The sequence below is a fragment of the Ceratotherium simum genome, chromosome 8, assembly GCF_057802395.1.
Source record: "Ceratotherium simum simum isolate JZ-2026a chromosome 8, ASM5780239v1, whole genome shotgun sequence".
NCBI classification, from domain to species: Eukaryota; Metazoa; Chordata; class Mammalia; order Perissodactyla; family Rhinocerotidae; genus Ceratotherium; species Ceratotherium simum.
The window spans coordinates 55,948,299-56,020,387 of NC_141907.1; the positions used below are offsets into that span (position 1 = coordinate 55,948,299).

Genomic DNA, 72,089 nt, shown 5'->3' on the forward strand with positions numbered 1-72,089 from the left:
GTTTTAATACTCATCAAGGGCATAAATGAGATGAAGAAGGTACGTGGAAAGAGAATGTATTGCAGTAGCCTAGACCATAGTATTAGCTCTATTATGCTGCAAATGTTTTGTAACAAAAATGTCTTTTTCACTCCCATGTGGACAGAGATTTTCCTTATGGACTTCTGTAGCTATTTCTTAGTGGAGCTCATTCTTTTGGGTTTAATGAAGGCCGTGCCTTGTGTCCTCATGTGAATATTTAAGGCAGCTGCAGCTATAAAGGGTTTTGCACACACGTTGCATTTTCTGTTTGACACCACAGCATCAGATGGGTTGTCCTTGTACCTGGGCTTGTTCTGCTCCTTATCTTCCCCAGACCCATTCTGCTTGGACACTGTTTGAGGTTCCTTCAACCTGTGCACAATGAACAGGTGCCTGGGCAGAGAGACACGGGACGTATAAGAGAGGCCACCTTTGGGGTCTGGTAGGAAGAACTATCCTATTTGTGCTGCAGGATGTATTTATAGAGCTGTAGGATATCTTTTGTGGTGAAGCTGCACACAGCACACCTGTGAACCTTAAAAACATTTCTCTTTAGCTTTTCCAGTGATAGAGCAATAGTTCCTCTGGAAGATCTGAACTCTAAAACTGTTTCCTCTAACTACCTTGTTGGACTGGAAAGCTTGGGATTTTGTTCTGTTTCTGTTTTTCCTCATTGTTGCTACTCTTGGTTATTATTTTTTTAGAGACTCTGTTATTATCTTTTAGAGTACTAGTCAAAATTTATAATTATGTAATAGAACGACAAGTTGTTTATTTAAAAATCTTTAACAACAATTATTGAAGGTGTTACATGCTGTAGTATGTGCTGGTGACAGAGAGAGACAAGTCAGAAAGGGCCCCTGCTCCCTTTGAGTTTACAGTCTACAAGAGGAGATAGAAAAAAGCAAACCTGTAAAAACCAAGGAAAAATGATCACAAGTGCTATAAAGGAAACAAACAGGGTTGGAGAGGTGAGAGAAGCTTAGATAAAAATTGTTGAAATGGGAATTTAATATCTGTTATCCTCTCTCCCAAATGACTTTTGTCCCCATGAAAAGAGCCTCCGTATCTTGGGTACTGTCTATCCCACTGTAAGGGAGCGATAAGTGAGTTGCATGAATAAATGAATGAATGGATGGTTTACAAAATATAACATTTATTGAATGTCTACAAATGTCACTGAACTGAGTTCTTTGTGTACATTATCTCATTTTATACTCATAAAAACTCTAAGCTATCTATATTTTACAGGTAATAATAAGTATCTTGCCTCAAATCAGAGACATTTTCACATGCTGGGCCATTTGATTCCAGACTGGAAATTGTGTTACCAAGATAATTAATAATTAGAAGTAATAGTTCTGTAAATTAATACTTATTCAGCACAAAATAATACTCTTGCTTCAATCCCATTCTATTTATTCTGTGCATTGGCTTCTCTTCCCTTAAATTTTACATTCAAATGTATATAAATAATTGAATTTGTGTCTGTATGATTTCCCCAAAATAAACATTTAAAATACACTCTTCAATTCACTCACAGTCCTAATATATATTCTGTTATCCAAACTACATCTTGTGAGTTAGCCTCTAAGAATTTGTATGTGAAATAAAATGGGAAGGAGAGAGAACTCTTCGAATAGCATATGCATGTGACAAGCAAAGAGAAAATATCTAAGATACTAGAGTCCTCATTTCTGTAGGTTGGTCATGACGTCATTGATGATATGTATGGATTCCTTCTTTAGTGCCCATCTCATACTTCGCTTGCCTACAAAAAAAAATTTCTCTGGGTTCTTTACCTGATGGAGTGACCCAAATCTTCATTCTTGAAAGGTCAGAGTCTTTAATCATCTTGCCTTTTTCTGGTTGCTCTTAGTGTTCCATTATTATTTACAATGGAACCAAAAGAGGCATTCCAGAGAATCCCTTGCTTTCCGGATATAGTCCTACTTACCACAGTCATGTAGCAGCAACTAAACTTCCCTTTGGTCATTAGAGTGAATCACTCCATGCAGTAGGTTAATCTAGATTAACTGGGTGTTTGTTTTTTTGTTTTGCATATGGTTTCAGGGGCATAAAAAGCCCACAATGGCTAGGTGGTAGCTTTATCTTTCAATTCAACGGGACCATTATTATATCCTCTGGTGGAAGCATTCTCCGTTGATGATTAAGATGAGTTGCTGGAATGGGAAGCAAAAATTCTGCAGATATAACAATGTAACCCCACTTTTTTTCTAATCCTTGATTCCCGCACCCATGTATTCTGGGTAGGGGGAGACAGCACCATATCATGTTCTCTAAATCAAAGTACACACTGCCTCCTATAAAACAGAACCTCATCCTTTCAGGGTGTTGCATCCCAAGTGTTGCTGTAACTTAGTCATCAGTAAGCCATCCCACCTTTCAATTGGGCCAGGTACTTCTGGGCGATGGAGTATGTGATAAAATCCATTGCAAACTTCTCTGCTCACTTAGCGCTTTGTCTATTCAGTCTTTTCATGATGTCTGTAATGAGTAGAAGTTCTTCATTTTCAGGTGCTTAAATTTATCTTTGATTCTTTTTTCTACAATTAGTACTGTCACTGTCTTGTTTTTAAAGTCTTTTCCCTATGTCAAGGTCATGAAAGTGCTGTTCTATAATATGTTTTAAAAATAGTTGATAGTTTTGCCTTTCATATTTAGGTCTTCAATACCTTGGGATAGATTTTTTTGTATACTGTGAGATAAGGAGCCAGTCTCTCTCCCGCTCATTTATTTTTTTCTATAAAGATAAGTAATTGTCCCAATGCGATATAGTGAAAAGTATAGCCTTCCACTTTGAGGTCTCTAACAATCTCTATCTAATAGAAAATATTCATAAATGCAAAATGTTTTTCTGGGCCCTGTATTAGGCTCTGTTGCTCAATCTGCTTGTCTCTGCTCTGATACCATATTGACCTAATTATTATAGTTTTCTAACATGTCTGCAGTTTGGTCCACATACAGCAGGCCTGTTACCAGGTACTTGCACAGGCTTCGCTCTCCCCAGGTCCCTGGCAGGACTGCCACTGGGTCACTGGGCAGGTCCCTGAGCAGGCAGGACTGGAACTGGACCACAGCTGAGTGGGGCTGGAACCAAGTCGTAGAAGTGTTTTAAGATCCATGCTGGGTCCTAGCTCTGTAGGCCTGCCTCTAGGGACATGAACGGGTGTCTCTCCTGCTGGGTCCCTGGGCAGGCATGATAGTACTTGGACTGTGACTAGGAGGAGTTGGAGCTGAATCAAAGTATTGCTTCAGGACCTGCAGTTGGGGTGAGGCCACTGGACCTGCCTCCAGGGCACAGATGGGCGTGTCTCCCACTGGGTCCCTGTGCTGGCAGGAATGCTCTGGGACCACAGCTGAGACGGGATGGAGCTGAGGTGCAGGACTGCTTCAGGATCTGCAGTAGGGGCTAAGATTTGTGGGCCTGTTACTCAAGGTATGTGCAGGTGTGTCTCCTCCACAGAGGTCCCCTGGATAGGTGGTGTTGGTGGCAGGACCAAGGCAAATCAGGGCTCTAGCCAAGTCCACAGTGGTATACACTCATTTCTGGGTCTGTAGCTGGGACTACAGTCAGCTGGCAGGTGGCAATCTAGGTGTGAGCCTTTTTAAAATGGCCATGCTTAGTCTCGGGCTCCATCAGGATTTCACAACCTCCTACCTGGATCCCAAATTTCCCACAAAAGCACTTTTTTTCCCTGGGTGGCTACAAATTATTGTTACTTTGGTTGGACATGAGTGAGAGACCTCCTATTCTGCCATAATGCCAACATCACTTGCCTAGCTATGCATATTTTGATAACTATAAAATTTGAACCAAGTATCTTAGATAGATCATTCCTTAATACAGCAAACAATAGCCCCTTCTACGCTGTATTGAGTAAACTATATCTCCAGAATCATATTCACATTCTAAATGCTACAATCAAGAATTATGTTGAAAAACAGAATTTTTTGCAGATCAGAATTTCTTGCAGAAGAGAATGTGTAGAGTGTGAATTTATCTCAGATGAAAAACATCGGTGAAGCCATGTGAGACTTTAACATGAAGAAAAGAAAACAAGTCTTGATGATTGAAGTCTGAAGCTTGTCTGTCATGAGGAAATGTTATAGAATGCATTTAGAGAAAAGTTGCCAACCAGCATAGGTGTAGTTTTTCTCAAGCAATTTTTGTGATATTTCTGGCTTGAAATAAGATTAATCTTTAAGTACACAATGGCAGTAGTAGTTGCTCCATACGGAAATATGGGTTAAAAACAGATCTCTGTTTAAGATCTGTCAGGGCAGACAATTTTATTGTTTTATTTTTCTTTTGAAGGGTAAAGTTATTGCCACAATATAGATCTATTCATTTCTCTGGACCTTAATGAACGAGAAATATTTTGGATCCAGAAATGACCAATGATGTGAAAGTAATTATAAATATTGAGGTTTTCAGATCTTTCTCCTGTGGTTTGGTATTGATATAATGCAATATATTATACTTATATTACTATAATTATTTTAAAACACTTAAGTATAGACATTCTGTCATTATCAGTATATTTATGTGTGTGAGTATGTATGTGTGTTTCCTTTAACAGACACTGGAGCAGGAGTTTACTAACATATGGCATGCCCTAATTAGGTTACTTACCTCTCAGGGGTAACTCCTAAAGTCACTTTAATTTTTCATTTGAAAGGCTTTTGCTCTAACTAACCTGGGCTCAAACCAAGCTCAGGAAGTTCATAATCCAGAGTTACGATAAATGTTTTCCATACTTTAACTTCTCATCCAGTTGATGGTGAATGGGGCTGAACTTTGGACAGCCTGCCCATGCCAATGATGAAATTGAATGTAGCTGTCGTGGTACAAAAGGCCAATAAAATTGAGTCACATAGGTCAAACTACCAAAAGCTTCCTAAAAGCTATATTTAGAGGATAGGAATTCAAGTGCTTAAAATTGAACATAAAGTAATTCCTAATTAAGTCTAAAATAAGTCCACTGTCATGCTTTGTCTGTTAAAATATGATGGTTGGGGTTTCACCTTTAGATTCATTTGTATGTTCATTTGAGCAGAATATCTTCTCTCTCTGTTGTGTTTCTTAATATTGGGGTGATGATAGGTATATACTTGGAGGACTCATACTCTGCTACTGGATTTCTTTGTCAAAATGTATAATTTATTTTAATACTTTAAATTGTGGTTCTTATTAGCTGAACTGTGTCCTCTCCAGAAATGTCCTAATAGCCAGTACCTCAGATGTGAATTTATTTGGAGATAGGACATTTAAAGAGGTAATTAAGATAAAATGAGGTCATACAGTACCCACCCTATATGGAGACTAGAATATCGACACATGCCAGGAGAACATGTGAAGACACCAGAGGAAGACAACCATCTATAACACAAGGAGAGAGTTCTTAGAAGAATCCAAATTTGTTGACACTTTGATCTTGGACTTCTAGCCTCCAGAATTGAGGGAAAATAAATTTCTGTTGTTTAAGCTACCCAACTTGTAGTACTTTGCCATGGCAGCCCTGGCAAACTTATACAGTGGTATATAGGAATAAATTTGAATCTTGAATGTTGATGCATTACATGAAATGAATTTTGAGAGTGTCAAGTTTGTATTCGTATATGAAAAGAGGATTATGTACCATTTGGAAGTTGATTCAAATACAACATTAGATATATTTATCAAACTTGTCATTTGAAGAAAGACTATCAATAATTTCTGACATACTCAATGTTTATGTTCTGGGAAATCATTTGTCTATTGAATACTTGCATCCCAGTTTCTTCTTTAGCTTTCATAAATTTATAGTAGTAATAACCATTAACTTAAAATGTATAAATATATCAGATTTTCAATAATAAGAACAAGATATTGTTGTGCCTTTGGGAATATAGATATAGGTGGTTAAGTTTAGGATAATCATTATTTGCTTGAACAATCATCAGAGCCCAGAGTTGGTGATTAATTAGGAGACAAGGCAAAATATATGGAGTTAATAAAGAATAAAAATAGGTTAAATGGTGTACACACCAACTTGAAGGAAATACTGATTTTTGAAGTTTTAGTGGAATTTAAAGTAGATAATAGGGCAAGAATATTTCTGTTATTTATGTATTTATTTATTGTGGTAAAAAACACATATAAAAGTTACCATCTTAACCATTTTTCAGTTTACATTTCAGCAGTATTATTATACTCACGTTATTGTGCAATGGAGCTCTAGAACTTTTTCATCTTGGAAAACTGAAATGGCACTATTGAACAACTCCACATTTCCCCCGTCCACCCCACCCTGGCAACCACCATTATATTTGATGTTTCTATGAATTTGACTACTATAGATACCTCATATAAGTGGCATTATTTGTCTTTGTCTTTTTAGGACAGGCTCATTTCAATTAGTATAATGTCCTCAAGGTTCATTTTTATTGTAGTAAGTGACATGCTTTCCTTCTTCTTTTTTTTTTTTTTTTGGTGAGGAAGATCGGCCCAGAGCAAACATCTGTGCCCACCTTACTCTACTTTATATGTGGGACGCCTGCCACAGCATGGCTTGATAAGCGGTGCGTAGGTCTGCACCCAGGATCTCAACCTGCAAACGCTGGGCTGTGGAAGCGGAGCTTGGGAACTTAGCCACTATACCACTAGACCAGACCCTCATATTGGCTTGTAACATTGTGTAAATGTCAAGTGTACATATCTCTATATCAGTTTTTGTATAGATTGCATGGTGTTCACAACCAAGTGTCTGGTTTTTATCTGTCACCATACATATGTGCCCCTTTACTCCCATTTCCCTCCCCAAATCCCCTCCCCCTCTGGTAAACACTAATATGTTCTCCTTATCTATCGTATTTGTCTTTCTCTGGCTTATTTTGCTTAGCATAACACCCTCAAGGTCTGTCTGTGTTGTCCCAAATGGCACAATTTTGTCTTTATTTATGGCTGAGTAGTATTCCATTGTGTGTATTTACTATTTTTTTTAATCCATTCATCTGTTGATGGGCACTTGAGTTGCTTCCACATCTTGGCTATTGTGAGTAATTCTGCAATGAACAGAGGGATGCATAAATCTTTTTGAAGTATTGATTTCATGTTCTTTGGATAAATACCCAGTAGTGGGATCGCTGAATCATCTGGTATTTCTATTGAGAGTCTATTGAGTGTTTTGAGAAACCTCCATACTGTTTTCCAGAGTGGCTGCACCAGTTTGCATTCCCATCAGCAGTGTATGAGGGTTCCCTTTTCTCTACATCTTCTCCAACACTTCTTTTATTTTTTTGTAAAGAAGATTAGCCCTGAGCTAACATCCGATGACAATCCTCCTCTTTTTTTCTTAGGAAGATTGGCCCTGGGCTAACATCCATGCCCATCTTCCTCTACTTTATATGGGATGCCACCACAGCATGGCTTGACAAGTGGTGCTTTGGTGCATGCCTGGGATCCGAACTTGCGATCCCTGGGCTGCCAAAGCGGAGCACGTGCACTTAACCACTACAACATGGTGCCTGCCCCATCCAGCACTTCTTAATTCTTGTTTTGTTCATTATAGCCCTTCTGACGGGTGTGAGGTGGTATCTCATTGTAGTATTGATTTGCATTTCCCTAATAATTAGTGATGTTGAACATCTTTTCATGTGCCTGTTGGTCACCTGTATATCTTCTTCAGAAAAATGTCTGTTCACATCCTCTGCCCATTTTTTTTATTGGGCTGTTCATTTTTTGTTGTTGCTGAGTTGTATGAGGTCTCTATATATTTTGGAAATTAACTCCTTGGGGGATATATAATTTACAAATATTTTCTCCCAATTGGTGTGTTGTCTTTTCATTTTGTTCATGGTTTCCTTTACTGTGCAGATTTTAGACTGATGTAGTCCCATTTGTTTATTTTTTTTGTTTCCCTTGCCTGAGTAGACATGGTATTCAAAAAGATACTACTAAGGCTCATGTCAAAGAGCATACTATCTATATTTGTGTGTGTGTGTGTATGTGTGTGTGTGTGTGAGGAAGACCAGCCCTGAGCTAACATCCAATATCAATTCTCCTCTTTTTGCTGAGGAAGATTGGCCCTGGGCTAACATCCATGCCCATCTTCCTCTACAATATATGGCATGCCATCACAGCATGGCTTGACAAGTGGTGCATCAGTGTGTGCCCAGGACCTGGACCTGTGAACCCTGGGCCGCCAAAGTGGAGCATGCAGATTTTACTGCTGCACCACCCGTCTGGCCCCATACTACCTATATTTTTTTTCTGGAGTTTTATGGTTTCAGGTCTTACATTCAAGTCTTTAATCCATTTTGAGTTAATTTTTGTGTGTGGTGTGAGATAATGGTCTATGTTGATTCTTTTGCATTTGGCTATCCAATTTTGACAACACCATTTATTGAAGAGACTCTCTTTCTGCACTGTACGTTCTTGGCTCCTTTGTCAAAGGATAGCTGTCCATAGAGGTGTGGTTTTATTTCTGGGCTCTCAATTTTGTTCCATTGATCTGTGTGTTTGTTTTTCTCCTAGTACCATGCTGTTTTGATTACTATAGCTTTGTAGTATATTTTAAAGTCAGGGACTGTGAAGCCTCCAACTTTATTCTTTTTTCTCAGGACTGCTTTGGTGATTCGTGGTCTTTTGTTAGTCCATAAAAATTTTAGGATTCTTCTATTTCCAAGAAGAATGTCATTGGGATTCTGACTGGGATTACATTGAATCTGTAGATTGCTTTAGGTAATATCAACATTTTAATTATGTTTATTCTTCCAATCCATGGGCATGGAATGTCTTTCCATTTCTTTATGTCTTCTTCAATTTCTTTCAACAATGTCTAGTAGTTTCTACTGTATAGATCTTTCACCTCCTTGTTTAAATTTATTCCTAGATATTTTATTCTTTTTTGAGATTGTAAATGGGATTGTGTTCTTGATTTCTCTTTCTGCCAGTTCGTTATTAGAGTATAGAAATGCAACTGACTTTTGTGTGTTGATTTTTGTACCCCGAAACTTTACTGTATTCATTGATTATTTCTAATGGGTTTTTGGTGGATTCCTTAGAGTTTCCTATATATAGAATCATGTCATCTGCAAATGGTGACAGTTTCACGTCTTCATTTGCATTTTGGATCCCTTTTATTTCTTTTTCTTCCCTAATTGCTCTGGCAAAAACTTCCAGTACTGTGCTGAATAAGAGTAGTGAGTGTAAGCATCCTTGTCTTGTTCCTGTTCTGAGGAATAGCTTTCATTTTTTCACCTTTGAGTATGATGTTATTTGTGGGTGTGTCATATGTCCTTTATTATGATGAGTTACTTTCTTTCTATACCCGTTTGATTGAGAGTTTTTACTGTAAATGGATGGTGGATCTGGTCAAATGCTTTCTTTGAGTCTTTTGAGGTGATCCCATGATTTTTATTCTTCATTTTCTGAATGTGGTATATCAGTTAATTGATTTGCTGATGTTGAACCATCCCTGCATCCCTGGAACAAATCCCACTTGATCACGGCGTATGATCCTTTTAATGTATTCTTGTATTTAATTTGTTAATATTTTGTCAAGGTATTCTTGCATCTATGTTCATCAGCGATATTGGCAGGTAATTTCCCTTTTTTGTGTTGCCTTGTCTAGTTTTGCTATCAGGGTCATGTTGGCCTGGTGAATCAGTTAGGAAGCTTCCCATCCTCTTCAATTTTTCAGAAGAATTTGAGAAAGATGGGTATTAAATTTTCTTTGAATGTTTGGTAGAATTCACCAGAGAACCTTTCTGGTCCTGGACTTTTGCTTTTTGAGAGGTGTTTGATTACTGTTTCAATCTCTTTGCTTGTGATTAGTCTATTCAGATTCTCCATTTCTTCTTGATTCAGTTTTTGGAGGCTGTATGATTCTAAGAATTTATCCATTTCTCTAAGTTATCCAATTTTTTGCATATCTTCTAAGTTATCTAATTTTTTTCATAGTATTCTCTTATTATCCTCTATATTTCTGTGTGCCCATTGCAATTTTTCCTCTTTCATTTCTGATTTTATTTATTTGAGTCTTCTCTCCTTTCTCACAGGTAACTCTGGCTAAGGGTTTGCCAGTTTTGTTTATCTTATCGAAGAATCAGCCCTTAGTTTCATTGATCCTTTCTATTGTTTTTTTAGTCTCTATTTCATTTATGCTACTCTGATTTTTATTATTTCCTTCCTTCTACTGACTTTGGGCTTTGTTTGTTCTTCTCTTTCTAGTTCTTTTAGGTATAGGTAACATTTCTTATTTAAATTTTTCTTGTTTGTTAAGGTGCGGCAGTATTGCTACAAACTTCCCTCTTAGTACCATTTTGGCTGCATCCCATAAGTTTTGGAATCTTATGTTTTCTTTTATTTTATTTTGGTAATATTGGTTTATAATATTGTATGTATTTCAGGTGCACATCATTATACTTCTATTTCTGCATAGATTACATCATGTTCACCACCCAAATGCTAATTACAATCCATCACCACACACATAGGCCTAATCATACCTTTTGCCCCCCTCCCTCCTCCCTTCCCCTCTGGTAATCACCAATCCAATCTCTGTGTCTATGTGTTTTTTTGTTGTTTTTATCTTCTACTTATGAGTGAGATCATATGGTATTTACATTTTCATTGTCACCAGGCTTTTTTTTATTTCTCCTTTGAACTCTTATTTATCCAATAGGTTTTCAGTAGTATACTGTTTTGCCTTCACATATTTTTGATTTTCCACCTTTTCTCTTGTAGTTGATTTCTAGTTTCATACATTGTGGGTAGAAAAGATGCTTGATACAATTTAAATCTTCTTACATTATTGACACTTCTTTGTTTCCCAATATATTGCCTATCTTTGTGAATGTACTATGTGCACTTGAGAAGAATGTGTATTCTACTGCTTTTAGATGGAATGTTCTATATATGTCTACTAGGTCCATCTGATCTCATGTTTCATTTAAAGCCACTGTTTTCCTGTTGACTTTGTGTCTGATGATCTATCCATTGATGTAAGTGGGGTGTTAAGGTTACCTACTATTATTGTGTTGCTGTCAATTTCTACCTTTAGTTGTTTAGTTAATAGTTGGTGCGCCTATGTTACGTGCATAGATAGTCCCTTTTCTGATAGCCTTTTATCTCCATTAGCCTATGCAGGTTCCATTTTTTCCCTCTTTTCCTTCTATGTTATCATTGTCACAAATTATTATTCTTTGTGTTTTGAGTTTGTGACAAAATTGAAGTAGTTGTTGTTGTTTTTGATGTTTTCTTTCCCTTTATCCTTTATGTTATAATTAAGTGCTTGCAGTCCTATTCTGATAGAGAGCTTCAATTCTTAAATTCTGTCTATCTATCTCCTTGCTCAAAGATTTGTAAACCTTTGGTTTTTTGTTTTAGGTAGGAGGGCTTCTTCTATCACTTCTTGAAAGGCAGGTCTAGTGACAATGAAGTCCCTCTCCTTTTGTTTATCTGAGAAAGCTTTTATTTCTCTGTCAAATCTGAAGGACACAATACTGCTGGATATAGTACTCTTGGCTGAAAGATTTGTCTTTCAGTATTTTGAATATATCATTCCACTCTCTCCTAGCCTATAGGGTTTCTGCTGAGAAATCCATTGAAAGCCTGAGGGGGTTCCCTTGTAGGTTATTTTCTTGTCTTTTGCTGCCCTTAATATTGTTTCTTTTTATTTGACTTTTGAAAGTTTTAATATTATATGCCTTAGAGAAGGTCTTTTTGCATTGAGGTAATTAGGAGTTCTATTAGCTTCATGTACCTGCATGTCCAGTTCCTTCCCTGGGTTTGGGAATTCCTCAGCTATTATTTCTTTCAATAAGCTCTCTGCTCCTTTCTACCTCTCTTCTCCTTCTGGGATACCTATAATCCTTATGTTACTTTTCCTAATTGGGTCAGATATTTCTTGAAGTATTTCTTCATTTTTTAAAAATATTAGTTCTCTCTCCTTATCCACCTGAATTATTTCTAGGTTTCTATCTTTGTGCTCACAAGGTAGGCTTTTCTTAATATGCAAGAATTTAAGGAATAAGTACCTCTGGATATATCTCAGGAAAACAAGGAAACCACAAAAAGAAAAGCTCCAAACCACATAAACAAGATATTTGACAGAGAACAAATTAATAAAAACAAGACTTTCAGGAATAGGAAGACTGAGGTAAAACAGAAAGACAAATTTATATCCTTATAAATACCAAACTAAGGCTAAACGGTACTAGAAATAGTGGTCCTTAACAAGATGTGTATGTTATAAACAAAGTAATAATGTATCAAATAAAAATTAAGATGTGAGGTTCAAGAGACAAGGATGGGAGGTTGAGAAGTGACTTTTTAGTGAGAAGTCATTCTATATTGACCAAAATAGTAAACATTTTAGAAATAATTGTTCTACCCCCAATGTCAGTATTTATTCATTTATTTATATGTAAGTTTTAGTAAGTGACTTTTTTATTAAAGAAATATTTATCTGAAGTCTGGCAACTCTTTTAGTTTTCCTCTCATTTTCCCTGAATATATTTATTTCATTTATTTAAATAAAATAACATAGTCAATGTAATCATTTATTGTTGAGAATTTATTTGTTTATTTCTTTATTTGTGATCACAGTTATTTTTATTTGAATTGAAATAGTACTATCATGTAACATCAAAATATAAAAAAATTTTAAGTATTACTGAGATATAATTTAAATATAACAATGTGTAAGTTTAGGGTGTATAATGTGTAAATTTGATACGCCTATATATTGTAATATGATTCCCACTATAGCATTAGTTAATACCTCCATCATGTCACATAATTACCATTTCCTTTTTGTGGTGAGAACATTTATGATCTATTTGTTTAGCAACTTTCAGGTATATAATACACCATTATTAGCTTTAATCACTATGGTGTCCAAAGATCCCTAGAACTTATTCATCTTTTAATTGGAAGTGTGAGACCAAATGATGGTGCTCAGTCATCAAAAGTCAAATCATCACAATGATTGGAATGAACAATAAGTTCAGAGTGGCAGCCAGACAGGCCAAAATCATGAAAAGCTATGGATATGGTTATCAAGCAGGCAGCCCTAGGGACAAAAGTGATAAGCCACTAAAAAGAACACTGCTTAGCCTATAATACCAGAAGAGTTCAAGGACAGGCATCTGAAGGTCGAGGATAATTTCTCTCCTAAAATCACAATCACTGGCCGGCCCTGTGGCTTGGTGGTTAAGTGCACGCGCTGCGATGCTGGTGGCCCAGGTTCGGATCCCGGGTGCGCATCGAGGCACCACTTCTCCGTTCATCCTGAGGCCGAGTCCCACATACAGCAACTAGAAGGATGTGCAGCTACGACATACAACTATCCACTGGGGCTTTGGGGGGAAAAAATAAAATAAATAAAATCTAAAAAAAAAAAAAAAATCACAATCACTTGCCAGATTTTTGGACCTGAGCAGTTTTAGAACTGGAACTCATTGACTGATAAAGACAATGGGTCCTCCAGAGGAAAAATCCTATAACATCATGGCACATGTACATGCTAATGATTCCCTCAATTCTTCCCAAAGAGACAACAATCTTTCTGAAATAATTGTTGATTTTCTCTGTTCCCAAAAGATATAATTGAATACATACACTTTTTCATTGGCACAAACCACAAAAGACATTCTCAGCCTATGGGATAAGGTCTATCATAGAGGGAAAGCCCATACAGAAGCAATTTTCACTAGTTTCTTAGGGCTGCTGTATCAAATTACCACAAACTTGGTGGCTTAAAACAATACGAATTTATTGTTTCATAGTTGTGGAGGCAAGAAGTCTGAAGTCAAAGTGCTGTCAGAATCCATTCCTTCCTGATGCTTTGAGAAGGAATCCATTCCATGCCTCTCTCCTACCTTCTGGCCGCTGCTGACAATCCTTGGTGTTCCTTGGCTGTGGCTTCCCTCTAATCTCTGTCTTTCTTCACATCACCTTTTCCTTTGTGTGTCTCTAATTTCCCTCCATCTTTCTTCTTATAAGGAGACTCAACATTAGATTTAGAGTCCATCCTAAATTCAGTATGAACTTATCTTGATACTCTTAACTTAACTAATTTGCAAAGGCCCTTTCTCCAAATAAGGTCACCTTCATAGGTTTTGGAGGTTAGGACTTGGACATATTTTGGGGGGGACCACTATTGAACCCATTATTTCCTTGAAATAACTTCCTCCCAACACTCCTCTAACTTTGTAGTCAAAGTACAAATAGAAAATAATATCACAATTCTGAGGAGGGTTCAAATTAAAGATCTTAAAGATTTAAAAGATGCAGGATGATGAATTCTATTATATCTCCATTAATTAACAGTCTGACCACTGCAAAACCAACAGATCCTAGAGACTGATAAGAGACTCTCAAAAACTCGAGCGAGTAGTTGCTCCACTCTCAGCCTCTGTGCCAGATGTAGTATCTCTGCTAGAGCAGAAAATACTCATCTTCATGGATATGCAACTCATCTTCGTGTACATACATGTATGAGGTCGTTGTTTTTGTGAATGTGTTCTCTTCTATCCCTATCTGAAAGGAGAATCAAAAACAGTTCTCCTTGTCTTGGAGCAGACAATGGCATAAAATTACAGTTTTGCCTTGGGTCTATATGAAATAAACTTTCTTCTCTTCCCTTTTGATAACCCAAAGACATATAAGTTCTCTGGACATCCTTCAGAAAATTGCACTAACTCACCTTGTTGATGATATTACACAAATCGGAAAAGACGAGCAAGAAATAGCTAGTATTTTGGTGGCCTGTGAAGACATGTGAGCTCCAGAAAGTGATAGAAAAAGGTTATGAATATTAAAGTATCTACCACATCAATAAATTTGAGATTCAATCATCAGGGTTTTTTGAGGACATCATTTCCAAATAGAGGACAGATTTTCACATTTTGCCTTTCCTCCCACAAAGAAGGAAGACAGTAAATTATAGGCCTTTTTCAGGAATCGAAGGAAATATATTCCATACTCTGGCTCATATACCAGGGAACACAAAGACTACTAGCTCTGAGTGGCCCTAGAGCAAGAAAGGACTCTGCAGTAGATCTACGTGTGAAGAGCTGTATTACTAGGTAGACCTTAGGATGTTAAAAACGTCAGTGAAGATACCGTGTGGAATATATGGCAAGCATAATAAGAGAATCATAACTCAACAAGACAATGCCATCTGCAGTGAAGAATTACAGGCATTTTGAAAAACAAATTCTGGCATGCTACAGGGCCCTGTTAGAGGTTAAAGACTTAATTATGAGACATGACATTAATGATCACCAGAGAACATCCATCACAGAATAGGTGATAAATATTAAAGTAGTAAATAACAATAAACTGACTCAGCCAGTTGACATCAGCCAGCCTCTACCATTAGCCATCCTAGTCCTGGCCCCAAGAGAAAATTTGCAAAGTGGGCATGATTGCAGAGAGTGAGGTATGCATGGGCCCAAATGAATGGACATCCATTTACCAAAACTGATTTAACTGCTCCTAACACCAAGTATCTAGAGTATCAAATCTGCCAGCAATAGAATCAAATACACAGTCCGTGATATGACACCATTGTTTCAGTAGACCCACTGGACACTTGGTGGCTAGTTTTCTAAATGGGATCCCTTTCACTCTGGCTATTTACCCTGACAGGAATAGCCATGTTTACTGGGAATGATTTTATCTTATTTTCTGCATGGGCTCTGGGAAAAGGTCACATTACTGGTATTTTAGCAGAATTTTAAACAGTTGACAACCTGAAAGATATAAAAGCAGTATTAAAGAGAAGATACTTTAAGGCCATGTGTGAAAATTGACTTTAGCATGTCAAAACAAATCCCTCTCTGAGTAGCTTAATTTTTTAGTAGAAAATAGTGTGGGTCATTTTTATTTCTAAGTTATGCAGATCCTATTCCAGATGTCTAGTCTCCTCAAACTCCACTATCTCTTTCCTGCTGCACTGATACTGCCATTTTCTGATGTAGACCCTGCGCTTGCAGTGTAATCTGAAAAGTGGCTATAGTCAGAAAGCTGGAGTGGTCTTAGGGTTCTCCTCATTGGTTTCCCTTCTCTTAGTTATCATATTTCTGTGATATCTAATGTTCATTATCTGAAAATAATTGTTACATATAATTTGTCCATTTTTCTGGTTTATTATGGCAGAGGGTTAGTCTGGTTCCACGTATATAATCATGGCCAGAAATGGAAGTCAATACCTTCATACTTAAGCACTCCAAATGACTTGGAGCATTCTTTGAGTAGACAAATTAAAGCAGAAACTGAAGAAGCTTTGTAAAAGGAAAGGAATTTTCATAATGTAGACATGTAATGACTACCGAACATGTATCTAAGAGACAGTAAACCCTCTTCTATTTCCAGACCTACTAACATTATGAAAACAAAAAAAAGCACCTTATTTTTTTCTAATAAAGAACAAAATCATTAACACTCAGGCCAGAATGTACCCAACAATGTTGAATGAGTAATGCTGATAATGGATGAATTCATTGGTGTCGGTCAAAAGTCTTTAGCTCTTCTGTGGTGCATAACAAATATAATTCAGAAGAATGCTTGATTTGGGGGATTTTTATAATCATGTTCTCACATTATTTTATAATCTCAAATTTTTTCCAGCTTTACTGAAATATAATTACAACTAACCTTGTGTTATTTTGAGGTGATTTAATACACTTATATATTGCAAATATAGCCACCTTAGCATTAGCTAACATATCTGTTATGTCACATGAATCCCATTTCTTTTTTGTGGTGAGAAAATCTAAAATCACTATTCATTTAGCCACTTCAAGTATGATACAGTATTGTTAACAATAATCATTGTGCTGTACATTAGATCCTCAGAATTTATTCATCCTATAACTGAAAGTTTGTACCCTTTGACCAACATCTCGTTTCTCTCAAACCACAGTCCCTGAAAACCACTCCTCCATTCTCTGTTTCTATGAGTTTGTCTTTTTCAGATTCCACATATATGTGAGATCATACATTATTCGTCTTTTTTTCCCTTATTTATTTCTCTTACCATAATGCCCTCAGGGTCCATCCATGTTGTGGCTAATGGAAAGATTTTCATTTTTCTCATGGCTGATGAATATTCTATTGTGTACATATACAACATCAACTTTACCCATTCATATATTGATGGATACTTAGGTTGTTTCCCTTTCTGGACACAGCGAATAAGGCTGTAATGAACACAGTAGTACAGTTATCTCTTCTAAGTCCTGTTTTTATTTCCTTTGGGTAATTACTCAGAGGTGGGATTGCTGGATAGTAATTCTATTTCTAATGTTTTGAGGAAACTCTATACTGTTTTCCATGTGTGCTGTACCAATTTATATTCCCAACAACATTGCACAATTGTTCCTTTTTTCTCTACATCCACACTAACACTTGTTATACTTTGTCTTTTGATGATAGCCACTTTAACAGGTGAGGTGACATATCATTGTGATTTTGACTTGCATTTCTGTGAGGATTAGTGATGTCAACCACATTTTCATGTATCCATTGGCCATTTTTACATATTCTTTGAAAAATTTCTATGCAATTCCTCAGCCAATATTTTAATCAGATTTTTTCTTTTTTTTTTTTTTTTGCTATTGAGTTGTATGAGTTCTTTATATATTTTGGATATTAACACCTTATCAGACATATGATTTGCAAAAATTTCCTCCATTCCATAAGTTGCCTTTTCATTTTGTTATTTCTTTTGCTGTGTATAAGTTATTAGTTTGATGTAGTCCTACTTGCTTCTTTTTGCTTCCATCGCTTCTGCTTTTGGTGTCATATACAAAAAATCGTTGGCAAGAAAAATGTCAAGCAGATTTTTTTTTCAGGTTTTCTCTAGGATGTTTACAGTTTTTGGTGTTACATTTAAGGCTTTATCCATTTTGTGTTAATTTTTGTGAGTGGTATAGTATAGGGTTCCAGTTTCTTTCCTCTGCACATGATTATCCAGTTTTCCAACCCCATTTATGAAAGATACATTCCTTTCCCCCTTGAGCATTCTTGGCTCCCTTGTCAAATATTAGTTGACCATATATTTGAGGCTTTGTTTTTCTAGGCTCTATATTCTGTTCCATTGGCTTATGTGTATATTTTTATGCCAGTACTATACTTTTTGATCACTATAGTTTTATAGCATAGTTTGAAATCAGGAAGTGTGCCGCCTTAAACTTTGTTCTTTCTCAGGCTTTCTTTGGCTCTTCTAGGTGTTTTTTGTCTCCATAATAATTTTAGCATTGTTTTTCTATTTCTGTGAAAATGCCTTGGAGTTTTTATAGGGATTTTGTTTAATATAGATGGGTAGTATGGACATTCTAACAATATTAATTCTACTGATCCACGTATACAGAATATCATTTCATCTTTTGTGTCTTCTTCCATTTCTTTCATCAAAGTCTTGTCTTTTTCATTATAGTCATGCATTGCTTAATGACGGGTATAGATTCTGAGAAATGAATCATTAGGCAGTTTTGACATTTTGTGAACATCATTGAGTGTACTTACACAAACCTTGATAGTATAGCCTACTACACACCTAGGCTATATAGTACTAAACGTATGGGACCACCATTGTACATGCGGTCCATCATTGACCAAAATGTTATGTCATGCTTGACTGTATACAGATCTTTCATGTCCCTAGTTAAATTTATCCCTAAGCATTTTACTATTTTTGATGCCATTGTGAATGGGAATGTTTTCCTTATTTCTTTTTCAGATGTTTCATTGTTAGTGTGCAGAAACACAACTCCTTTCTGTATGTTGATTTTTGTATCCTGAAAATTCACTGAATCCACTGATTAGTTCTTGACAATTTTTTCATAGAATCTTCAAGATTTTTCTGTATGTAAGACAAATAATCTGCAAACAAAGGTAATTTTATTTCTTCTTTTCCAATTTGGATGCCTATTATTACTTTTCCTTGTCTGATTGCCCTGGGTAGGACTTCCAACACTATGTTGAAAAAAAGTGGAGAGTGGGCAGATGCTTTGTTCCTGATTTTAGAGGAAAAGCTTTCAGCGTCTCACCATTGAGTATGATGTTAGCTGTGGGCTTGTCACATATGGCCTGTATTATGTTGAGGTATGTTCCTTATGTACCCAATTTGTTGAGCATTTTTATCCTGAAAGGATATCGTAGTTTTCAAATGCTTTTTTCCTACATCTATTGAGATGATCATATGATTCTTGACTTTTATGCTAATAATGTAATGTATCAAATTTACTGACTTGCTTATTTGAACCAACTTTGTATTCCAGGAATAAATCACACCTGATCATAGTGTATGATCCTTTTAATATGCTGTTGAATTTGGTTTGCTAATATTTTGTTGAGAATTGTGCTTCTTTATAAATCAGACTATTGGTCTTTTTTTTTTTTTTATCTTCTGACTGTATAATTTCAAATGACTTGCCTTTGAGTTCACAGATTCTTTCTGCTGCTTGATTGAGGCTGCTGTTGATGATCTGTATTCATTTTTTATTTTATTCACTCTATTCTTCAGATCCAAGATTCCTGTTTGTTTGTCCTCATCTAAACAATATAATCTCTTTAATTTATTTCAGCTTCATGTTTGATTCTTTTTATGATTTCTGTCTGTGTTGAACCTCCCATTTTGTACATATATTGTTTTCCTGATTTCACTGAGTTGACTTTCTGTGTTCTTTTATAGCTCACTCAGCTTCCTTTAAACAATTTAGTTTAAAGTATTTTCAAGCAATTCATGGTTTTGCATTTCTTTGCTGTTGGTCACTGAGAAATTATATTGTTCCTTTGATGGTGTCATATTTCCTCGATTTTTCATGTTCCTTGAAGTCTTGCATTGGTGTTCACAGTTAAAGAAGCAGTCACCTCCTCCAGTCTTTACTGACTGGCTTTGGGAGAGAGATATCTTCACCTATCAGTCTGACTAGGAATTCTGAGTCTTTCTCAGAGCTTTTCTATGGATATCCCTGCTCCTCACTTCTTGTTCCCACCAAGAAGTATTTCTTCAGATTATATGCCTTCTCTCGATCCTATAAAGTGAGACCAAGTTTTGAGAGCCTCTCTTTTTCTTTTCCTAAGGTAGAGGCCTGAAATGCTCATTTGTGAGAATTCTCCTCTGCTCACAGATTTGGGCCAGCCTTTTACACTTGCTCACTCTCTGTCTATAAGTGCTCCCTCTCACGATCAATGGGAACAATCATCTGGAGCCATCTAGGTCACTGAGGTGAAGTGCATGGAGCGTGGGGGACATCTTTGGACCAATTGGGGGTAGTCTGCAGGCGAGGTGTTCCCTGTGGCTTGTGGGCAGGCATTCTAATGGAGTCCACAAATTGTTTAGTAAGAAGAACTATGAAGTGGTTTATAGTCTCTCCTTGACGATTTCTGAGCTCTGACTATGATTCCAGCCTCGTCTAGCCTCTCAATATTGCAGATCTCCTCAGTAATCTGAGTAAGACAAAAAAGAATTGGCCCTTTGGGTGGCATCCTTCATGATGGGGGAAGCTAGGCACTCACTCACAGGATCACACTTCCTGCCATAGCAGAATTCACAGATCACAGTGTTCTCTCCTGATGCTGAGTCATGGTGCCTTGGAGGAGGAGGAAGACAGACAAAGTGAAACTGTTCCTTTTACCCTCTTTGATGCATCTGTTCTTGGAATTATTTGTTCCATGGTGGCTTGAAACTTCTGCATTGGACTCCCTGATTCCCAAAGGTACTCTCATCCCTAGGTGATGGTCAAAATCAATTTTCTGTGGGGGGGATGCAGTAGAGAACTCCTATTCTGCAATCAGCTGATGTCACTCCAGAAAAGAATTTCTTATAATCAAAAAGCTCAAAGCAAGCTGAAATGAATTGGAGAAAGTGGATACATAAGATTAGAAAACTAGTCGGGACCTTGGGGGAATTTCAGACAGTGTAGATTTTAACATACATAAAAAAGAAAGTTATTAAAGTGTTTTGCTCAAGAATGACGTTCTGTGAAGTAGATTATTTCGAAAATCAGAAAAGTTCCTATGTGAAAAGTGGTTTGCAGGTGTGCAAAAGTGAAAGCAGGAATATCAGCAGCAGTTAGTCCAGGTTAAGTATGATAATGGCCAGGATTAGATTTATGATAGTGTAGATTGATAAAGAAAAATAGATTGATATATAATTTGAGGGTAGAATTTATAGATAAAATGATCAGTTGAGTAATTACGCAATCTTATTTCTTATTAGACAATTATCGTTATAATAATAAAAATGATAGTGTTATCATCATATATTCCCATTGATTAATTACTTCAGGAAAAACCAAGCTTTTAATCAAAAAATTATACATGAACTTATTGCTCTAAATATAATTGGACCCATTTCTACATTGAGTAGTGGCATCCAGGTGTGAGGGTCCAAGCAAAAAAATGGAATTTTACATTATAAAAAGTCTCTTAGATTGATAAAGCAAAGAAAACAGAATGGATGTGCTAGAAGGAAGAATAAGATTATTGTTATCTTCTTCATTACTTGCCTTTTCTATTCTAAGATATCTCTTCTCAACATAACATTAATCTAACATGGAATCAGAACTTGAACTCATAACTGCAGTAATAGTAAAAAGAAAATTATTATTTTTCTCTTAAAGATGGATGTGATTTAGCAGAAAGAGCACTAAATTTAGCACTAGAACATTTGGATCTAAATCTCCTTTCTGCATTAACGTCTGTTACAGTGCACATATCCTCTCCTTTTGGCAGTAGATGATAGCCTCATTCCTGTCTAGAATATCTAAGAGAGTTATCAGTAAGAGAAATACTGGAGAGGCGACTCTGTTCATGAACACCTAATGCAACCAGAGAAAATGAAACAAAATCCAATCTTAATTGAATATGCATCACATGATGATGGATTTTCCTAACATCATTTAGAAATTATTTTAGATTTATGTTTAATTTTAAGCCTCTTTATTTTCATATCCTCTAAAAGAAGTTTTAAAACTCTGAATCTGAGTATTTTTTTTCTGACATTTTATTGACTTTATGGATCTTATCAAAGCAGTAGCAGTTATTGTAGTCAATAATACAAAGTATTCTGTTCAAAGTTCAGCCCAACCTACTATAAATTGGTTGAGAGGATCAAGTAAGTGGTCTTTAGATTGTGTACTTCATGCACTTGGTTTAAGCCCTGGTTTTGTTCAAGCAGGAGCTGATCATGAAGACTGTGAAAGGCTTCTGCGTCCTCTTCATGCTGCATCTGTGTTTCTTCGACTCTGGAAGGGCTGGGAAAGTACTTGTATGGCCCATGGATTTTAGTCATTGGATTAATTTAAAAGTTATTCTGGAAGAACTCAATCTCCATGGGCATGAAATAACCATCCTCGTACCTTCACCTAGCCTTGTGATTGATCATACCAAGATTCCCTGTAATGTAGAGATCCTTCAACTTTCAGTAACTAAAGAAACTCTCATGGAAGAGCTCAATACCTTTCTCTATACAACTACTGTTGAACTGCCGAAACTTTCATGGTGGGACATGCAAGTAAAACTGACAGAAATGAACCAGGAGGTTTTAAGGACATTCAGAAGAGTATGTGACAGTGCTATCACAAATAAGGAGTTACTCAGCAGGCTACAGGCAGCTAACTTTGATATCTGCATTGCTGATCCTTTAAGCTTTTGTGGGGAGTTGTTGGCTGAGCTTCTCAATATCCCATTTATATACACTTTTCGGTTTTCCAATGGGAATGTCATTGAGAGACTGTGTGGTGGGCTTCCCATCCCTTCTTCTTATGTTCCTGGCAGCACATCAGGACTGACTGACCACATGACTTTTGTACAGAGGCTGGAGAGTTGGTTATTGTATGTAATGACTGATATGATATATCTATATTATCTACTTCCAGAATGGGATGAGTACTATAGCATGGTCTTAGGTAAGAGAAATTCACATGTAATATGGATTCTTCTTTCATATGTAAAATGTAAATATTTATCTGACAGTATAAAAATTTATAAAGGTATTTTTAATTGAGGATGCAAGCCACTGTGGATGTTGGAGTAGCTAAACTGTGACTAAGCAGTGGCTAAGCTGTTTTAAGCGAAAAAAAAAGATTCTTTTGTTGCTTTGTTTTAGATGATTGAGTACTTACAACATATCAGAGAAGGAATATGTTTTATACTTGTACAGAAGTCCTACTTGCTGCTACTAATTTTTTTTGAGTATCTGGAAAACCCACATCTAACAGTGTGATTTTCATAACCTTGGACTATTTCTCTCTTGTTTACTTCTTTTATACACCCTCTTTTCCTTCCAATGAACTTGCTATATCTTAGGCTTTATATTTGTGTCCTGTCTAGGCTTAGTTGCTTAGATTCAGGGCTTGTCATGTGGTGAGCACAAAACTAGAAAATAGATAAATATATCTTGGTCGTCTGCCCTTGTCTCCCAGAGAGGAAAAAAAATAGAAGATTTTTCTCTGAAGGCCATGTTTCCAGATTTTTAAAACTTATCTCTGTTTTGTTGTTGTTGTTGTTCTATTAAAAAATGCACTAGAGGTCAACTAGTGAGCTTTGACCCTGAGTACAATGTTTCTCTCTATTTTAGCAAGTCCATTTACCCCTTCTTTTTTCCTTGTGCACAATTGATTTTTTTATTTAAAAAAGTGTTCATATAATTGTCTTAGAATTATTTTGCATAAGATGTTAGTTGTCTTTGAGGAAGCAGTACCCTGCTTGCAATATTTAGGGATTTTTTGAGATATAATACATATATAACATTATATTAATTTCAGATGTACAGAGTAGTGATCTGATATTTGCATATGTTGTGAAATGATCACCACAAAAAGTCTAGTTAACATTCAACACCATACATAGTTACAAATTTTTTTTTTCTTGAGATGAGAAATTTTACAACTGACTTTCTTAGCAACTTTCAAATAGACAATATGGTGTTAACTATAGTCACCACATTGTATATTACATCCCCAGGGCTTATCTTAGAATTGAACATTTGTACCTTTTGAACAACTACACCTATTGCGCATACCCTCCAACTCCCACATCTGACAACCACCAATCTATTCCCTGTATGTATCAGTTTGTTTTTTTTTAAATTCCACGTAGAAGTGATATCATACAGTATTTGTCTTTCTCTGTCCCACTTACCGCACTTACTGTAATTCCCTCAAAGTTCATTCATATTAAGGTAAATGGTAGGATATCCTTTTTTCTTATGGCTGAATGACATTTCATTGTATATACAACCAAATTTTCTTTATCCATACATCCATCGATGTACACTTAGGTTGTTTCCTTTTCTTGGCTATTGTAAATTATGCTACAATGAACATGGGAGTGCAGGTGATAGTGATTTCCTTTTCTTCATATATATACTCAGAAGTGGAATTGCTGGATCATATGGTAGTTTTATTTTTAATTTTTTGAGGAATCTCTGTACTGTTTTCCATAGTGATCACGCTAATTTACATTCCCACCAACCGTGCACAAGGGTTCTTTTTTTTTTTTTAATTTTTTGTTTATTGCAGTAACATTGGTTTATAACATTGTATAAATTTCAGGTGTACATCATTGTACTTCTATTTCTCTATAGATTACATCATGTTCACCACCCAAATACTAATTACAACCTATCACCACACACATGTGCCGAATTATCCCTTTTGCCCTCCTTCCTACCCCCTTCCCCTCTGGTAACCACCAATCCAATCTGTGTCTCTGTGTGTTTGTCTATTGTTGTTATTATCTACTGCTTAATGAAGGAAATCATACGGTATTTGACCTTCTCCCTCTGACTTATTTCACTTTGCATAATACCCTCAATGTCCATCCATGTTGTCACAAATGCCTGGATTTCATCGTTTCTTATGGCTGAGTAGTATCCCATTGTGTATATATACCACATCTTCTTTATCCATTCGTCCCTTGATGGGCACGTAGGTTGCTTCCAAGTCTTGGCTATTGTGAATAATGCTGCAATGAACACAGGGGTGCATGTATCTTTATGCATTGTCATTTTCAAGTTATTTGGATAAATACCCAACAGTGGAATAGGTGGATCATATGGTAGTTCTATCCTTGATTTTTTGAGGAATCTCCATACTGTTTTCCATAGTGGCTGCACCAGTTTGCACTCCCACCAGCAGCGTATGAGAGTTCCCTTCTCTCCACAGCCTCTCCAACACATGCTGTTTCCTGTCTTGTTAATTATAGCCATTCTGATGGGAATGAGGTGATATCTCATGGTAGTTTTGATTTACATTTCCCTGATAGTTAGTGATTTTGAACATCTTTTCATGTGTCTGTTGGCCATCCATATATCTTCTTTGGAGAAATGTCTGTTCAGGTCTTTTGCCCATTTTTTAATTGGGTTGGTAGTTTTTTTGTTGTTGAGATGCATGAGTTCTTTATATATTTTGGAGATTAACCCCTTATCAGAAGTATGGTTTGCAAACATCTCCTCCCAATTGTTAGGTTGTCTTTTTGTTTTGTTGATGGTTTCCTTTGCTGTGCAGAAGCTTTTTAGTTTGATGTAGTCCCATTTGTTTATTTTTTCTGTTGTTTCTCTTGCCCGGTCAGACATGGTGCTTGAAAATATGTTGCTAAGACCAATGTCGAAGAGCGTACTGCCTATGTTTTCTTCTAGAAGTTTCATAGTTTCAGGTCTTACATTCAAGTCTTTAATCCATTGGGAGTTAATTTTTGTGTATGGTGTAAGGTAAGGGTCTACTTTCATTTTTTCGCGTGTGGCTATCCAGTTTTCCCAACACCATTTGTTGAAGAGACTTTCTTTTCCCCATTGTATGTTCTTGGCTCCTTTGTCAAAGATTAGCTCTCCATAGATGTGTGGGTTTATTTCTGGGCTTTCCATTCTATTCCATTGATCTGTGTGTCTGTTTTTGTGCCAGTACCATGCTGTTTTGGTTACTATAGCTTTGTAGTATATTTTGAAGTCAGGGAGTGTGATACCTCCAGCTTTGTTCTTTTTTCTCAGGATTCCTTTAGCTATTCGGGGTCTTCTGTTGTTCCATATAAATTTAAGGATTCTTTGCTCTATTTCTGTGAAAAATGTTGTTGGAAATTTGATAGGGATTGCATTGAATCTATAGATGGCTTTAGGAAGTATGGACATCTTAACTATGTTAATTCTTCCAATCCAAGAGCACGGAATATCTTTCCATTTCCTTGTGTCTTCTTCAATTTCTTTCAGCAATATTTTATAGTTTCGGGTGTACAGATCTTTCACCTCTTTGGTTAAGTTTATTCCTAGGTATTTTATACTTTTTGTGGCAATTGTAAATGGGATTGTATTCTTAATTTCTCTTTCTGCTAATTCGTTGTTAGTGTACAGAAATGCAACTGATTTTTGTATGTTGATTTTGTATCCTGTAACTTTACCATATTCGTTTATTACTTCTAAATTTTTTTGGTGTATTCTTTAGGGTTTTCTGTATATAAAATCATGTCATCTGCAAATAGTGACAGTTTCACTTCTTCCTTTCCAATTTGGATCCCTTTTATTTCTTTCTCTTGCCTGATTGCTCTGGCTAGGACTTCCAGTACTATGTTAAATAGGAGTGGTGACAGTGGGCATCCTTGTCTGGTTCCTGTTCTTAGAGGGATAGCTTTCAGTTTTTCACCATTGAGGATGATATTAGCTGTGGGTTTGTCATATATGGCCCTTATTATGTTGAGGTACTTTCCTTCTATACCCATTTTATTCAGAGTTTTTATCATAAATGGATGCTGTATCTTGTCAAATGCTTTCTCTGCATCTATTGAGATGATCATGTGATTTTTATTCTTCATTTTATTAATGTGGTGTATCATGTTGATTGATTTGCAAATGTTAAATCATCCCTGCATACCTGGAATAAATCCCACTTGATCATGGTGTATAATCTTTTTAACGTATTGTATGCAATTTGCTAGTATTTTGTTGAGGATTTTTGCATCGATGTTCATCAGTGATATTGGCCTGTAATTTTCTTTTTTTGTGTTGTCCTTGTCTGGTTTTGGTATCAGGGTAATGTTGGCTTCATACAATGATTTAGAGAGCTTCCCTCACTCCTCAATTTTTTGGAAGAGTTTGAGAATGCTGGTATTAAGTCTTCTTTGAATGTTTGGTAGAATTCACCAGGAAAGCCACCTGGTCCTGGACTTTTATTTTTGAGGAGGTGTTTGGTTACTGTTTCAATCTCCTTACTGGTGATTGGTCTAGTCAAATTCTCCACTTCTTCTTGATCCAGTTTTGGAAGGTTGTATGATTCTAAGAATTCATCCATTTCTTCCAGATTGTCGAATCGGTTGGCATATAGGTTTTCATAGTATTCTCTTATAATCTTTTGTATTTCTGAGGTGTCTGTTGTAATTTCTCCTCTTTCATTTCTGATTTTACTTCTTTGAGCCTTCTCTCTTTCTTTCTTGGTGAGTCTACCTAAGGTTTGTCAATTTGGTTTATCTTTTCAAAGAACCAGCTCTTGGTTTTATTAATTTTTCTATTTTTTTTTTTTGGTCTCTATTTCATTTATTTCTGCTCTGATTTTTATTATTTCCCTTCTTCTACTGATTTTGGGCTTTGTTTGTTCTTCTTTTTCCAGTTCCTTTAGGTGCATTGTTATATTGTTTATTTGTGATTTTTCTTGGTTGTTGAGATAGGCCCGTATTGCTATAAACTTCCCTCTTAGAACCGCTTTTGCTGTATCCCATAAATTCTGGCATGTTGTATTTTCATTTTCAATTGTCTCCAGGTATTTTTTGATTTCTTCTTTGATTTCTTCATTGACCCAGTCATTGTTAAGTAGCATTTTGTTTAATCTCCATGTATTTGTGGCTTTTTTGATTTTCTTCATATAGTTGATTTCCAGTTTCATACCGTTGTGGTCAGAAAAGATGCTTGGTATTATTTCAATCTTCTTAAATTTATGGAGACTTGTTTTGTGGCCTAATATGTGATCAATCCTGGAGAATGTTCCATGTGCATTTGAAAAGAACGTGTATTCTTCGGTTTTTGGATGGAATGTTCTGTATATATCTACTAGGTCCATCTGTTGTAGTGTATCATTTAAGGCCAATGTTTCCTTATTGATCTTCTGTTTGGATGATCTATCCGTTGGTGTAAGTGGAGTGTTAAAGTCCCCTACTATTATTGTGTTACTGTCTATTTCTCTTTTTATGTCTGTTAATAATTGCTTTATATATTTAGGTGCACCTACATTGGGTGCGTAGATATTTACAAGTGTTATATCCTCTTGTTGGATTGTTCCCTTGATCATTATGTAATGCCCTTCTTTGTCTCTTTTTACAGTTTTTGTTTTAAAGTCTATTTTGTCTGATATGAGTACTGCTACCCCAGCTTTCTTTTCATTGCCATTTGCGTGGAGTATCTTTTTCCGTCCCTTCACTTTCAGTTTGTGAGTGTCTTTAGGTCTGAAGTGTGTCTCTTGCATGCAGCATAAATATGGGTCTTGTTTTTTTATCCAATCAGCCACCCTACGCCTTTTAATTGGAGCATTTAGTCCATTGACGTTTGAAGTAGCTATTGATAAGTATGTACTTATTGCCATTTTTAAACTTTTTCTTTTTTCTCAGTGTTTTAGTAGTCCTTCTCTGTTCCTTTCTTCTTCTATACAGAATTGATGGTCACTTTAGTTTGACCTCTGTCTGAAAGCTGTACTCTTTAACTCCCCTCCTCCCTCCTTTTATGTTTTTGATATCATATCTAACCATTTTTTTGTGCATTTGTATCCATTACGTTCTTATCATGGAAATAGGTAATTTTTCCTATTTGTGGTCTTCTCTTTTCCCCTTAAATCAGTCACTTTAACATTTCTTGTAGCACTAGTTTCTTGGGGACAAACTCCTTTAATTTTTGCTTGTCTGGGAAATTTTTGATCTCTCCTTCCATTTTGAATGATAACCTTGCTGGGTAGAGTATTCCCGGCTGTAAGTTTTTTCTTTTTAGCACTTTAAATATATCGTGCCACTCTCTTCTAGCCTGTAAGGTTTCTGCTTGAAGTCAGCTGATAGCCTTATGGGGTTTCCTTTGTATGCAACTTGACTTTCTCTTGCAGCCTTTAGGATTCTCTCTTTAATTCTGGACATTTTGATTATGATATATCTTGGTGTGGGCCTCTATGGGTTTATCTTGTTTGGGGCTCTCTGTGCTTCCTGTACCTGGATGTCTGTTTCCTTCCTTAGGCTAGGGAAGTTTTCATCTATTATTTCTTGAAATAGATTCTCTGCCCCTTTGTCTCACTCTTCTCTTTCCGGGACACCTATAACACGGATGTTAGTGCGCTTGATGTTGTCCGAGAGGTCCCTTAGACTGTCCTCACTCTTTTTAATTCTTTTCTCTTTCACCTGTTCAGCTTGGGTAATTTCTTCTAGTCTTTCGTCCAGCTCACAGATACGTTCTTCTGTATCCTCTACTCTGCTTTTGAGTCCCTCCAGTGAATTTTTCATTTCCAGTATTGTATTCTTCATTTCTGATTGGTTCTTTTTTATATCTTCCATTTCTTTGTTGACATTCTCACTGAGTTCATCTATTCTTCTCCCCAGATCAGTAAGCGTCCTTAACACTCTTAGTTTGAACTCTCTGTCAAGTAAGTTGCTCATTTCTGTTTCACTTAGTTCCTTTTCTGGGGTTTTGTCCTGTTCCCTTACTTGGAATATGTCCGTTTGCCTCTTTATTTTGCCTCTTTCCCTGTGCTTGTGTCTACGTATTAGGTTGGTCAGCTACGTCTCCTGCTTTTGGATAGGTGACCTTATGTAAGTGATGCCTTAGGAGGCCTGCCGTGTGCTTCCCTCAGTTCTCAATGTTCCGGGGTGACCCCTATGTGGGCTATGTGTGTCCTTCTGTTGTGGCCTGTTTGCTCTCCCTGAAGGCACCCAGGGAGGCTGAGTTATGCTCCTGGCCAGCTGTTGTAATGCTCAGCTGCTTGTAGTTGTTGTGGGCCCTTCAGTCTCTTTATCAGGTGTGGGGAGCCCCAGCACAGTTGGCTGCAAGTTCTAATACCACATTTGTGTTGCAGTATTTATTTTAAGTGAGTAGGCCCCCAGCGTGGCAGGTTGTTAGGCTCAGGGCCTTACAATTGCTATAAGCCTCCAGCCTTTAGGTCTCTTGTCAGCTCTCTGAGGATTGCAGCTGTGTGAGGCTGGCCTCAGGCACAGGAGCACCCAATTGTTTCAGGCTTTGGAAGGTGGGGCACATCCCCTATGTGGGTTTTTGAGAAACACAAGTCTTCTGCAGCTGACAAGCCCTGCCATCCACAGATCCACACACACAGTCAACACAGTCCTGCCCCATGTGCATGCCCTGACCTCCCGATGCGGACCCAGTCTCTCCACGGTGGGAACCCTGCACACTCTGCCACTGCCCCACACTCTCCACCCGCTCCTTGTGCATGCCCTGCCCTGCTAAAGTCAGCTCAGTTGCCAGGCTGCAGATAATCCAGTCACTGATCTAAGCAAGCCCACAAGTTGCCTGAGGGCTTTTTGTTGGGTGGGGCCAGTCTCTAGGGTGGGCTGCCTGCCCTGGCTGAGCTGGACTAAATTGGTGCTCCAGCGGGTGGGGCAGACCTGGGCTAGCAGGCCCCAGGGAGAACTCCAATGGCATCTGTGTCAGCAGTCCCACACCAGGGCACAACAATGGCCGCTGCCAATGTCCCAGTCCCTGGAGAGGTCTCACCTCCCACCGAGTTGCACCCGGGGCCCACTAGATAAGTCTCTTTTCACCACATCACTGTGCACCTTTCTTTCTGGTGATTTTAGGATGCTTTCTGAAATGGGTGAGTTTGCGTGCAGGCTCTTTAAGGGCCGGTTTTAGTTTCTTTGTGAACAAGGTTTTCTGGGGGTGCTCCCCAATGCTTTAGTAGCAGGCAAAGTCAGATATTGTACCACTCATCTCGATTGTGCTGGGCCCACAAAATGCCCACAGCGGTGGCGCCCCTGGCTCAGGGCCCCGCTGCGAACGTGTGAGCTGCTCCTGGCGGCCATGAAACTGGCGGCTTGTGAAGGGGGCGTTTTTCGTCTCCGGAAGGGAGTTTCTGCCTCTTCCACCTCAGTTAGGATTGTCCATTGTTGCAGGAGTTCCTCTTATCCAGTTTTCAGTTCTGTCTCAGGGGTAATTTTTCCATGAATAGTTGTAAATTGGCTGTGTCTGCGGGAGGAGCTGAGTTCAGAGTCTGCTTACGCCACCATCTTGACTTCCTGACTCCACAAGCGTTCTTTTTTCTCCACATTCTTGCCGTCTTTTGTTATCTCTTGTCTACTTGATGATAGCTATCCTAACAGGTATGAAATGATAGCTCATTGTGGTGTTGATTTGCTCTTCCCTGATGATTAGTAATGTTGAGCATCTTTTCATGCACTAGTTGGCCATTTCAATATCTTCTTTGGATAAATATCTATTCAGGTCTTTTGCTCACTTTTTAATTGGATTATTTGTTTTTTTACTATTGAGTTGTATGTTTCTTATGTATTTTGGATATTAACCCTTTATTAGAGATTGTTTGCAAATATTTTCTCCCATTTCCTAGGTTATCTCTTCCTTTTGTTAATCATTTCTTTTGCTATGCGTATGATTTTTAGTTTGACGTAGTCTCGCTTGTTTATTTTTAATTTTGTTACATATGCTTTAGGCATCATATCCAAAAGATTGTCATCAAGACCAATGTCAAGAAGCTTTTTCTCACTGTTTTTTTAGGAGTTTTACCATTTCAGGTCTTACATTTAAGTCTCTATTCTATTTTGAGTTAATTTTTGCGAGTGGAACAAGATTGGGGTCTAGTTTCGTTCTTTTGCTCGTGAATATCCAATTTTCCCAGCACTGTTTACTAAAGAGACTGACTTTTTTCCATTGGGTAGTCTTGGTTCCCTTGTGAATTGTTAGTTGAGTATATATGCTTGGATTTATTTAGGGGCTCTTGATTCTGTTCAATCGGTCTTGCATATGTTTTCATGCCAATGCCATATGGTTTTGATTACTATAGGTTTATATTACAGTTTGAAATCAGGAAGTGAGATTCCTCCAGCTTTGTCTTTTTTTCCTCAGAATTGCTTTGGCTGTTTGAGGTCTTTCGTGGTCCCATATGAATTTTAGGACTGTTTTCCTTGTTACTAATTTTGACAAAAGAAGCTCTAATAGCTTATAATTACTAAAGTTTAAAGTTTATTCCTAAAAAAAGTAAAGTTTTCCTTTATATTTGTGATCTCTTATTTTATAAAGCAACATTCTATTTCCTTTCTTCTGGTATCTGTTCTAAATTTTCTCTGAGAAATTATTTTCTCACCAACTCACAAGAAGATTTGAGTGCTTTTAATGAAATATGCTGCCCAGGAATATGCTATGGGTTCAAGAAGACATATGACCTAATCAAGGCCAACACATTTCATTGAGACTTTTTCTGGAAATTCTGTGACAGAAGCAGGTGCTTATTTCTTCTTGACTTGACCCTAAAAAAAATGTGGGCAGAGACTGCCCATCATTTATCCATGGTCAGAGTTCAAGCAGCAAAAGGCAAAACTGAGAAAAGATAACTTAGATTCTCATCCTGGAGACATTCTCTGAGTCATGGATTAGGCAGTGACTGATCTGCTGCTGGATCTAAATTATTTATTTACTTCTGATTCCAGCAGTTTGGTACTCAGTTTTGGAACCTCTTACACAGTGAAGCATTAGTTATGGGATATGACTCTCTCTCTGATTCTTTCCTAACCCTTGGCACTCTAGAGTATTCTTTTTCAGAATATATGAATAATCTGAGAAAGAAGAATGAAGGATTGATAAATAGCAGGGAAACATTTCTTTGACTCTCATAGATTTAAAAATACAATTAATATAGATTTCCATTGGTTATTCAGAATTTAGGGTCTTCATTTTATAATGTATTATAGATACATTTTTCAAATTTTTAAAAATATAACTCATAACTCTTATAGAATTATCAAGTGAATCATTCCACAGACACATTCAAATCACTGAGAAAGAAATCATTAAGATGAAAATCTGGCTCAAAAAATATTTTGAGGAACTATTCACAAATATTTTGGGGAAAAAAAGGAATATTAAGATAATACTACTAGGTACACAAAATTAGTTAATGTCTTATACACAATAAAATCATAATTTGAGGGTGATTTTGTTCTACCAGACAGAAATATACAAGTTAAAATTTAACGTTACTGTATCTGGACTCAAAAATCCATAGTAAATCAATAATAAATAACAGTAAAACATAGACACATTCTCTTATGGAATTAAATAATCCTTTATTCATTGCTCAACAATGCCCCAGCGTGGTATCAAAAGGGCATGTTGTAGTTTCTTTTGATTTCCAAATTTGGAACATTTTTTCATAATGTCTTGATCCAAATCCACTGTCTTTTACTCCTTCTGTACTATATTGTCTTCATTTCAATAAGATGCATTAAGCAGGCTAGATATTATCTAAGGAGTAAAGATTTAACAAGAAAAGATATTATCTTGTTATGAAAGATAATGAATAAACCATATGACTCTGCAATTCTACTCTTGGATATATATCCAAGATAAATAAAACCATATCTCCACATGAATGTATACATCAACGCTGATAGAAGCATCATTCATAGTAACCAAAAATGGAAACAATCCAAAAGTTCATCAACTGATGAATGGATAGACAAATTAAGTCTATCCATACAAAGAAATATTATTCAGCAGGAAAAAGTAATGAAGTAGTGAGAGACACTACAACATGGATGAATCTTGAAAATATTATGCTAATTGAAAGAAGGTAGCACATAGGGCTACATAGTGTATGATTTCATTTCTATGAAATAAGATTATTCTGGAATAGACAAATTGAAACAGAAAATAGATCAGTGGTTGTCAGGGGCTGTGAAGGGGGGAAATGGAGAATGACTGCCAATGTATGTGGAATTTCTTCTGGGGGTAATGAAAACACTCTAAAATTAAATAGTGGTGATGGTTGCACAGCTTTACAAATATCCTAAAAACTACTCGTGTGTATTTAAAAGTAAGCCTTGTATAGTATATAAATTACATCTCAATAAAATGGCCATAAAAAAGGTAAGGGAGGGAAGCATCACACAAAGAGTATAAGATTATACCCACAGCTGACAGCAATAAGGCACCAAAATGGGAAATGTACTGAATATACAACTGGATTTTAAATACCATTGTCATTACCGGAATCAAACCCATAAATTTTTGATATTTGCTTGTGATCTCTTATAGAGATAGATTTTCCTGGTCGGTTCAAAATCCCTCATATTTTCTGATCAATACTTTAGAGTAATTAGAACATCAAGGAGAATATTCAAAAAAATCATATAATGGGAAGCCATATAGTAGTTATAATTTCCTCATATCATTAATACTGAACGTATATTTTAAAAGGACACCAAATCTCTGGGTAAGCTTCCTTATTCCACAATAATTGAATAGAATTTAGAAATGAAGCTCTGGCTCCAAACTAAGGAAAAAAGATTTAATTCAGAGACATGAATTTGAGTTCTTATTCAGTTAAACCCTAAAGGTTGCCACTTCAGTTGAAAGATACCCCTTGTTCACTGTTTGCCACATAAATATGTCAGAATAGCAAATATTTTGCCAACAGGTTATTAAGAAGTGCTATATCTTCACCAAAGAGAACAAAATCTTGTGAAACAGCGACTTCCATTTTGTATAGCAAGAAGATAATCACTTTATTTATTTTATATATAAAAATTTATTAAAATGGGGTTGGCCCAGCGGCGTAATGGTTAAGTTCACGCACTCCATTTCAGTTGCCCAGGGTTTACAGGCTCAGATCCTGGGTGCAGACCTATGCACTGCTTATCAAGCCATGTTCTGGCAGGCATCCTATATATACTGCAGAGGAAGAGGGGCACAGATGTTAGCCCAGGGCCAATCTTCCTCAGCCAAAAGAGGAGGATGGTCAACAGATGTTAGTTCAGGGCTAATCTTCCTCAGCAAAAAAAAAAAAAAAAATTATTCAAAGATTTCCATTCCTGGTAGGATGTAATTAGTTGTGGCAGCACACTCACAAACGCTAGGAAAAGATGGATAAATTACAAAAGACATTTTTCAAAGATATCAAAAGGCTTTTGGAGCAGCAAGGATGAGATAAATTGGAATTCCAGAAGAGGAGGAGACATTCTACCATAGTGAGCTGAGGATCACTGCCTGAGTTTCTAGTTCCCGCTGGGAGAACTTGCCAATTCTGAGCGTGGACTAGGGCTCAGGCTTAGTTCAAGCAGAAAGACTCTATTGTCAGAAGGTTTTTGGCCTTCTTCTAGACTTAAATCCCTTGTTTGGTTATTCAAAATCTCACTATGGTATACTCTCGGAGGGGGAAGGTCAATAGATTTCACATGGGTTATACACGCCCAATCTTGGTTCTTTACAGATTTTTCTTAAAAAATGGGATGGTAAAACATTTTCCACTTAACATGTCAGTTTGTTTTTCCTCTATCACCCTTCATTTATATTCAGGAAAACCTACCACATTATGTGAGACTATGGGGAGAGCTGATATGTGGTTGATTCGAACCTCCTGGGATTTTGAATTTCCTTACCCTTATTTACCTAATTTTGAATTTGTTGGAGGACTACACTGCAAGCCTGCAAAGCCCCTACCTAAGGTAATTAAATCTCCTTATTTTTGCTTGTTTGAGTATTTGTCTTCTGGAATGATTTCTGGTTTATTATTTATAATGTTTGACCCTCAAACTGAAAACATGGACACAGGAGTTAATGGACATTATTCTCTTAGACTGTTAGACTGCCATAGGTAATCTTGTAACTTTATCATGGCAACCATTAGTGATGTTCGTCAAGTATGCCAGATATTTGACAGGAATGAAATTACTAGCCCTGAGTTTAGTTGAACCAGGTACTCTCTGGGCAATGACTATGAGCTAAAATGTCATGGATCACTTCCAGGCCCAACACTTAATTATCAGGTTAAAGTGATAATTAATTCCAGAATATTAATTCCAGAATTCTCTTTTCCCTTAATATGTCAACAGGCTGTATTCCAAATATTGGCTACTCTGTTAACCTGAGTTCTCGATTAAAGAATATAAGTACAATTTGCAGTTCATTAGATGGACATATGGCATGGGAAAGAAATAAACTTTTGTTTTAAGCCACTGAGATTTTTGTAATCGCATTTTATTTAGCATCATGTCACCTTAGAAATGGACAATAGTGAGCAAAATGTAACAATTTGAGAATAGACCAAATAGAGATATGATAATCAATCCAAAAAATCTGGCAGAAGTGCAGTAATTATGAGCTGTTTGGTTGAATAAAGAAGAGAAATGAGACTGGAGAGACAACTGAGGGTCAGACTATGAAAAAACAAATGGGAAATATTAAATATTCTTTGCTTCAAATTTAATGTCAGTGAAGGATCAATGCATAAATTTTAAGCAGTAACATGTTGTAAATTTGTTTATTTAGATCTTGGCTTACCCATTCATAAATCTTAGCTACTGAATTTTTTGGAATGGAGCAAGATTTAAAGCAAGGAAATGAGCTAAGATACAGTTGCAATAGTCCTGAAAGAGATTATAGAAATCTAAACTATAATATGATACTGATTTTGTGTAGAATTGCAGAAGTTTAAGAAGTTTTTACAAAGAGAGTTGATAGGATTTGGTGATTGGCAGGAAGTAGATGTTAAGGGAGAGAGTTCCAGAATGAATCCTTGGCTTTTTGTTTGTGTGTCTTTCCTTCATTTGTTTCTTTGTGTGGGAAATTTATTAGAGAATATTGGTATTTACTAAGGTGAGGAACTAAAGAGGAACAGTTTTGAGGGAAAATGATGTGTTCATACTTTGGCATGCTGAATTTGAGGCGCCAATGCAATGTCTAGTAAGCAGCTACTGAATTCAGTGTCTTAATCTCAGGGGACAGGTCTATGTATCATTTGTGATTTTTTAGTTAGACAATTTTTAGATCCATTTACATTCACAGCAAAATTGAACAGAAAGTACAGAGAGTTTTCACCTACCTCCTACCCTCCTCCCACACACAAATTCCCCGACCATCAATATCTCACACCTGTGTGGCACATTTGTTACAATCAATGGACCAACATTTACACATCAGTATCAACCAAAGTCCATAGTTTACATTAAGGTTTACTCTTTGTGTGTACGTTCTACAGGTTTGGATAAATGGATAACGACATGTATCCCCCCTTATAGTATCATACAGAGTAGTTTCACTGCCCTAAACACCTCCTGCGCTTCGCTTATTCATCCCTCCCTGCTCCTAAATCCCTGGAATTCACTGATTTTTTTTACTGCCTCCATAGCTTTGCCTGTTCCAAAGGCAATGGTTTTAATTTAAGGATGTCAAGGAATAAGAAGACATGATTTTGTACTGTTTAAGTCATCCTGGGTAACTTGGGGTGGAGCAGAAGACTATGAGCCAGATGCCAAAGGCTTCTGTGAACAGGGGTGTTCCTGAAACTGACAGTTGGCATAGAGAGCATGAGGAGTTGATAGTACTCATTGAACACATAGGATGAGGATATTCTTTAAAGAATAGAAAAGGAAATGGTTGGATATGCAGTTAGAAGAGGGGAGGACACAGATCAAGCCTCTGTCTGGATCCTGATGCAGATAGGCAAAAATGAGCGGAGTATACCTCAAGTGTTGTAGGGCAAGAACCAAGTTTCAGGTAAGACCAGGAAGTATATGAAATACTCATTGAAGAGGCTAAAAATATTTGGGAATTTTTAAGTCATGTAACAAAAATCTTAATTTTATCTTGTTATATGAGTACATTAATTTAATTTTGACAAGTTAAATAATACTGGATGTCCATTATATATTTTTCTAAACCATTCCTTTTGCTCAGAAAGTAGTCACTTAAATATTCTGAGCCTTCTTCATATTATTGCATACTTTTTGATAAAAGATCTATGCATTGTAAAGATTCAATTCTAAGAGCATAGAAGTCAACTGTTGGGGTAATGTGAGATTTACTTGTATGCATATTCGCTATATCTTAATAATTTAAATATATTCAAAACCCTCATATTGCCTTATTATTGATATGATAATGCACGCATATATAATATGTTTGTGTGCATTTACGTATTTATTTATTTTAGCAACACTGTGGCACTAAGGATCTATCTGATGTTTTTTTGTATGAATTTTAAGAATACCCAGAAAGTGTCAGAGCTTTAAAGCATTTCCAGTGGAATCTTATTTCCCCTGTCTCCTCCCACTAGAGCACAGTAAGGCCTTGGGGACACTACAAAAGAACAAACACAATCTCTGCATTCAAATAATGCACATGCTTTTAACGCTCATGAAAAAATTGATTCCTAAGTCTATGACGACATTAAAAATTCTTTAATATAGCAAGTATTTTGATAATCTTCATTTTTGGAAAAATTTATGTTAATTTTGGTATTAAAATATTTCAGGATTTTTAATAACATTCCTAACTATAAAAAGCAGATTAAGGACACTAAATCTACGTGTTACACACAAACAAAAGAGTCAATGTAAACATTCAAAGTAACCCATAGTGAAGGTGAAAAGTAAAGTAATCATGAGGTTCGAGGTTTTAATAGACAGAAGCATGATGGTAAAACCAGGTAAAATTTGAATCTTTCCACGAACAATAACCAAATTTGTGTGCTGTTTTTGAGTTACTGCCATATGATAAATAAGTGGAAGCCCTTTTGTTAACTACATTGGTCTCTGAATCTCTGTGCAGTAAATTAGGACAAATTTAGATAGACTCAACTGCACATAGCTTCTTCCCTTGAGTCAAAACCTTATGAATAATCAGGCAGCCATGGCAAAGTAATAAGATCATTTTAAACATGAAAAGAAAAAAAGAATATCCAAAACTTGTCTTTGTAACAGATTCTTTTCTTCTTAAATTTTTGGCCCCATCTACAGAAAAACTAGAGAAAGAGCCATACTCACCCATTTCTAGGTGTCCTTACAATATTTATTCTCTCATTCCAGGTTACATAGATAACTGTGGATCTTTGAAAAACATATAGCACTGATATGAGTTTAATTATAATTCACATTTTCTTCCTTTTATTACTGTATTTTTTATATATATCCAAGTTTCTATTTGTAAATATATTTCATTCATTGTGCCTGTTGCAGAGAATTTTGGTGTATGTATTTACCACATTTTATTTATTTATTTCCCATAAAGGACAATTAGATGTCTCCATCTTTATCCTATGCCAAAGACTATTTTGAAGAAAAATTTCAAATATGTTCCATTATGGACCTGCGCATATACTTGAGATACATACCCAATAGTGGGATTGTAGGGTCATGCGGCACATGCATACTTAATTTCATTGTGCGTTTAATTTCACTGAATATATGTACAATTGTATAGTTTCATCAGGAGTGCTTGAGTGGTCCCAACTTCCACATCATATAGTGATAGTGCTCTATTTTCTAATATGTTTCAGTTTCACAGAGGTAAAGTTGTATCACATTGTTGTATTTCATTGGTAATATCACTTAGCAACATTGAACAACTTTTTAGAAACTTACCAGTTATTCTGATTTTCTCTCCATTAAACTCTTATAGTTGCTACAATTTACTTTTGGATAGTCGATCTTTTTTTTTTTTTTGTCAAGTGATACAAATTCTTTCCATAACCTAGAATATCTAGGTATTAATCCTTGTTTTAGCCATTGCAAATATCTTCCTCTATGAATTTATGTATCTGTTAGCGTTACCTCAGATTTCCTTTTTTCAACATAATGTACTAAATTTGATGTAATCCAATCTATCCTTTATTACCTTATAGTTTATACTTTTCAAATTTTCGTTTAAAATATTTTTCCGTTTCTAAGATTATAAAGATATTCTTTTATATTTTATTTTAAAAATTATAATGTTTTACTTTAATATGGATTCATTTAATCCATTTAGATTTTACAGTAATGTAGAATGTGAGGTAAAGATTCACCTCCTTTTTTTGTCTGAGTAGTAAGTATATTTTTACAGCACTACCTAAGTAAATAATCTAATCAATGTGAAGTTTTCTCATAGGTTGTCTCAGTGACTTGTGATATGACATTTATATATAGCAGGCTTTTACATACTCATGGTTCTCTTTCTGGACTCACTACATTGTTCTATTGTTCACTTTGTCTATTAGGAGGTTAGCAGGATTCATTTTGTATTATTTATTATTATCTGGTTTAAGAAGTTCCCAGTATTTCCTTTTATTCTATATAAAGTAAATATATTTGCCAATTTCTCAAGAAAATTATGCCATAATTGAAAATTTATTTAAAAAGATTGATAGCTTTACATATTAAGTCAATCCATCTATAACCACAATGTGATGGCTAATATTAAGTGTCAACTTGCAGGGCTAGGTACCCAGATATTTAGTCAAATATTTTCTGGATATTTCTGCATGGGTATTTTTGGATGAGATTAACATTTAAATAGTCGACTTTAAGTAAAGCAAATTGCTTTCCATTATGTGAATGAGCCTCACTCAATTAGTTGAAGGCCTGAATAGAACAAAAGTCTGACATCTCCCAAGCAAAAGAAAATTCTGCCAGCAGACAGACTTCCGACTGAAACTACATTGGATATTCTCTGGATCTCCAGCCTGATGGCCGACCCTGCAGATTTTGGACTTGCCAGACTTAATCATGGGAGACAAGTCCTTAAAATAAATCTCTCTCCATAGACAGATAGATAGATAGATAGATAGATAGATAGATAGATAGATAGATACACACATCCTACTTTTACTTTTTTCAGTAAAAGTGCATGTATCTGTACTCTTTTTTTTTTTTAATTTTTTGTTTATTGCAGTAACATTGGTTTTTAACATTGTATAAATTTCAGGTGTACATCATTATACTTCTATTTCTGCATAGATTACATCATGTTCACCACCCAAATACTAATTACAACCCATCACCACACATATGTGCTGAATTATCCCTTTCGCTCTCCTCCCTCCCCACTTCCCCTCTGGTAACCACGAATCCAATCTCTGTCTCTATGTGTTTGTTTATTGTTGTTATTATCTTAAACAGTTTACATTTTTAATCATTATAGTGAATGATGACTCATCTTAAACTTTCAGGTTGGTTATTGCTGTTGTGAATAAATGTATTGATTTTTGTGTAGTGATTATGAATCTTACCAACTATTATTTATAATAGTTTGCATATTGGTTATTTTAGTTTCCCCAATATTGTCATGTACATATGTACAAAATTTATGTCTTCCCCTTCCAATTCACACAAATTTTTTGCTTGTCTTATTTGGTTGCCTTAGTTTGGTTAGTATTAGACATAGGATGAAAACATTTCTTTTGGGGCCACCCGAGTTACGCAAGGGGTTAAATGCGTGCAGTTAAGTGAGTGCGCTCTGCTGCGGAGGCCCGGGGTTGACCAGTTTGTATCCCGGCGTGCACCTACTCACTGCTTGGCAAGCCATGCTGTCACAGCGTCCCATATCAAGTGGAGGAAGATGGGCACAGATGTTAGCCTGGGGCCAGTCTTCCTTAGCAAAAAAAGAGGAGGATTGGCAGATGTTAGCACAGGGCTGATCTCCTCACACACACAAAAAAAAGATTTCTTTTTACTTCGACATGATTAAATATGATATTTTTATTTTGAATACAAAGCTATACATTTCCAAAATATTACTATCTCCAGAGAATGCATTATACTTATTTCTGTATTACTTCTTTGGTCAGTAAGTTATATGTCTACCTCATAGATGCTTATATAAACTACCAGTGGAATCAAAATAAAAGAAAATTTAAATTAAAAAAAAGAAAAAGTAAATATATCATTAGCATGTCATTATAGTGAGTGATTCAGCATAAATGTTAACAATAATCTTCTTAGTATCCAAGGCTAAATATGAAGTGAAGTACCAGAGCTATTTATCTTAATGTAGGAGTCAAAACTTCTTCATTTGGAGCATTGTGGAGAGAGTTGGATGGCAGTAGAGAGTATTGAATATAGTCATTGGCTTTACAATCAACAAGCTTAATTTAGAAATTTGGTTTTGCCACCTACTGCTGTGTAACTTTGAACAAAATACTTAATTTCTCTGAGACAGCCTTCTCATCTGCAAATGTAGACATATCTCTTAAAATCACCATATATCTAAGTTAAATGATACATGTAAAGAGCTGAGCACATGGCAGAAGATAACAAGTAGTCAATAATTTGTAAAAACACACACAACTGAAAAATGTTTAGAACATACTGGGTGGAAAGCTTCAATTAAATAATTTCTAATTTGCCTAATAACCAGTGATTTCAGGTCATTTTCTGTACTCTAAAATGGTTAATATGAAAATGCAGAACTGTTTTCATATCAGACACATTGAGAAAAGTGTGTGACTATTTTATTCTTGTAAACTATAGACATTCATATTACGAAGGCTGCTTTCTTTACAGGAGTTAGAAGAGTTTGTCCAGAGCTCTGGAGAAGAGGGAGTTGTGGTCTTTACTCTGGGGTCAATGATCCAAAACCTCACAGAAGAAAAGTCTAACATGATTGCATCAGCCCTTGCCCAGATTCCACAGAAGGTCAGATAATCTTATTTTTTGATGCATAAAGGTCTCCTTAAAAGTGTACTTCACAAATGTAGGATAAGCTATTGGTATTGTTAGTGTCAATTTGACTGAGCCTTAAAGAAAACGTATTAAATGTTAGAAGAGGGTAGCTAAAAACATTTGACTGCTACCTTGCTTTAAAAGTGGCATTACTATCAGGAAAACATATCGAGGTATTTTCTTTAAATAATAGACTAAAACTAAATCATTCAGTGATCTTAAACACTCTGTCAGCTTTATGGATAGGTTTTAAGGCTTCCATATAATCTAATCTTGTTTTGTTTTTCTTGTTTTTTTTTTTTTCCTAAATCTGAGTCATATATGCACTATAAAACTAACATGACAGAGAGTAAAGGAAAAGATATTCAAAAATGTTGCCTCAATTCACAAGGTTCCTCGCGACTGTATTTCCTTCTAATTAGTGGTTTTGGACCAGGCCCTGGGTGAGCCTGGAACCAGCAGCTTAGATTGCTGGCTTACTCCTAAATAACAAATCTTCTATTTGAACAGTTAAAATTTTTAGTAATATAGTAAAAGATTTGTGCCGTTCCCTCTACGATGTTCCTACACAATATGTTTTTTTAAATGGACAACATTCTAGATTATAACTGAGTAATGTTGTTCTTACACTACCAGAGATACTTTTCCTTTCTAGCTTTAGTTAAAATAGACAAATACATGTCATTTTAAGTTCTAAATGATCATAACAATACTGACATTTATAACCAAATTTCTTTCAAAAGTTGTTTGTGGAATCAGTACTCACTTAAATATTTAATCTAAAAAGGATCTTCATAAAAATATTGAATTTTCTATTGCTTTAAAATATGATGCTTAGGGGTAACATCAGGGTGGAATGGGAAGCACCAAGGATCTGTCTCTTAACCTAAACAACAGTTATACTGGCAGAAACTATCTGCAGTAAATATATTGGAACTCTGAAGTCTATCTGTCCACTTCCAACTTGCAGTGGCAAGCTAGGCTAGTAAATAGTGATTAATCAAAATTGGTCAATTCCAGCCTTTAGCCTAGCAGCAGCTTAAAATCCTCCATCTCCCAGCCCTGGGACAAGCAAAATTCCTGTATTCCTGGTATGATTTGATGAACCCAAATTTGGCAGTAAGGACTATATCCTCCAAATAATGGGCTTCTGTATTCTGATTGTTGATTCCTGCCTTTAATCACTGAGGTGGAGGCATGGAAATTGGCCACAGTTGTTTCCACCCCCACTAACTGAAGCAGCTTTCAGGATGTTTAAAGGAGCAGCACAATTTTTTCTGCCTTTTTCCTTTTTTCTCCGTTTGGGAGACACACATTAAATAATTAGGCCATTCTAAAACACTCACACATAATGGTGGAATTTAGAAAGCCATATGCATGTCCAAGGAGAGACAGAGGCTCAGAAAAGGTCTGAGAACTTATATAGCTTTCACCTCAGGCTGATTCCTACCAAAGAGACATCCTTCAACAATCCAAAAAAAAAAAAGAAAAGAAAAAGAAAAGTCAAACCACAAGTAAAGGGGAGAATCTCATTTTCAGAGTTAATACATTATAAGAATCAAATGTCCAGTTGAATAAAAAAGATCACAAGGCATACAAAGATATATGAAAGTATGGCTCATTCAAAGGACCAAAATAAATTGAGAGAAATGATCTCTTAGGAAGCTTAGATGTTGGAATTACTAAAAAAAACTTTGAAACAATTGTCTTAAAGTTGCTCAAATAACTAAAGGAATACATTGATAAAGAGAAGAAAAAGTATAAGAACAAAATGAAAATATCAATAAAGAGAAAGAAATTATAAAAATAACCAAAAAAAAAATACTGGAGCTGAGAAGTACAATAACCGAAATGAAAAGTTCATGTCAGGGATTGAAAAGCAGATATGAGTAGGCAGAAGAAAGAATTAGCAAACTTGAAGAAAGGATGAGTGAAATTATTGATTCAGAGCTACAGAAAGAAAAATAAGTGAAGAACAGTGCACAAAGCGTAAGGTCGTTCTGAGATACCATCAAGTGGAAGTATATACACATTGTGGGAGTCAAAGAAGTAGAGAAATGGGCAAAAATAATATTTGCAGTAATAATGACTCAAAATCTCCCAAATATGATGAAAGACATGAATCTAGAAATCCAAGAAGATTAATAAACTTCAACTAGGAGAAACTCAGGGACCCATACCAAGACACATTATAACCAAGCTGTTGATGCAAATTTAATGAGAGACTCTTGAAAGGAGCAATAGAGAAGCAACTCGTCACATAAATGATCATCAATAAAATGATCAGCCAATTTCTCATCAAAATCTTTGGAGGCCGGAAGGCAGTGGGTTGATATTCTCAAAGTGCTGAAAGAAAAAATTGTCTTTTCTAAAACCAAGATTTTTATAGCAGGCAAAATTTTCTTCAAAAATGAGGTAAAAATTAAGACATTCCCCTATAAAGATAAGTTGGGCAAGATCATTACCACTAGACTTGCCTTGCAAGAAATGCAAAAGGAAGTCTTTCAAGTTGAAATGAAAGGCTGCTAGACAATAACACTAAATCAAATGAAGAACTAAACATCTGCAGTAGACGTAACAACAAGGGCCATTATAAACGCTAGTATTATTGAACTTTTGGATGTAACTCCAGTTTTTACTTTCTAAATGATTTAAAAAGAAAATGGATAAAAAACAATTGCTGATCTATGTTATTAGGAACACAATGTATAAATATGTAATTTGTGACATCATTAACAGAAAGGAGAATGGAGCTATAAGGGTGTAGAGTTTTTGTATGGCATCCAAGTTAAAAACCAAAGGGTCAAAGAATAAATAACAAAGATAATTTAAAAATTATTTTAAAATGAATGAAAACACAACAGACAAAATCTTATGAGATGTCATGAAAGCAGTTCTCAGAGGGAAATTTATAGTTGTAAATGCCTACATTGAAAAGAAGAAAGACCTAAAATCAATGACCTAATTTTATATCTAAAGAATCAGCAAAAGAAGGTGACTTAAACCCAAAACTAGCATAAGGAAGGAAATACTGGATATTACAGAAAAGATAAATAAAACAGATAATAGAAAAACAAAGACAAAAATTAATGAAACTGATAGTTGGCTCTTTGAAAAGGTGAACAAAATTATCAAACCTTTAGCCATACTGGCAAAGAACAAAAAGAAGATGCAAATAACTAAAATCAGAAATGAACATGGAGAGAACACTACTGACTTTACACAGAAAAAACGGATTATAAGGAAGATATTATGAACAATTTTATTCCATCAAATTAGACAACGTAGAAGAAATTGATAAATTCCTTGATATACACAAGTTGTTAAAACTGACTGAAGAAATAGAACATTTCAACAGGCCTACAACAAATTAAGAGATTAAATTAGTAATCAAAAACCTCTCAACAAGGAAAAGTCCTGGACCAGATAGCTGCACTAATAAATTGTCAAACACTTAAAAAAGAATTAAAGAGTTAAACTAATCCTTTTCAAAATCTTCCAAAAAATTGAACAGGAAAGAACACTTCCTAAATGGTTCTGTGAGGTCAGATTTACCCTCAAACAGAAGTCGGATAAGGACACCACAAGAAAATAATATTACAGGCCAAGATCCCTTGTAAATATAGATGTAAAAATCCTCAGCAAAATATTAGAAAATCAAATCCAACAGAATATTGAAAGGAATATTCACCATGATAAATGGAATTTATCCCAGGAATTCAAGGAGTCTCAGTATAAGAAATCAATGTAATACATTACATTAATAGAATGAAAGACAAAAAAACACATGCTCATTTTGACTTACACAAAAAAAGGAATTTGACAAAATCCAATGTTCTTTCATGCTAAAAACCCTCAGAAAACTAGGAATAGAGGGAAAATTCCTCAACATAATAAAAGATATTTTTGGAAAACCCACAGCTAACATCTGACTCAATGTGGGAAAGTGAAAACTTTCCCCCTAAGTTCAGGAACAACACAAGGACGCCTGCTTTCACTGCTGCTTTTTAACATTGTACCAGAAGTTCTAGCCTGGGATATTACACAAGAAACAGAAATAAAAGGGATCCGAATTGGAAAGGAAAACTTAAAACTATTTCTATTCGCAGATGACATGATCCTGTATATAGAAAATCTCCAAGAATCCACAAAAAGCTACTAGAAGTAATAACCAAATTCAACAAAGTTGCAGGATACAAGATCAACACACAAAAATCAGTTGTGTTTATATACACCATCAATGAACAATCTGAACATGAATTTAAGAAAGCAATTCCACTTAAAAGAGCAACAAAACGAATTAAATGCTTAAGAATAAATCTAATCAAGGAGGTGAAATATTTGTATGCTAAAAACTACAAAACATTATTACTGTGAGAAAGTAAAGAAGATCTAAATAAATAAAAAGACATCCCATGTTCATGGATAGGAAGACAACGTGGTTAAGATGTCAACACTATCCAAAGCAATCTACAGATTGAATGCGATGCCTATTGAAATTCCAACAGCCTGTTTTGTAGAAATAGAAAATCCAATCCTCAACCTCATATGGAACTGTAAGTGCCACAAATAGACAAAACAATCTTGAAAAAGAATAAAGTTAGAGGACTTACATTTTCCAACTTTGAAATTTACTATAAACCTACAGTAAATCAAACAGTGTGGTAATGGTGGAAGGCTAGCCATATAAACCAATGAAATAGACACAATGTCAGAAATAAATCCTCACATATATGGCCAATTGATTTTCAACAAATGTTTAAGAGCATTCAACGGAGAAAGCACAGTCTCTTCAACAAATAGTGCTGGTAAAATCTTGATAGCCACATGAAAAAGAATGAAGTTGGACCCTTATATTACACTATATACAAAAATTAAATCAAAGTGTGTCAAAGGCCTAAACTTTAGAGGTAAAACTATGAAATTTTCAGAAGAAATTATTGATGAAAATGATTCTTACATTGGATTTGTCCATGACTTCATAGATAATGACACCAAAATCACAGACAACAAAAGAAAAAATAGATAAATTGGACTGCATCAAATGAAGAATTTTTGTGCATCAAAAGAAACTATTAAGAATGCAAAATACAATGTCTACAGATTGGGAAATATATTTGCAAATCACATATCTGATAAGGGATTAATGTTCACAATACAGAAAGAACTCTTATAACCCAATCACAACAAAAACTCAATTCAAAAGTGGAAAAAGACTTAAATAGGTGTTTCCCTAAGGAGGATATAAAAATGGCCAATAAGTACATAAAAAGATACTCAACATCATTAATCAATAGGGAAATACAAATCAAAAGCACCATGAGATACCACTCCATACTCATTAGGATGGTTAGTATCAAAAAATGTAACATAACAAGTGTTGGTAGGTTGTGGAGAAATTGGAGCTCTTGTGCATTGCTGGTAGGAGTGGAAAACTGTTTTGTGGTTCCTCAAAAAGTTAAACATAGAACTACCATGTGACCCAATAACTTCAATTTTAGCTATATATTCAAAATAATTGAAAGCAGGAAGTTGAACAAATGTTTGTACACAATGGTCATATCAGCGTCATTGACAATAACCAAATGAATGGATACACAAAATATAAGATATACACACAATGGAATATTATTCAGTATTAAAAAGGAAAGAAATTCTAATACATTACAACATGGATGAAACATGAAGACACAATGCTAAGTGAAATAAGCCAGTCAGGGCAAGACAAATACTATATGGTTTTGCTTATATGTGGTACTAGAGTACTCAAATTCATAGAGACAGAAAGTAGAATAGAGGTTACTAGGGACTGGGGAGTAGGGGAATAGGATGCTATTGTTTAATGATACAGAGTTTATGTTTGGGATGATGAAAGCTTTTGTGGTGTAGATAATGGTGATGGTTACAGAACGTCATGGATATATTTAACGCCACTAAATTGTATACTTACAATAGATTAAACTGATAAATATCATTATGTATGATTTACAATAATAAAAAAAATACAATGCTTGCTTCTCTGTTACTTCCAAGTATGTAACTAATATTCAAAACACTAACAAACTCTTAAAGTGAAAAAAAGTAACATCCTTTCCCTTTGCTTCTGAAAACTCCATTTAAAAACTTCCCTTTACCACAAGGGCCCAGTAACAGCAATACACAATTATTTCGGGCACAGATTGTTTTTTTTTTTCTTTGTCTAATAAATGAGAATTGTCCTGATGATGATGGCCTATCTATTAGGATTGTTGCAAGCATTTTAAATGAAGTCATAGTTTCAATGGTTTAAGAACACCCATCACTTAATCTCTTAGGACCTCAGTTTGTTCATCTGTTACATGAAAGCATTGAACTAGAATAATTCTAAATAAATGTCTCATGTGATCCTGAAAATCTTCTAATAGAGTAGAGGCATTTATCTTAACAGGTTCTGTGGAGATACACAGGAACAAAACCAGATACATTAGGACCCAATACACGGCTATATGAATGGATTCCACAGAATGATCTTCTTGGTAAGACCAAAGAGAAGCAAAACTAAACAAAGTTGAATGAGGGATAATCTGAATGATTAGTCAATAACAAGTAAATCCAACAAATTTGTATTCAAAACAAGCAAAAAACTCCTGAACGTCTTCTTTAATTTCTTCTGAAGCTTGTTAAAGAAAAAAATTATTCATGAAGCTGGTTAAAGACTGGAAGGCACACTTTACTCAAGAATATCATGATAAGCATAGGTCCCACTGCAATGGACTCTTGCAGGGAGGCAGAGAGATTGGAGTCGACTCTGAATACAACAACGAAAAGTAGAGATTTTATAGCCAAGGAGCAGAGTGGGGTGGGGTTCATTGGATAGAAAATTAAGGGGAAACCTCGGGGGCAAGGAGAGACTCTGGCTAAACTGATCTACTCAGATTCTTGGTGAAGGCAGGTCAGAGTGATCAGACATCACCTGGGGGATTATGATCGATGAGGAAACTGATCAGGTACAAAAGTTGGTCAGATATCCTGATCTGGGATATCTGGATACTGAGGCTGGGAGAATCTAGCTAAACTAAGGCTGACTTAGTAGGATTCTTGCTAAAATTAGACAATGCAGAGACAAACACAGAAGCCCCAAAGTCAGGGCCTAGTTGAGAAGAGAGTTCAGAGGAGTCTGACTAGAGTTTTGACAAGGAGAGAATCTTTGTCAAGCTCTAACATTAAGAAGGAGTTTATAATTCTCCCATTTATGATACAGTCTGTCCCTCCTCAGAATCAGAGTCAACATACCTTTAGATGAGGCTCTCTTTAACTCTGGCATAGAATATTGCAGCATCTCCTGATTCTCTGTATCCATTTTCTCCCACCTCTCTTCTCTTTACCCCAATCTAACTACTTGAAAATAAAAATCTGATAACTCTATTTATCATTTCTAATATTATAAATGTTTCCATATTAGTAAAAAATCAAGTGCAAAATCCCATTTTCTTAAACAGAGTACTTTATGAACTTGCCCTGGTCTATCTTTCTAGCCTGTTATGCTGACATTCTCCCACTGAAACCCTGCACATCCTACCTCTCCTTCCACATCCCCACACAAGTTTCATTTCTTCAAATGTTCCATTCTTTTTTATTAATATATTCATTTTCCCAACAACTTGTCCACCTGGAAACTACTCTCCATCATTTAAACTCCACACAAACGTTCTCAGAATTTCATAGAATGACTTAATTGCTGGAATAAATAATTGCTGGTTTCTTTAGAGTTTAGAGGACTTTATATATGGCCTCACAGCACAGAATTGTATAGTAGATGCTGCCTAATTGAATCAATGGTTTGTACAGGTGTCATGATTTTCTGTTTCTGAAACTTTCACAACTTAGAATAATGGTGTGTTTTTTCCTATTAGGTCATCCCAAAACCAGAGCTTTTATCACTCACTGTGGAACCAATGGGATCTATGAAGCTATTTACCATGGGGTCCCTGTGGTGGGAATTCCCATATTTGGTGATCAGTTTGGTAATATTGCTCGTATGAAGGCCAAAGGGGCAGGTGTTGAAGTAGACTTGCATACAATGAAGAGTTCGGATCTGCTTACCGCTATGAAGGCCGTCATTAACAACCCTTCGTGAGTAAAGAATATATTCTTGTCTGAAAAGCATGGACTATTTAAAAAAAAAGTTTTCATAATTTTAAATTGATTACTTTTAAATAATCACCCTCATGTAATTGATATTGAGTACAATTTTCTTATACTTCTCAAATTCGATGTAGGCATTTTGATGCACCTACTATTAATTGATAATAGATCACAACCTCATTGAAACACTAAGGTCATTTAAAGAAAATAAGCTATTGTTAAAGTGACACAAATCTTTATTTTTTATTAATAATAACTATTGCTTAGTTCTTAAATATTGCATATATTACCCTTATAAAGCAATATAAGAAAAAATAGAGAAACAAAAATTAAAAATCACTTACCTTGCCTCCTGTAGCTATAACTAATTACTGACAGAGAAATATTACTTCAGATATTTCCTTTTGCTAATTTATAAATGAAAAAAAAAATAGAAATAATTTTTTAAATATTGGATCATGCTACTTTTTAATAAAAAATATTCTATATTGCTATACGTTAATTTAAAAGAAGAGAAAGAAAGTAAAGTAAAATTGGGTGGTCTAAATGGTGACATAGAAGACCTAGCCTGTCTGACCTATAACAAAAATCAATAATTGGACAGTTGTTCGTGAATAGAATCAACCCTGGGATAGTTCTAGAGTTCACTCAAGAAATTTTAGCAATGCAGTAAAACAAAGGAACTGAGAATAATCACCCAAGAAGAGAAGGAACAGCTTCATTTTACCTGCATCATCCCATCCGCAAGCCAGCTAGAAAGAGTTCCTCACCAGGAAAGGAAGAACAGGTTGAGTGATTAGCTTCTCAAGGCTTTTGGTGTACAGAGATAGAAAAAAAAATCTGGAATTTATATAGAGCCACAAAAGACCCCAAATAGCCAAAGCAGTCCTGAGAAAGAAGAAACCTGGCGGCATCACGCTTCCTGATTTCAAACTATACTACAAAGCTATAGTATTAAAAAAAAAAGTAATGATACTGACAGATGAAGAGAGATAGAACAAATGGACAGAATTGAAAGCCCAAAAATAAACCCTCGCATATACAGTCAACTAATTTTGACAAGCTAATCAAGAATACTCAATGGCAAAAGAGTAGTCTCCTCGGTAAATGATGCTGGGAAAACTGGATATCACATGCAAGAGCATGAAACTATACCACTGTCTTATACCACTCACAAAAATTAATTAGAAATGGATTAAAGACTTAAATGTAACATTGAAACCATAAAACTCCTAGAGGAAAAGCTCCTTGACACGAGTCTTGGCAGTGATTTTTTAGGTGTGACACAACAGCACAAGGAACAAAAGCAAAACTCAACAAGTGGGACTACATCAAACTTAAAGGCTTCTGTACAGCAAAAGAAATAATCAGTGAAATGAAAGGCAACCTATGGAATGGGAGAAAATGTTTGCAAATTATGTATCTGAAAGGGGTTAGTATTCAACATATATAAAGAACTCATATAAGTCAATTGCAAAAGAAATAAAAAAACCAAGAGGATAAAAACAATGAGCAGGAGTACTGGATAGAAATTTTTCCAAAGAAGACATACAAATGGCCAAGAGGTACATGAAAATGTGCTCAACATCACTAATTATCAGAGAATGCAAATCAGAACCACAATGAGATATCACCTCACATCTGTTAGAATGGCCATCATGAAAGGATAAGGTATAACTAGTGTTGGTGAGGATGTGGAGAAAAGGGAACACATTCTCACCTTTGCTGAGAATGTAAATTGCTGTAGCTACTATGGAAAGTAGTATGGAGTTTCCTCAAAAAATTAAAAATAGAACTACTATATAATTCAGCAATCCCAATTCTGAGTATACATCCAACAGAAATGAAAACAGGATATGGAAAAGATATCTGCACTCCGATGTTCATTGCAGCATTACTCACAACAGCCAATAGCTAAGATATGGATACAACCTAAGTGTCTGTCAATGGATGAATGGGTAAAGAAGATATGGTATATGTCTACAATGGAATGTTATTCAACCATGTGAAAGAAGGAAATCCTGGCATTTGTGACAACATGGGTGACCTTGAAGGAATTATGCTAAGTGAAATAAGTCAGAAAGAGAAAGACAAATACTTTATGGTATCACTTATACGTGTAATCTAAAAAGGCAAACTCACAGAAACAGAGAGTAGACTCTGGTGGTTACCAGCATCTAAGGGTTCAGGGAGTGGAGAGATATTCGTCAAAGAGTACAAACTTACAGGTATAGGATGACTAAGTTTTAGGGATCTTTGTACAGCATGGTGATTATTGTTAATAATACTGTTATATACTGGAATGTTGCTAAATGAGTAGAACTTAAATGTTCTCACCACAAAAAAGAAATGGTAATTATGTAATGTGATGAAAGTATTAGCTAACACTACAGCTGTAATCATATTGCACCACATAAGTTTATCAAATCAACTCATTGTATACTTTAAAATTAGATGTTATTATATTTCAATTATATCTCAGTAAAGCTGGAAAACATCCTTTCATTTTGATGTTACTTGGTAATACTATTTCGTTTCGAATAAAAATAACTGTGATCATAAATAAATTAACAAATTCTCAACAATAAATGATAACATTATGTCACTTAATTTCAAATCAATCAAATAAATATATTCAGGGAAAGAAAGAAACTATAGCAAAATTAAAAGAATTGTCAGACTTTGGATAAATATTTCTTTAATAGATACATCACTTACTAAGAATTCTATACATGTCCACAAATGAATATTGACATTAGAGATTAGAATAATTATCCCTTAAGTGTTGACAATTTTGGTCAATATAGAATGACTTGTCAATGACCACAATTTCCAGTACTGTTTAGCCTTAGTTTGGTATTTTTATGGATTTAATGATGCCATTGTTTTATCTTAGTCTTTCTATTACTGAGTGCTTCTGTTTTTCTTAATTTGTTCTCTGATAAATACTTTGTTATGTGTCTTGGAGCTTCTGATTTTGTTGTTTCCTTGTTTTCCTGAGCTATATCCAGAGGTACTTATTCCTTAAATTCCTGCATATTAAGAAAAGCCTGCCTTGTTTTTTTTAAAAGCAAAGGGCAACAGGGCTTTGTATAATTTTCTTGACGCACAATTCTTTTCCTCAGATCTTTCCACATGTTGTTCCATGATTTTCTACAATTTAATGTTCTATCTTCTCCTCAAATGATGATTGCACTTCAGTGTAAAAAAATAAAATTCCCTCCTTCACCTCCTTCACAAATCCAAGGAAATCCTTCTTCTAGGTCAGCCATGCAAAACCTTAAACCGAAACCCCTGCCTGGGCTTTTGTTCCTTGAATGAAGTTAGAAGAGTTAGCCATCTTGCTATTGTCATTGTCCCTTCTCACCACTGGCACTTGCATCCATCTGTAGCTTGAAGCAAAGATTCCAGTATCTACTCTTTCCCAGCCCCTACTTTTTGCCTCTAGGCTCACATTAAGCTTTTTGTTTTGGTTTGAAATGTCAGAGCCATGAAGACCACAGACAGAAACCATTACCTGCTACTGTTGAAGACTAGCTTATCATGAGCTTGAACACTCCAGACCAAATCTGGGGGAAAGTGAGGGGTTTCTTTATCACAGACCTGCTCCTCAATGCTGCTTCCTGTCACTATCTTATTCCAAACACCACACTTAGCAAATGAGATCAAAATTCTGTATTCTCAACCTACAAAGTCTACATTCCTGTTTCTGAACTTTTTAAATGTTGTTTCCAATTAGAAAATATATCTCCCCTACCGCAAATTATTATGTAGACTATGAAACATCCAACAAATTCCACCTGATAGGCCACCCTATCTAGAAATATCTTATGAGGAAATAAACTGTGCATTCTGTGGCCTTCATGATATCATCTATGATACATTTATTACATAATTATATAATATACTTTTAGTGATATATAACATAATTTTAGGAAGTAGCTCTTAATGAATTTTTCAAGTTGCTATCTATGTATCCAATCATTTTAGCTATAAAGAGAATGCTATGAAGTTATCAAGAATTCACCGTGATCAGCCTATGAAGCCCCTGGACCGAGCAGTCTTCTGGATTGAGTTTGTGATGCGCCACAAAGGAGCCGAACACCTGCGGCCACCCTCCCACAATCTCACCTGGTACCAGTACCATTCTTTGGATGTGATTGGGTTCTTGCTAGCATGTGTGGCAACTGTTATGTTTCTGGTCACAAAATGTTGCCTGTTTTGTTGCTGGAAGTTTGGTAAGACAGGAAAGAAGAAAAAGAGAGACTAGTTTTCTTTGACTTTGGCTGGAAATCTTGATCAGGCCCATCATAATTAATCCAGCCACTGATTTGAAGAGAATCTTCTCCTACTCTTCCAAGTTCTTGTCTGTTCCTCAGCTTATCAAGTCAGAGATTAAAGACTCTTCCAAGGAGTTGGCCACATGATTTAGAATTAAGGTTTTAAGTAATGTAATTTTTAAAAAGAGATGATAATGGCCCAGCTTGGTGGTGTAGTGTTTAAGTTCACAGGCACAGCTTTGGTGGCCCAGGGTTCGTGGGTTTGGATCCCAGGTGAGATCCTCCACACTGCTTATCAAACCACACTGTAGCAGGCATCCTACATATACAGCAGGATTTCTATGCTGCTGTGAAGCATGTTATATACCACCAATTTTCTTTCATATGACACATCTGACTTTGTTGTCCTTGGAATACAAAATACTATTTTTTGTCTTTGGTTTGAAGAGTGCCTTTGATTTGGAAACTAATGATGATAGTACCTGATTTATATTATAACACTTTGTGGCTTCAGAGAACTAGTTGATTTTGACAATTTGGCATGATTGATGGGATGGTGGAGCAAAAATAAATGATTGAATGCAATACCTACCCTTTTAAGTAACTTAAATTTTTATAAAATTTCTTTCCTACATTAGTTTTACTTACAATATTCATATTTGGAAAGAAGAGGTAAAACTACTTAGCTACACTGCGGATACTTTGGAGGGAAAATGCATTCCTCAGAAGAGCTATTTGTAATGGGGATGATTTCTTCATCTAATCAGAAACTCAATGAGTTTGCCAATTTCTTTCTCTTCCTTTCCCTCATCATTTCTCCTGATCCTCTCATAAACTGTACCCTGATCACTATGCCAGGCACAAGTACTTAGTTAACAAGAAGTTAACTTCATTAGCCAGAAATCTACGTCAACATGAAGACTTAAGTTGAATTTTACTAGAAGTAGGGCTTTCTCTTCCTGTCTTTTCTAAAAAGACTCTCTTCAAATATGTTTGCCAATTCTTTGTCCTTGAGGTCAAAGAATCATTCAATCTGTGATAAGATTATCTATTAAGCAAGTTCAGAAAGTGATTTAGCACAGAGTTTGATATTTATAACAAGACCTAAATAGACCTAAAATTAAAGCTCTGTCTTAGAACAAAATAAATCATTAGGAGGATATCTGTTTTTCACAGGAATAGTGAAACAAATAAGAGGAAGATAAGCATTTATTCTTAGATGGGAAATTAACTATAAAGAAATATAGGATAAAAAAGATATTTTCTCAATTTTATGAGATTTTAAAATAATTAAATAATTACAATGTTTTCAAGTAAAGAATTTAAAAAGTTTAAACACTTATTTGTTTGGTTTAATATCTAGTTAATGTAATCAAAGCAATAATTTACAATGGTGCTGAATTATTAATTCTGGCAATAAAAATTGTTCTTTTTTAAAAATTTTTTGTTTATTGCAGTAACATTGGTTTATAACATTGTATAAATTTCAGGTATACATCATTATACTTCTATTTCTGCATGGATTACATCATGTTCTCCTGTTCACCACCCAAATACTAATAGTCTTTAAAATTCTAGTTTAAACTTTGGCGATTTTATGTCAAGTCTAGATGTCCCTTCACATTTTCATTGTTATAAAATAATGTAACATAAAAGAATTAAAGTAAATTCAAGATTTGCGTGTTTTGCTAGCAATTTCTGATTTTATTCAAAAGAACTACCCTGAAAAACAGATGAATACATTCTATGCTGTAGAGACAAAAGCTTTCTTTTTTGTGTGTGTGTGTGAGGAAGATCAGCCCTGAGCTAACATCCATGCCAATTCTCCTCTTTTTGCTGAGGAAGACTGGCCCTGAGCTAACATCTGGGCTGATCTTCCTCCACTTTATGTGGGATGCCGCCACAGCATGGCCTGACAAGCGGTGCGTTGGTGAGCGCCTGGGATCCGAACCCCGGCTGCCAGCAGCGGAGCACGCACACTTAACTGCTACGCAATGGGGCCAGCCACAAAAGCTTTTCTTAAAAAAAAAAAAAAAAATTACCTATTTAAATCATCAATTCACCATTATATTAAATATATCAAAATTCAGGTAATAATTTTTAGTATACAGAGTCTAAACCTTTGTAATGTATCATATTTTTTCCAGTTTAAGTGTTAATAAGAAGAAGTTTCAGGACTTTAATGACTTCTGGCTTTCCTAGTCAGATAAAATAACATTTTAAAATATATTATTTTTGAACTATTTACAATTCATGTGTGACTATATTATGAAACTCTACTCAGGTTTCTTCTCTATCATAACTTAATTGAAATTCTAATAGGTAGATGCAAATATTTTGTACATTTTCACATGCATATATATGTGAACAAAAAGTCATGTTATACATGTTATGAATAAAAAGTGATTCATAATGTTGTACGTTTTGATTTTTGAACTTCCTTGCCTTTTACAATGAGAGAAATCACTACCTACCTTCTACTTTTCACTTTCATTTTCTCCCCAGGTTCTTAGCTTCTAAATCCCACTTAATACTGCCATTGTTCTGGATTCTGGATCTAAACCTAGCCAAAGAGGCTGAGATCCTAATCCCTCACTCTCAGTTCCCACCCATCATTTCCTCCAGGGATGGTCCTTTCATCCATTCAGATGAAATCCCCTCATATATGATACCCGTAATCCATATGACACAGTGAAATGCAGACACTTATCTTTCACTCTTAAAGCAACTGTCAGATCATAAAATCATGATGGTTCCATGAAGCAAAGCAATCCCACTGCCCTGTAGATCCTTTGTGCTAATTAACATGCCTCATTGTAGTTCCTGTCTCTTTCCCAGGATCTCATAGACATAAGATCTCATCTGCAAGTAATGGTGGAGTGGGGGGGTTGGCCTAAAACTCCTGGAGAGTTTGGAATAAACTAGATCTTTCTTCCTTTCTTAATATAAAACTGCTATTTCATCAACAACTAGTAGGAACTGAAGGAGAATTCATTTTCCAGGTGTCATTTTGGCATCATGTTACTTGTGTGAGAGGTAGAAGCAACCACCTCTGTTAGTGTTATTCCTGCACCATCCCTTTGCAGTTAGTGGCAAATTTCCATTCCAGATCTTCACAAAACCCAATGCCATACATCCAGTGAATCCTAAAATTTGAAAAGTGAATTCATATGTTACTTTTATATGTTTATAAGACCGGATGATGAAGAGGCTGGTCATCAAGTAGTTGCTATTCTTAGACCTCAATGACGGAAGTTGAATACATTATCTGTGAGAGTTTATTATAGATCAATGGCCCCACTACCCAATCCTGCCCATCTCAGAAAGATTGTGAATGTGGACTTGATCATGGACCTGTCTCTCATTCTTGAGTCCATATAATACATTGCTATGAGGTGTTATTCATTTTTTTTTCTTCTTACTGGAAAATATAATTCAATGTGATCCATATGGCCAAGTTCTTCCTCTGAGCATTGCTTATGACATCTCTCTTCTAATTGCTTAGCAGGTTTGTGATGCAACATTTTGTCTCACCATTGATCAGAAGTTGATTCCAATATAAGCCCAGATGAGATCTCTTTAATAGATTAAATTACCCAGAGTCTATTTATGATTGAGCTTTGCTTTCTGGAGAAAGAGAAATATCTAGATCTTAGAGGTTATTTGATAATCACTTTGAATTGACGCTAATCTCTGGAGACCCAAAACACCACGAGGGTACAAAAGGAAGAGTGAGAGTTCATAAAAGTCAAGTGATAAGTAAAGATTTGCCTGCACTTCTTTTTACAATGGATTCAGTAGGATCATGGAATCATCTTATGTTATTTGTCTGATCCCCGACTATAGATACACTTGGTACCTGACAGAATCTCCATTTGGGTCACCTCACCTGGATAGTGACAATCTCATGGTTATCTTCATGGAGGTCTAGAGTCTAGTAATAACTCTGGGACCAGATAAGTATGAGTGACTGACTAATGATCTATGATTTGGTGTTTAAGTTTGAAAGCCTTCCCCTTCTTTTCCCATTAGCTTTCAAGGCCATTTTGTTTATTGATGGCTTACAGCAACAGATGCAACCCATGAGTCGGGCTGGCTTGGTTAAAGGACTAGAGGAGAACAAAAGGCCCAATTAGTAATTTTTTCCTTGTACAATCAATCAAAAGTCATCATACAAATCTTGGTTGTTCACATCCCAAGGCAAAGTTTTCCCTGTAAAAATAAGAATGGACCCGGAGGATTTGTGCCTGGAAGTCTTTTTGACCCTTGATGCTCACCTTTATCCTCTTTCTCCTACTGTTACTCTATAAGCTCTAATTTTTCCTTATGAAAAGCATTACATGAGTATTCTCTGCAGAGTCCTGTGAGTCCTTTCAATTACTCAAGCTAGACATCTCCACAAAAGGCCAGTGGAGGCCAGTGGCATTGCCCGCTCCTCTCGTTCCATCAAGATAATACATCACAAACACTGCTATAACTCTGAGAAGTTTTCAGACATTCATGCTGGCATCAAAGACTTGGAAGCTACAGAGGTGATGATCCCTGTCACAACCTCATTTAACACACTTGTTTGGAGTACGAAAAGTTAGACGGAACGTGGAAATGACTCTAGGTTGATCACAAACTTAATTACTTAGTGATGCCAATCACAGGTGAAAGTTCAGATGTCATATCTTTGTTGAAGCAAATCAACATGGTCCCTGGCATCAGGTACTCAGCTATTAATCTGGAAAATGCTTTTCTCCCCCATCCTTAGCAACAAAGACAGTAAGTGTCTGGATTTAATGTGGCAATATATACCATATACAATATTCAAAGAATGATGATATTTGTGACCCACGTAAATCCTTATCAGAGGGCATTCACTATAAAACAAATGGTGATTAGATGGACATGACAGCATATCTTGGGAATTTCAGTCAACTTCTTTCCCCAGCCTCCCTGCTTCTCGCAAATAGGCCCAATTACAAAATGGCCATGGGAGCTTGGGCTATATAACATGTGCATCCTTTTTTTAGAACTGAACTAGCTTCTGCCATTGCATATGTCTAATACTTTAATAGCTAAGGCCAATATTGAGCCCCCAATGTTGAGCATCACTTCCTGAGGAGACCAGTCATGTAGTGAATATTAAAGTCCTACATTGGACTCCTTTCAGACTGGAAGAGGCAGTTTTTGGTCCTCACAGGATGATACACATATTCAGAGTACATATTTGCCCTTCCCTACTTTCAGATTTTCTTCTAGGACCACCGTTCATCAATTTCATGAGTGCCTTTTCCCTTGTGATGGTATACCACACATCACCTATGAACAGGGAGCACATTTTACAACAAAAGAAGCATGAAAGTGGACTAACTGGTCTTAATATTAGTGTTGCATTGAGTTTTTTATTTTAGTTTTACTCAGATTGTAGCAAAACTCAATTAATTGAGATGTAGCATAAAACAGTATATGTAAGAAACCACATGAACCACATACTAAGCATTTACAGTTTAAGAACTTATTTCCTTAGAATGCAAAGTTGCTAAATAAACGAAAAAGAGGGGTCTGGGGTATAAGACTCAAATCTCCGAATTGGTCTCACTGCCACGAGTGAGAATGGGTGTCCTCTGCTTACTGATGTTTCTTAGAGAGACACAGAGAGCTGAGTGCATGGATTCCTCAATGAGAATAGCTTGGTGATGGTGTGACAGGTTGGCCTTTTGTACTAGCTAGGCACTAGATGTTCTGACATCTCACATTCTTTGGTTCAAAATTTTTTAATTAGGTTACCTCATTAAAGTTGCATCATTATTCTTTTTTTTATTGTGGTAATGATAGTTTATAACTTTATACAAATTTCAGGTATATATCATTATATTTCGATTTCTGTATAGATTGCATCATGTTCACCACCCAAAGACTAATTAAATCTATCACCACACACATGTGCCTAAACATCCCTTTTGCCCTCCTCCCTCCCCTCTTCCCCTCTGGTACCAGGAATCCAATCTCTATCTCTATGTGATTTTTTGTTGTTCTTTTTATCTTCTACTTATGAGTGAGATCATATGGTATTTGACTTTCCCTCTCTGACTTATTTCGCTTAGCATAATACCCTCATGATGCATCCACGCTGTCACAATGACTGGATTTCATCGTTTCTAATGGCTAAGTATTATTCCATTGTGTATATATACCACATCTTCGTTATCTCATCCCTTGATGAGCACCTGGGTTGCTTCCAAGTCTTGGTTACTGTGAATAGTGCTGCAATGAACATAGGGGTGCATGTATCTTTACGCATACATGTTTCCATGTCTTTGGAGAAATACCACGCAGTGGAATAGTTGGATCGTATAGTAGTTCTATTCTTAATTTTTTGAGGAATCTCCATACTGTTTTCCGTAGTGGCTGTGCCAGTTGGCACTGCCACCAGCAGTGTATGAGAGTTCCCTTCTCACCACATCCTCACCAAAACATGTTTCCTGTCATGTTAATTATAGCCATTCTGTGGGGAGTGAAATGCTATCTCATTGTAGTTTTGATTTGCATTTCCCTGAAAGTTAATGATGTTGAACATCTTTTCATGTGCCTATTGGCCATCTGTATACCTTCTTCGGAGAAATGTCTGTTCAGATCCTTTGCCTATTTATTAATTGGGTTGAGTTTTTTTGTTATTGAGATGTATGAGTTCTTTATATATTTTGAATATTAACCCCTTATCAGATACATAGAGTGCAAATACCTTCTCCCAATTGTTAGGTTGTCCTTTCATTTTGTTGATGGTTTTGTTTGCTGTGCAGAAGGTTTTTAGTGTGATGTAATCCCATTTGTTTATTTTTTCTATTGTTTCCCTTGCCTGGTAAGACATGGCACTGGAAATACGTTGCTAAGACTGATGTTGAAGAGCGTACTTCCTATGTTTTCTTCTAGAAGCTTCACACTGGTTTCAGCTCCTGCATTCGTCTTTAATTGATTTTGAGTTAATTTCTGTGTATCCTATGAGATAATAGTCCACTCTCATTCTTTTGCATGTGGCTGTCCAGTTTTCCCAATACCATTTGTTGAAGAAACTCTCCTTTCTCCATTGTGTGTTCTTGGTTCCCTTGTCGAAAATTAGCGGTCCATAGATGTGTGGGTTTATTTCTGGGATCTTGATTCTGTTCCATTGATCCGTGTGTCTGTTTTTGTGCCAGTACAATGCTGTTTTGGTTACTATAGCTTTGTAGCATATTTTGAAATCAAGGGCTATGATATCTCCAGCTTTGACTTTTTTCTCGGGATTCCTTTGGCTATATGGGGTCTTTTGCTGTTCCATGTAAGTTTTAGGATTCTGTGTTCTATTTCTGTGAAAAATGTTATTGGAACTTTGATAGTGATTGCATTGAATCTGTAGATTGCTTGAGGAAGTATGGACATTTTAACTACGTTAATTCTTCCAATCCAAGAGCATGGAATATCTTTCCTTTTCTTTGTGTCTTCTTCAATTTCATCATTATCCTTAAATGCACTCATGCTTGTCGTATACCTAACTGTCAAGTGAGAGGTGGTCATTTACTTATCAGGATAGTCAGGTTCACTTGGGGTAATATAAATCAGTAAATAAGCTTAAGGACAAATTAAGTTCACTTCTAACCAACATTCCACATAAGGCAATTATAAATAAATGATGGCAAGTAAACAGAATGAATCATCCTTTGCAATATCTTGAAATATGCTTAAATGATGTTCAATCATTTAAAACAATTGACTTGATACATTGGTAGACTGAGCAATTGAAAATAAAAAGATAGGGGACAGCCCAGTGGCATAGTGGTTAAGTTCGCATGCTCCACTTCAGTGGCCCAGGGTTCACGGTTTCAGGTCCCGGGCGTGGACCTACACACAGCTCAAGCCATGCTGTGGTGACATCCAACATACAAAATAGAGGAAGATTGGCACAGGTGTTAGCTCAGCAACAATCTTCCTCACGCAAAAAGAGAAAGATTGGCAAGAGTTTCTAGTTTGGGGCCAAACTTCTTCACCAAAAAGGAAAAAAAAAAGTGTAAAAATGGCTGCTTCTGGAGGCCTGTCATACAGGAAGGAAGACCTTACTCTAGGGGTCAGTGCAGGATGCAATTCCCTTCACAGCCAGAATATAAGTCTGGGAGCAAGAGGTGGAAGTAGCCCCTAACACTATTACAAAAAATAAATCCTTCAGCAATTTTTGGTTCCGGTCTCCATGACATCAGGACCCAGTGGGTTTGAAGGTCCTATTGCCTGAAGAAGGAATGTATTCATAAGGAAACAGGTCTGTGATTTTAGAAGCTGAAACTGGACTCTGTCCTCTGCCTGAGCCAACAGACAGAGAAAGGAATTTAGGATCTTGCTAAGCAGTGAACAGAGAGCACTATTTTGGGAATCCAGGAGATTCACTGGGATGTCTCTTAATACTACCATGCCCAATCGTACCTAACAACGGGATGCCACAGCACCCAATAAGGACAGAACCACTAAGAATTGGGCTCTTATTACCACCCTGTTTTCTTGACTTTAGATTTAGGTTGATATCAGCTCTCCCAGTTGCAAGCCCCAAAATTGTGCAATATCCCTTGATGATTCCCCTAAACTCTGATCCCATGTCCAGAAATAGCTAGATATTTAATAGTTAAATTTTTAGTTACATTTGAAATCAAACTACAGAAAAGAAGCAAATACTGAAGAAGACATTAAAATACTATATAGCGTTATGTCCTTTACGTAAAGTATGTATCTATAGTTAAAGGCGCTACCATAAGTAATCATGTGACTAAGGCTCTGTTTAATGATAATAGGACCTAATCATGGCTAGTGGATACAACAAGCCCCGAATCCTGTCCTGAACCACAAATATCTCCTTGTGAGAATAGGGAATGTCAAGGCAATATGAACAAGAAAATATAGTAAAATGAAAAAAAGGAAGATCATTAGCTGTGTTTGTGCTTATAAATTCAAATACATAGGTCTCTGGGAAAATGATGAGTGCCTTTGGTCCAGATTTAACTATTCCTCACACTCCCTAACATACATTCAAAGTTGACTACCGGAGACTAAGATACTGAAAACATCTCTGGTGGTGATAACATCAATGAATGTGTTTGTCAATAGTCATTTAACCGTGCACATAAAATGAGTGCACTTTATTTTTTGTAAATTATGACTCAACAAAGATGATATAAAAAGGAAAATGCATGCATTAAGAAATTATTACCATGTTTACTTTTATAAAACCCATCATAGTACTTTAATCTTTAAAATATACAATCTCACATACCAATCCTGGAAACATATAACATTTATAGTCTTTGTTGAGGAAATGTCTATTTAAATATTAAATTGTCTAAAAAAGTCAATCCTAAATGAAAAATAAAGTGAAGGTTTTCTTTACCTTGGTCATATAAACTCATATTATTTCAGAGATAAAGTTGGCTAGATGATTCTTACCAAAGGAGTAAAATCCAGCATCCTGATGATGTATGGATAAAATTTGGCAGTCATTCAAAAGCATAGTGTTCAGGTTTCATGAAATAATTATGTCAGCCATAAGATATATGGTCAAATTATCTTATTAGTTATCTGAATAAAACAAACTGCTGAGCTGTTAAAAATGTTAAGCAAATGTGAAGCAGTTATTAAATAGCATGCTCATTTATTTTTTCTTTTGCTGAGGAAAATTCATCCTGAGCTAACATCCGTTGCCAATCTTCCATTTTTTACTTGAGGAAGATTCGCCCTGAGATAACATCTGTGCCAGTCTTCCTCTATTTTTTGCATGTGGGTCATCGTCACTGCCTGGCCACTGATGGGTGGTGTAGGTCTGCAACTGGGAACTGAACCCAGGCCACCAAAGCAGAACTTGCTAAATTAAACGACTAGGCTATGGGGCCAGCACCTAGCATGTCCATTTTTAACTCTTCCACTTGCATAAAAATCATTTTCAAAATCTTACATCTCCCTAGGCCAATTAATGTATTATCATAGGAAAATAGTGAATTGAACTCTTAACATGGACAGAAATTCTGGGTGTTTAATGTACCAGCAAAGCAGAAATTTGAAACATCAGGAAGAGCATTGTGAATAAGGTTCTTATTTATATGCATCAGAATGATTTAACAAAGCTACTTTTTCTCTTCTTAAAACAAAGCAAAGAGATGTAAATTCTCGGGTTGTCATTATTTGGAGAGATGTATAAGAACTACTCACTAAAAGGTAATCCTGAAAGCCTACCCAGAAGAAAAATACATCAGTGTAATAATAATTTTATCAGACATGGAAGGGCATACATGTCATCCTGCTGGTCAGATTACAGACAATCTCTTGTTCTTGCTTTGAAGGAACAAAAACGCATTTTATCAATTCTTGGTGAATATGCTTCATTAACATATCATGTCTACTAGCCTTGTTTATAGTATAAGCAGTATAGATTTTATATCAACTATTTCAACTGAAGGTATTTATTGGTTTGGCATATTAGAAGGCAGCAATGTATTAACAATTTATCTCTTAAGTATATGCAACCATTTATTTAAAAAAATCCCTATCATGCATTTCTTTCATGGATGATAAAAGTTTTTCTTTACAGGAAATGGAAGAATTTATCCAGAGCTTTGGGGGACATGGTATTGTGGTGTTTTCACTGGGATTGATGATCAAACATCTCACAGAAGAAAACATGAACATGTTCGCAGTGGCCCTTGCCAAGATCCCACAGATGGTCAGATAAACTTTAATGTCTTCATCATATTTATAAGTTACTTTCAACAAAAGGATGTACAATTTCAAAATACATGTACATCCTAATATCTTCCTGTTTCCATTTTTCATTATTTTATACATTTGCTTAGATTCTGCAAATCTTGTTTTGCATTGCTTTCAGAAAGTTATATGAATATAAATGAAGGATGAGATTTGGGTTTTATGGCCAGGAACAAAAGAATTTCTAGATTTATTTATCAACCAGGCTTCATTCCAATGGATTTTCTAAATAAAGTGTGGAAACTGCAAGCAGCTTCAGACGGGTCATGGTATCATTCCAACCACTTGTTACCCAGTGTAGAATGGGTAAAATGTTGAGTTGACAAGCCCTGACTCCAGGTATAAAATGATCTCCAACTCCCGTTCCTCCTCTCACTCCCTCTTTTTCCGAACTGACTGCAGTGTACAACTTGGGAATAGCATACTGAAAGTGTTTCCTGAGAGAGATGGCATGGGCCACCATGAATCCACTTATACTCTGACTGTGGAGTAAAAGAGAGAGACCAAAAGCCAGTCCAAAATTGGTAGTTCTTTTTCTAGTTTCAAATGGGAAATAGCAACACAAATGTCGGGACATAGATTCCTAAATGTAGTGTCTCTTCAATGCCCATTCAGAATGTGACTTAATCTAATTGCTTCTGAATAATCAGACGAACAACTCCAACTTTCTCAGAAGAGGTAGGAGTGGACAAGTATAAATTCTGGAAAAGAGTGGACAGAATCAAGTTTATCCTAGAAAAAGATAAATAAGATCATTTACACTAAAATCACATTGTTTTTCTAAAATTATAGCATCAGATCTCCCAATGCTTTTGACCTACAGGCCAGGTTCATGCCTGATCTGAACTCCTTCCAAGCATCTTGTACTACTTTTATCACAGTGGTATTTGAGAACTGATGCGGCACATAGTACAGAGCAACTTACCATTAAGAAAAAAATGTTCCAGTAATCTAGGATTCCTTGGAATTTTATTTCATTGTTACGGTTGCAGATTAAGACTTTAGTTGGATTCATGGTCTATTCAATCTTTTCCATATTATAACGTTGGATTAGATTACCTAAAAGGATATCCTGATAAATTTCACATTTTAGCTACCAATGGTCAATTGACTATAATATGAGATTCTCGTTCTTGTGGATATATCAATGATAATACCATAATTTCTAACATTTCTATGGGCATTTTTCTTTCTACATCAAAACTACAGAAAGTGAGTGACTAGGGCATCTAGTGGCAAAAATACATCAAACTCAGGTAAATGATTTCTGTTTACAATATTCTAGGGAACAGTGTTTCCCTCCTACTATATAAAAAAATATGTTATACTGCATCTCTAAGAAGAATAAAGGTTATTTCTTACCCCCAAGTCAGTGACAATATAATACTGACTATATAACATAGAAAGATATAAATATTCTGCAAAATATTGATAGATAATAAAATATAAGCAAATCGTTCCTTATTTCCTCCAAAAAAAAGTTGTAACAAGGATGGTGGTAGAGAAACCTAAATTTCCTTATAGAATACCTAAATCATAAAAATAGACTGTTAGCAGAAATATGGGCATTAAAGTTGCCATCAGAGAAGGCTCAAGGGAAATGAAAAATATGTTACTGGAGGGCCGGCCCCGTGGCTTAGCGGTTAAGTGGGCGTGCTCTGCTGCTGGCGGCCCAGGTTCGGATCCTGGGCGCGCACAGACGGACTGCTTCTCTGGCCATGCTGAGGCTGTGTCCCACATACATCAACTAGAAGGATGTGCAGCTATGACATACAACTATCTACTGGGGCTTTGGGGGGAAAAAATAAATAAATAGAATCTTTAAAAAAAAAAATATGTTACTGGAAACTGGAGGAAAGAGATTCCTTGTTCTATAGTGTTAGAAAGCTTTGAGAAATTGTGTCCCATGATGACATGGAAAGCAGGATTTGTAAGGAATGAATTTACATGTTTAGCTGAGGAGATTTCCCAGGTAACAGCTGGTGTTTCTTCTGCTACTTAAAGTAAAAAGTGAGAGAAGAGAGATAAATTGATGGAAGAACTGTTAAACAACAAGGAACATGAGCTTGATGATTTGTGAAATTCACAGTTTGTCTAGAAGGCAAAAGAAGCTAATATTAAGAGATTCACTCTGAGGAAAATATGGTCTATAATAAAAGCTAAGGTTGTGGCTATAGAACCTTTTGCTAACAGTTCAGAAAAATCAGAAGGTTAAGCTATTAAGTCACACAAAAGACGGTTTGAAATTATTGAGGGTATCACTCAGTAGAACCAGAGAAGATCTAGAAAGTTATCCCTCAGTCATTTCAGTAAGAGAAAAAAGAGAGAGAGGATTATCTAAGAAAGATCTGTTAATGAGCCTCTCATGTAAGAGAGTGAATCTCCGTAACATACACAGGAGACTCAGAAAGTTATTGAGAATTCTATACCAGCAGAAACACTTTTAGCTTGGACCAAAAGAGAGTACAAAATGAAAGAAAGCTGTCTTATCTCCAGATTTCTACATGCAGAAAATGAGCTAATGAAACTACTGGCTGCAAATACATGCTATCGTCTGTGAAAAAGGAATGATGGCTGAGAAGAGAGAGTCACAAAGCCAGAAGGCTCAGACATGAAGTACAAACAACCATCCCCAGGTCTGGAAATCTAGTGGCATTTTCTCAGGTGCATTTCACAATGGCTTGAACCAACAACTCTTTATTTTTTTTCATTTTCTCCTCTTTTGAACCAAAATGTCTATAGCTGTTATCTTAGAAATATCACCATTATATTTTGAGAAAAGACAAATTATTCTTTAGTTTCACAGAAGAGGATTTGTGCTACACAAAGGAACATATCCAGAGCCTCTCCCAGATCCGATTTAGATGATATGGATGATTAGATTTGGGGCTTTTGAGCTGATGAGATTTTGGACTTTGAGCTGATGTTGCAATGGGTTGAGACTTTGGTGGACCTTAGGATGTAGCGAATGTATTTTGCGTGTAAGATGGACAGGAACCTTTGGGCCCCAGAGGACCAATTGTTATGAGCAGAATAATGGCTGTCAAAGATATCCAAGGCGTAATCCTTAGAATCTGTTACTATATCAGCATCCATGACAAAAGGAACTTTGAAGTCGTTGTTATTGATTTCTAATTCCATACTATTGTGGTCTGAAAAGATGCTTGGAACTATTTCAGTCTTCTTATGTTTGCTAAGACTTGTTTTTGTGACCTATCATATGATCTATCTTTGGAATGTTCATGTGCACTTAAGAATGTGTATTCTGCTGCTGTCGTGTGGATAGATCTATATATGTCTATTAGGTCCATTTGATCTAAAACATAGCTCAAGTCCAACATTTTCTTGTTGATTTTCAATCTGAATGATCTATCCATTACAGAAAGTAGGTTATTGAAGTCCTTTGCTATTATTGTACTGTCCATTTCTTCTCTCAAATCTGTTGATATTTACTTAATATATTTAGGTACTCTAATGTTGGATGTGTATATATTTACAACTGTTATATCTTCTTGTTTTACTGACCCTTTTATCAGTATATAATGACCTTCTTTGTCTCTTGTTAAAATTTTTGGCTTAAAGTCTCTTTTGTCTGATATAAGTATAGCTACCCCTGCTCTCTTTTGGTTTCCACTTGCATGGAATATCTTTTCTATCCCTTTACTTTGAGCCCATATGTGTCCTTAAAGTTGAAGTGGATCTCTTGTGGACAGTGTATAGTTGGGTCCTGTTTTTGGTTTTGTTTTTTCAATCCGGCCACCCTCTCTGTGTCTTTTGATTGGAGAATTCAATCAATTTCCATTTAGAGAAAATATGGATATGCAAAGATTTAGTAATGCCATCTTATTAATTGCTTTCTGGCTGTTTTATAGTTTCATTGTTTCTTTTTTCCTCTCTTTCTGCCTATCTTTGTGAATTGGTTATATTCCATGATGATGTGCTCTGATTCTCTCCTCTTTATCTTCTGTTACTCTACTATAGCTTTCTGCTCTGTTGTTACCAGGAGGCTTACATAAAACATCTTATAGATAAAACAGTTCATTTAAACTGATAGCAACTTTGATTGCATACAAAAGCTCTATGCTTTTAAATCCCATTTATGTTTCTGATGTCACAATTTACCTCATTTTATATCATCTATTTGTTAACAAATTACAGGAACTGTATTTATTTTTAGTTCCCTTTATCTTAACCTTTTTTTTACTACAGTTAAATAGTTAACATGCCATCATATTACAGAATTAGAGTTTTCTGAATCTAACAGTATATTTACGTTAGGCAGTGTGTTGTATATTTTCATATGTTCCATGTTACTGATTAGTGTCTTTTCATTTCAGCTAAAGAAATCCTTTTGGCATTTCTTGTAGTGTAAGTATGGGGTAATAAACTCCCGTAGATTTATTTGTCTAGGAAACTATTTCTCTTTCATTTTTGAAGGATAATTTTACCAGAGAGAGTATTCTTGGCTGGCAATTTTTCTCTTTCACCACTCTGAAGTATCTTTCCATTCACTCTTGGCCTGTAACATCTTTGCTAATAAATCTGCTGAGAGCTTAATAGGGGTTCCTTTGTAGGTTACAATCTTCTTTTCCTTTGCTGCTTTTAGGATTCTCTCCTTGTCTTTGATATTTGATGGTTTCATTATAATATGTCTTGGAGAAGATTGTTTTGAATTTCAGTAGGGGGCGATCTATTAGCTTTGTTAACTGGGATATCCAAATCTCTCCCCAGGTTTGGGATGGTCTTAGCTATGATTTCTTTAAATAAACTTTATACCTCCTTCTCCCTCTCTTCTCTTTCTGGAACTCCAATGATTCAGATATTGAGGGTTTTTTTTTTGATGTTGTCTCATAGACATTCTTCATTCTTTTTCATCCCTTTGCTTTGTTTTCTTCTGAAGGATTATTTCAAAATTTCTATCCTCTACCTCACTGATTCTATCTTGTGTTTGGTCTATTCTGCTACTGATTCTCTCAACTACATATTTCAGTTCATTCACTGAAGTGTTCAGTGCCAGAACTTCTGTTTGGTTCATTTTTATGATTTCTATCTCTTTGTTAAATTTATCATTTTATTCATGTATTGTTTGCTTAATTTCATTGAATTATCTTTCTCTGTTTTCTTGTAGCTCACCAAGTTTCCTCAAAATAGCCATTTTGAATTCCTTGGGGTAAATCACAGAATTCTTAGTCTTTGGGTTGGTTACTGGAGGATATTGTTGTCTTACAGTGATGTCACATTTCCCTGAGTTTTCACGTTTCTTGGAGTTTAGCATTGCTATTTTCATGTTTGAAGTGTCAATCTCCTACCCCAATCTTTACAGTTGCCTACAAGTGGGGGATACTTTTCATTGGTCCTGATTACCTAAGAAGTATCTCATCTTTTTATGGCTACATTGTGGCAGATATATTAGGTTTATATTTCTTCTCTTGATCTTACAACTCACTAGACAAGGTGCTTGAAATCTCTCCTTTGTTTTCCCAAGGGTGTCACCACAGCTCAAGTTTGTGCTTTCTTCCTCTCCCATAGGCCCTGGCCTGTTTTCTGTGCACAATCTTTGTCTACAAGGAGTCAAGCTCACCTTTGCCCTCAGGAGCATGTACAACAATCTGGTTGCAGAGTGGAGGGAGGTGTGAGGTTGACACTTGGGGCATTAAAAAATGACTAAAAATAAATAAATGAAAGGATTTCAAGGCTGAATTTGTCTTGATTATTGAAGTATAAGTACTGTAATTATTTAACACTATTTCTTGGCAAATGCTTGTAATATTTTAATTAACTTTGGTTCATTTCCTATAATTTCATCACTCTTTGAAAGAGGAAATTCTAGATTTGATTCTTAGAATCCAGCTTTCATTAGCTTTGGGGAGATTCATGGTGCTAGATGCATTCTTAGAATCACTCCTTATGCAGGCAAACCTCTTCAAAGGAAATGGTCACAATCTTGTGTTTCAAGAATAAATCACTTCCTAAGAAAATTTATATTAGATTTTAAATTTTATTATGGTACATATCTGCTTTTCACAACGAAATTAAGTTATTTGGGTAAGTCATTTGTTTCACAACTTAATTTCTTCTAATGGCTTTAATGATGCTTTACTTCAATGTTCTCCCTCTACACATAATCTTTAATTACGCATGTTCTCTAATGTGGTTCATCTAATGAGCTTAAACTCTTTGAGTATTTATTCGTTCCAAATACATATGTACTTATATCTTCCCATATTGAAACAATGAAAATATCTAACTTCCTTTAAGAAATGCTG

General features: G+C 35.8%; 1 protein-coding gene across 1 annotated transcript; it reads left to right on the top strand.

Moving 5' to 3' along the window:
* Window positions 1–22,232: 22,232 nt before the first annotated feature.
* Window positions 22,233–55,055, top strand: LOC101407113 (UDP-glucuronosyltransferase 2C1-like). The gene is made up of 6 exons (XM_004419132.3): window positions 22,233–22,953; window positions 35,541–35,689; window positions 42,503–42,634; window positions 49,089–49,176; window positions 50,554–50,773; window positions 54,776–55,055. The coding sequence occupies exons 1-6, from the start codon at window positions 22,233–22,235 to the stop codon at window positions 55,053–55,055; spliced, it is 1,590 nt and encodes a 529-aa protein (XP_004419189.1).
* The last annotated feature ends 17,034 nt before the right edge of the window (window positions 55,056–72,089 follow it).

Coding starts and splice junctions, on each gene's coding strand:
- LOC101407113 (XM_004419132.3), top strand. CDS start 22,233: ATGAAGACTGTGAAAGGCTTCTGCGTCCTCTTCATGCTGCATCTGTGT. Junction 22,954..35,540: donor GTACTATAGCATGGTCTTAG/GTAAGAGAAATT, acceptor ATTTATATTCAG/GAAAACCTACCACATTATGT. Junction 50,774..54,775: donor GCCGTCATTAACAACCCTTC/GTGAGTAAAGAA, acceptor CAATCATTTTAG/CTATAAAGAGAATGCTATGA.